Here is a 64,281-nt window from a genome sequence, read left to right as displayed (position 1 = left end):
TCAGTCTTTCAAATAAGGTGGACTGATTGGCTTACGCTGCATTTGGGCACAGTAAGAAAACGATCAAATCCCAAACCTGTCCTCAGACTTCCACATCTCAGTAAGTGGCCCATTCACTCAAGCAATCACTCCAGAATCATCAACAACTGATTTTTTCTTTCTTTCTTTCTTCCTTTTTTTTTCTTTTTTTTGGAGACAGGGACTTGCTCTGTCACCCAGGCTACCCTATCCAGCCACCCACCCACCCTACCACAATGATATATGCTTTTATTGGAATCAATCCACTCAGTGCAGTGGCGTGAACACGGCTCACTTCAGCCTCAACCCCCTGGGCTCAAATGATCCTCCCGTCTCAGCCCCACAAGTAGCTGGGACTGCGGGCACATGCCATGATGCTCAGCTAATTTCTGTATATTTTTGAAGAGATGGGGTTTTGCCATGTTGCACAGGCTGGTCTTGAACTCCTGAGCTCAGGCAATGCACCTGCCTTGACCTCCAAAAATGCTGGGTTCAACTGCCTTCTTTTACTATCATAAAAGTAGCTTATCCATCCATGTGATTCTACCCACTTCCCTTCATCTCCACTGACTGTCACCCGCCATTTCTCAGCTGAAGTCTCCTAACTGGTCTTTTTGCTGCCCCTCTGTGCCTCCCTCCCAGCCCCCACCCCAAACCCCTCCATATTCCATACAACCACTGAGGCTATCTTTTAAAAACCCATAGCCTTAAGCGCTTACAACATCACCTTGTCTAATTCTATAATGCAGAACTGATTGCTGACCCGTATGGGTAGATGTCCTGTCAGGAACCCGGCGGCACAGCAGGAGGTGAGTGGCGGGTGAGTGAGCATTACCGCCTGAGCTCTGCCTGGGTACTAGATTCTCACAGGAGCCCAAACCCTACTGTGAACTGGGATATGAGGGATCTAGGTTGCCCGCTCCTTATGAGAATCTGATGCCTGATGATCTGGCATTAGATCTGTGCCATTGAACAGGTTCATTCCATTTCTTATTTCCTAGTTTCATACCATTTCCCTCCTGACTTCCCACCACACCCTCCTACCCCCTCCACCTTCCCACCCCCATCCTTGGAAAAATTGTCTTCCAGGAAACCGGTCCCTGATGCCAAAAGATTGGGGACTGCTGCTGTAATGGCATCTTTATTGCTTTTAGAATAAAATCTAGTTTGCCTACCATGCCTTCAACACCTTGAAAGGTCTGGCCCCACAGATCTCCTCTCCCTCTCCCCTTCACATTCTAGGCCCCAGCCACACTTCCTGTCTACTCTATGAACAAGCCAAATTCATTCTCTCTTCATGTTCTCTCTGCCTAAAGGCACTCCCTTCAAAATACATTTCCCCCGGGTCCTCACACAGACATGTTGGTTCAAATCTCAGCTCACATGTCACCACCTCCAAAAGGCATTCCTGAAGACCAATAATTGAAAGCATCTTATTTTGTTGTGCAATATATTGCCTGATTCTCCAACTAATATGTAAGCTCCATGAAAGCAGATATATCTGTTGTTTTTTTTTCTTGCCATATTCCCTTTGCCTAGAAGTCTGCTTGGCACATAGTAGATGCTCAATAAATGCTCATGGATCAATCAAATATTCCATTTTAGGTGAGAAATACATAATTTCATAGTCATCCCAAAAGGCAGAGGTGCTGACAGTGTTGTCCCCAGATCCAAACTGGAAGCTGTATTCATTCCCTATTGTTGCTCTGACAAATTAACACTTACTGGCTTAAAACAACACAAACTTACTCTCTTAGAGTTCTGGAGGCTAGAAATTAGAAATCAATTCCACTGGACTAAATTCACGAGTTAGTCCCTTTTGGATGAATTCCCTGCTATGCCTTTTCTAGCTTCTAGGAGTTAGAAATTCAGATTTAGTCCCTTTTGGATGAATTCCCTGCTATGCCTTTTCTAGCTTCTTGGAGTTAGAAATTCAGAGTTGGTCCCTTTTGGATGAATTCCCTGCTATGCCTTTTCTAGCTTCTGGGAGGCCCCTGCATTCCTTGGTTTATGATTCTGTCCTAGAATCACTCTGACTTTTTGTTTCATCCTCACACCTACTTCCTCTGACTCCTCCTGCATCACTTTTATAAGCACCACTGTGATTGCATCCAGCCTGCCCAGACAACCTCTCCATCTCAGGATCCATAATCACACCTGCACAGTCCCTTTTGCCATATAAGGCAACACACACAGGTTTGGGGATTCAGAGGTGGACGTATTTGGGGGTCATTATTCAGCCTACCACAGATTTAATTCACAGATTTGTGTCATTCATTTTAGCCAGGCCAACTCTTGAGAAAAGAAGGGCAGCATTCTTTTAGAAATTGAGGTCTCTAGAAACCACCCGGGTCTCTCCACTCATCACCTGTCATGTAAGGCAAAGGCTGTTTGTGCTTTCTCATACCTCCAGAGCCAGCTCCCATACCCCTTACCCTGAACCTGGCCTGTCCACAACCAGAGGAAGCAGGGAACAGCCTGCGGCTCTGGAACTCACCTGAGCTGAATTCCCCAACAGGAGCAGGTGTTAGTATTCAGGACACGGTGTGAGGCTCACCTGCCTCGGCCTTGAGGCCACATGGCTGCCAGTTGAAGGAGGGTTACAGATCATGTGGCATACAGCCCCTGACAGGCCACGAGCCAGAGAATGGGTGTGCCACCCGCAGGTCCTCCAGGCATAACTGGAGCCTCAGGAAGTGTGTGCTCAGAGAGAGGTAGGTGGGACTTGTGATACCCCTCTGCTGGGGGATCTTCTCCTTGGCTCATTTTTTGCCCCTTTCTGACACACACCAACCTCTCATTCTAATTCTTTGTGTTCTGTTTGATCAGTTTTTCAGAACTCTCCACCCCTTAGTTTCACTCCTTCCAAAACTACCTAAAATCACTTATCCCTCTAAGACCCTGTCATGGCTGAGCATGGAATGTTCTGTAACCTAAGGAATGCAGGTAAATCTGAATGAGATTTGAGTTTTGGTCTGAATTTAGCACTAGCTAGCTGTGTAATCTTGGGGGAGTTACTCCACCTCTCTGAACTTGTCTTCTTCCCTGTGACGTGGGTTGCTGTGTTTCATTGTTTGAGACAATGGAGGCAAAAGCACCAAGCACAGTGTCTGACCCAAGAGAAGTGCTCAGTAGGTGATTGTTCTCAGCATTATTAAGATCAAGTCTCCTACCCATGTTTGAAAGTTAAGAAAGAAAAGTGTTTCAGGCTGGGTGTGGTGGCTTATGCCTGTAATCCCAGCACTTTGGGAGGCCAAGGCAGGCAGATTACCTGAGGTCGGGAGTTCGAGACCAGCCTGGCCAATGTGGTGAAACCCTGTCTCTACTAAAAATACACAAATTAGCCGGGCATGGTGGTGTGCACCTGTAATCCCAGCTACTCGGGAGGCTGAGGCAGGAGAATCACTTGAACTTGGGAGATGGAGGTTGCAGTGAGCCAAGACTGAGCCACTGCACTCCAACCTGGGCGACAGAGCAAGACTCCATTAAAAAAAAAAAAAGAAGAAGAAGAAAGAAAGAAAGAAGAGTGTTTCAAGAGGGAAGTGCTGAGAGATTAAGGTTTGTTCAAAAACAAATATTTATTGTGCACTGTCCTAGAGGTAAGATAAAGAGAAAAATATTGATTGAATTTGGTAATGTAGGTGTCTTTGGTGAACTTGATGAGCAACAGAGCAGGAAACTATGGCCATTGACAACTTGTTATACTCACAGATCCCAAGAGAAGGGGACACACCACACTGGGTAGAGGGGCTGAAGGGAGAGGAAGAGCCGCTGGGAAGTACCAGGGTCAGTCAGGAAGTAAAGAGAGCAAGGGAAAAGGCAGGAAAGAGCCTTTATTGTAGTTTCTGCAGGAAGGACTGGGAGAGGCAGGGTAAGCAGATTTAGGATTGGCTTAGTTTGAATAATTTCAGAGACCTCTGGGCCATAGGAGTTGTCTCTAGTTGTCTGGTACCTGGTCCCTTGGGGTGATTTAAAGCAGCAAGTAGTGACCCTAAGTGTAAAAGCCCCATAAAGGAGACCAACGGTTGGGGGTATGTGGTCTGGATTGATTGATTTGCAGTCGGAAAGACACATTCACAGATAAGTCGTTTTTGATCTCTAGTAATTATTGAGCCCTGGGAAGGGCAGTCCCTCCATGATCAGTAAGGCCCCAAAATGTATGAGCACCAAATACAGAAACTAGAAAGCATGGTGATTACACTTACGAATAGATTCCAACCCAAACTCCCCATTTTCCTGCCCAAGTCTTTGTCAAGACAACTCCAGAAGCCACCTGGGGTCACCGTCTTTAATCCTTTGAAGACACCCATACTAAGGTTTAGACAAGGCCTCATGAAAAAGGTATAGGATAAAAACGACTAGTTCAGAAAAAAAAAAAAAAAAGAACAGTAAATAAATGAAGAGATAACTTCCCTTTTCATCAAAGAATTGCAAAAATGTACAACAATGAGATCGTTTCCACTTATCCTTTTGGCAAAGATGAAAGCAAGTTACCAATGCTCAGAACTGGTGAGAAGCATTGGTGGGATTCTAAACCAATTTTTAATAATCTCTCTGGAGTGCTGTTTGGGAAGAAGAGTCAATATCCCTACAGCTGTGCTACCTCTTTGACCCAGAATTTCCACTCCTTGGACATAATCCTGAGGAGATGACTGCACCAATGCCAGTGGTTACCCTACCACTGAGTGGGACAGGATGGAGAAATGTCCTGAAAAGAGCAATTCACAATAGCAAAGACTTGGAACCAACCCAAATGTCCATCAATGATAGACCAGATTAAGAAATTGTGGCACATATACACCATGGAATACTATGCAGCCATAAAAAATATGAGTTCATGTCCTTTGTAGGGACATAGATGAAGCTGGAAACCATCATTCTCAGCAAAGTATCGCAAGGACAAAGAACCAAACACCACGTGTTCTCACTCATAGGTGGGAATTGAACAATGAGAACACTTGGACACAGGAAGGAGAACATCACACACCGGGGCCTGTTGTGGGGTAGGGGGAGGGGGGAGGGATAGCATTAGGAGATATACCTAATGTAAATGACGAGTTAATGGGTGCAGCACACCAACATGGCACATGTATACATATGTAAAAAACCTGCGCATTGTGCACATGTACCCTAAAACTTAAAGTATATATATATAAAAAAAAGATCAATGCAGTGATCATGGTGATATTTTCCTACTCAGCCCAAGTTCACACATATTTAATTTCCTCAACATGATGACAGCCACTCCCACATTGATTTTTGGAATGCCATGTACGTTGAACTGGGTCTGAACACACAGTTTTAACTCAGGCTCTGTGATTTTCTACTTCAGTGACTGCACAACAGCAAAGCAGAATTTTCAGGACTTCCATGAATATAATCATTACTATATGACTTTACTCGCATCATCTCCTTTGGCTACTATTAGTACTGTGGGAGATGGGTATTCTCATTTTATAGACAAGGAAATTGACCTCTGGACCTCAGGAAGGTTAAGAAATGAGCCCACTGCCACACAATAAACACCAGATGAAGGAGGCAGACTGACTCCAAGGTCAGTCTATTTAAGTGCAAAGTTATTTCGCCTCCAAAGGTACCTCCCAGTCATCAGATCCGATTCTTCGTTTTACAGAGTGGGTGAGGTCCAGTGATGTCTGAACTACCTTCTGGCTCTGACTTTCAGCCATTCTCAGCTCCTGTCTTGCTTGTGTCTGGATTCTAAGGCTGATCTCATGAGAATGGGTGTTTCAGAAGGGTGCCCTCTCCAAGACAGGTGCACCTCCCATCTGGGGCAGTGAATATCCCTTTTGTCCTTATGCAGCCTGGCTTCAGATACTGGCTTCTGCCTGGCTCCTTGGGCCCACCCTGCCCTTGTCAGTGACCAAGAAGAAGCCCAGCACCTTGGCACTGCTTTCCCAGTTAATTTCTAACTAAGGAATCTCTTGCTGTGAGAAGGTGCAAAACAGTGACCTTGTACTTCCGGGCACAGGTGTGACCCCCCAATGTCAATCATTTGGGGTCTCTAGCTATTAGGAAAAAGAACAACAACAACCTCACAGCTTGGACAAAGCAAACATTATGCCAGGAGGAAAAAATATTCCACCCCCAAGAAAACAATATCAAAAAACAGAACTAGAGACTAATTGGAGGAGAGATTGCCAGCCTGGGGCAAATGTGTATATATAAGTATGAGGCACATCGTGACCAGACTAACTCTACCTTTCTGGCTTCAGGTAAGGCTATCTGTAGCTATCTTCTCCTAGCCCAGCTTCTCCCCATTCTATTTGAGGGAGGTAGGAGAGGAAATTAAGACCTTGGACACTGGGGTCAGACCTGAATTTGAGTCATTATTCTTCCAATTATTGGCTTCATGATCTTTAGTAAGTTAGTTTTCCTCTCTTTGATCCTCTCTGTCCTAGTAACAATGACTACTATTTTTTGACTTATTCCATGAATATTAGTTATGCACCTATTATGTGCCAGGTACCAGGGATACAACAATGAACAACTTGCTATGTGCTGGGCCCTGCTTGACATATGTCATCTTAGTTAATCCCAGTGACAATATGCAGTGTTTTAGGTCGCAACTCATTAGCGGGTCATAAAATCATTCCTTTTGTGGGTTATATCCAAAGACTTCTTTTAATTAACTATAATAGAATATGTCAGTAAGCAATACACATTTGAGGCAAGCCGTTAGCCTCTTTGTTTCCCTGTTTTCTCATCTGCAAACTAGGATAATACTTATCTCATAGGGTTGTGGTAAGAATTAAATGACTTAATATAGTAAGGATATCAATTGTCTTATAAAACTTTTATTTTATGTGTGTGTGCACATACATGCAGAAGCGACTGCGCTAGATCATGACATAAAATGTTTTTCTTTCTTTCTTTCTTTCTTTTTTTGGGATGGAGTCTCACTCTGTCGCCTTGGCAGGAGTGCAGTGGCACGATCTCAGCTCACTGCAACCTCTGCCTCCCAGGTTCAAGCAATTCTCTTGCCTCAGCCTCCCGAGTAGCTGGGATTACAGGCACCCACCACCACGCCCGGCTAATTTTTGTATTTTTATTAGAGATGGGGTTTCACCATGTTGGCCAGGCTGGTCTCAAACTCCTGACCTCGTGATCCACTCCTCTCGGCCTCCCAAAGTGTTGGGATTACAGGTGTGAGCCACTGCGCCTGGTGACATAAAATGTTTTTCTTGTAGTACATCATGGTCACAAAGATCTGGAAAACATTGCTCTAGGACCCAATGCCTTTGAGCACATGGACGTCTTTGAACTGAGCCTGGCCCATCATAGATATTCAGTTTGTGAAAGCAACAATCTCCATTTCACAGACAAAAACGGAGACTTAGTAAGCTGAAATACCCATATCACAGTGTTAGTGATCAGTAAAACAGGGATTTGAACCCCAGGTGCAGGCTGCAGCTCCTACATACTTAACCAACATGCCACCCTATTTTGCTGCTATAAACACTGGGGTAATACTGGCATCCACCCTGGACTATTTTTCCAATTGAAAGAAATAGTAAGTGACCACTCCAGAAACATTAAAATGCATTGTGAAGGTTAATTACCTCTCAAGTTGCTCGTCACAAGCCACTTCTTTACAATATGTGAGTTGTATGAAGGAGCAGACTTTGCCGTGTTCATTGTTCTCCATGGTGAATAGCTCCCTGTTTGGCACAATGTAGCTACTCAATAGATGTTTGTTGAATGAATAAGTCATCCAGGCAAATTGAAAGTTTCCAGGCAGAGGATCAGTTAAAATCCAAAGCTGCCTTCAGTAAAGTGGTGAGTCCAGAACACTATTCCATCTTGCTACTTCCTGCTCCAAATGACTGAGTTCTTCAAAATGTGCAATGTGTTGAGACTTGGGGAGCCAAGACTGGGATGTTGGTGAGGTAAGGAGGGGGAGTACACGGGGTAAAGTCCCAGCAAAACAAGGGCTGCAGTGTTATGCAATTTTTTTAGTCGATATAAGTGACACCTTCTGGAGTTCTATACTATACAATCAAAGCACTCCTCCCAGCTGTGGGGAGGAGAGTTACATCATGCATTTGTCCCATCCATCTCTGTTCACAGGACACCAGACATCAGAGACAGAGGGAAAAATTCAAAGGGCCAACCTGTCTTGCTTTGGGCAGGTGCTCTCTAGACCAGAAGTAGCTGGGAAGAGCAGAAAGGATGGGGCAGCCACCTCTGACTTGGATGCTGATGGTGGTGGTGGCTTCTTGGTTCATCACAACTGCAGCCACTAACACCTCAGAAGCAAGTAAGTGTGTGTGCGTTGTATATGTGTGTATGCATGTGTATGTGTGACTGTGTAGGGGCAGCATGTAGCACCTGTCAGAGGCGATCTCAATCCTCCTATCGCACTTGAGACTTGCATTGTCTTCATTCTAAGTCCATTTCTTAGACTCAATATGCACAGGACTGACTTAGAAATTTTGCTAAAATGCGGATTCTGGTTCAGCAGATCTGCAGTGGGACCTGAGATGCTGAATTTTTAACAAGCTTCCAGGCGATGCTGATACTGGGGTCCCTGGAGCACACATTGAAAAGCAAGGGGCTAGAACATCTCTAAGGCCTGCAGGCCCTTTATTGGAAGTCAGAAACATATTCTATCACATAGGAGATTTGAACCCATGCAGGAGGATCCAAACACCTTCCCTTTCAACCTTAAGAGGTCATTCCATTCGGTTGAGATTTACTCTCACCCCACTTTCATTTTCTCCTTGGAGTACATTGGGGCACGATGAATACTATTGTGGTGTCCCGGTTAAAAGCACATATTTTGTGGTCCTGCCATCTGCGTTTGTATCCTGGTTCTACTTCTTACCAAAGGAGTAAGGGGCTTAATCCCTCTGAACCTCAGTTTCCTCATCTTTAAAATAAGGATACATAAAAACTGACCTCACGAGGCCGTTGGGAAGTATTCAACAAGATAGTGAGTGAAAAGTGCACATCCTATTGCCTGGCACATAGTAATTGCTTAATAAACAACAGCTTATTTTTTTTAATGGTTATTTTTATTACGGAGGAACAAAGTACAACTGCCCTGCCAGGTGGAGTTGGAGGACTCCTCAGAGAGGAGGCGACACTGAGCAGGGTCCTGATGAAGGTTTCACCAGCCAGGGAAGCAGATCTGGCAGAAAACATAAAATGTGCAAAGGAAGGGAGGGGCAACAGGTTCACTGTAAATCCTACCAATGTATAGGAATTCTGTGCATTACTTTTCTGAATGTGGGAATGTGGCTATTTTAAAAGAAGACAGCTTGAAAGCAATGCTTAACACAAAAAATGAATGGTGGAGCTGGGTGTGATGGCACGTGCCTGTGGTCCCAGCTTTTTGGGAAGCTGAGGCAGGGTGCGGTGGTGGCGGAGGGAGTGGAACGCTTGAGCTCAGGAATTGGAGGCTACAGTGAGCTATGATCGCACTACTGCACTCCAGCCTGGGCGACAGAGCAAGACTCCTCTCCAAAAAAATAAATAAAGTTAAAAAAATACCATGAAATAAACACAGGATAAATGGTGGAAGCTTGACATCATCAGAGGAGTTTTGTTTCTTTGCTTCTTTCCTTGTTTTGGAGGGAGCCCTCTAGGGAATAAGTCTTTAAAATAATATGAGTTCCCTGGAGAATGAGGGAAGGATCTCTGGGTGGCCTTAGGCCCAGCTGCCCACACTCTGAGGCTGGGCTCTTCTGTCCACAGGATGGTGCTCTGAATGTCACAGCAATGCCACCTGCACGGAGGATGAGGCCGTTACGACGTGCACCTGTCAGGAGGGCTTCACCGGCGACGGCCTGACCTGCGTGGACCTGGATGAGTGCGCCATTCCTGGAGCTCACAACTGCTCCGCCAACAGCAGCTGCGTAAACACGCCAGGCTCCTTCTCCTGCGTCTGCCCCGAAGGCTTCCGCCTGTCGCCCGGTCTCGGCTGCACAGACGTGGATGAGTGCGCGGAGCCTGGGCTTAGCCACTGCCACGCCCTGGCCACGTGTGTCAATGTGGTGGGCAACTACTTGTGCGTATGCCCCGCGGGCTACCGGGGGGATGGATGGCACTGTGAGTGCTCCCCGGGCTCCTGCGGGCCGGGGTTGGACTGCGTGCCCGAGGGCGACGCGCTCGTGTGCGCGGATCCGTGCCAGGCGCACCGCACCCTGGACGAGTACTGGCGCAGCACCGAGTACGGAGAGGGCTACGCCTGCGACACGGACCTGCGCGGCTGGTACCGCTTCGTGGGCCAGGGCGGTGCGCGCCTGGCCGAGACCTGCGTGCCAGTCCTGCGCTGCAACACGGCCGCCCCCATGTGGCTCAATGGCACGCACCCGTCCAGCGACGAGGGCATCGTGAGCCGCAAGGCCTGCGCGCACTGGAGCGGCCACTGCTGCCTGTGGGATGCGTCGGTCCAGGTGAAGGCCTGTGCCGGCGGCTACTACGTCTACAACCTGACAGCGCCCCCCGAGTGTCACCTGGCATACTGCACAGGTCAGCCGGGAGTCTCCCCGCAGTCCTCATCCCAGGCCTGGATAGGCACTGCAGAGGACGGGGGTGCGTCCTTATTGATTGTCTGTCTGTCCCTGTGACCCTGCAGACCCCAGCTCCGTGGAGGGGACGTGTGAGGAGTGCAGTATAGACGAGGACTGCAAATCGGATAATGGCAGATGGCACTGCCAGTGCAAACAGGACTTCAACATCACTGGTGAGGCCAGTGGGGAGGAAGCGGGTTGTTGAGAAACCTGTCATTGCCTGGGGGAGGGACATATTCCTCCCCTGTGAGATTGGGGCCATATGGGTATGACGCAGGGGATACATATCCAACCTGAGTGAAAACAGAAGATCCACTAATACCCATTAAAGCCGGCAAGAGGCTCTCTGGGGCTCCCTGAGTCTCCCTTTAGTTGACTTCAAAGCTCCCAAAGATTTGGGGACCTCCTCGCACCCAGCCTTCTTTCTGAGGCCCACACCACAGTGGGCACACACGTTGCTGCCATCTGGGAGCCAAAGACCATCTGAGCCCTATTCCTGCAGCACCAGAACACAGGCCCGGTGAGCAGTCCACCAATCAACTCAGGCCTGGTGACCAGTCCACCAATCAGCTCAGGACTCTGGGCCAGGCACAAGCCTCAGATTTCTCATAGGTACAATTATTGAAGATGAAAATAGTATTTTCCAGACTTCAGTCATGATTTTAGTTACAGCCAAGTGCCAACTTTACAATTGGCACCCTGGTTCACTTGCTTTATCCAAGTGTTACCTGTGCCATGACTTTTATTAAGTTGTTTTTCTTCTAATGGACTGAATCTCTTAAGCAAATTTGGAATGTTGATGGTCACGACTTCATCTGTCCGTGGCAAGTTATGCTTACCTTAGATAGAAAGTTAACAGTAAAAATAAAAGTTACTAAAAAGAAAAGAAGGTTACTAAATTCCAGCAGTTGTGTAATACTTCAATAAAACAAATTTTAAAAAAATACTAAAAATTAGAAAAATACTTTAATTTTTAAAAAAATTAAACAAGAATTTTAGCTGGATGTTGTTTCCTGCCCCAAACTCTGAGCCCGAGGCCTGCTCTCTGTTTGAGCCAGAAGTTAGTGGGCCAGGCGCAGTGGCTCATGCCTGTAATCCCAGCACTTTGGGAGGCCGCGGCGGGCGGATCACCTGAGGTCAGGAGTTCAAGACCAGCCTGGCCAACATGGCAAAATCCCATCTCTACTAAAAATACAAAAATTAGGCGGGTCTGGTGGCAGATGCCTGTAATTCCAGCTACTCGGGAGGCTGAGGCAGGAGAATTACTTGAACCCAGGATTGGGAGGTTGCAGTGAGCCAAGATGGCACCTCTGCATTCCAGCCTGGGCTTGCCGCCCAAGAGAGAAACTCCATCTCAAAAAAAAGAGAGAGAGAGGGAAGTTTGTGAGTAGATGGCATTAAAGACATTAGTGGCAAGCTGGGACTGTCCCCTTGATGTGAAAAGGGTAGAAAGCAATTGCAGCTTTCTTTCTTTCTTTCTTTCTTTCTTTCTTTCTTTCTCTTTCTTTCTTTCTTTCTTTCTTTTTTTATTATACTTTATGTTCTAGGGTACATGTGCCCAACGTGCAGGTTTGTTACGTATGTATATATGTGCCATGTTGGTGTGCTGCCCCCATTTACTCGTCATTTACATTAGGTATATCTCCTAATGCTATCCCTCCCCCTTCCTCCGACTCCACAGCAGGCCCTGGTGTGTGATGTTCCCCTTCCTGTGTCCAAGTATTCTCATTGTTCAATTCCCACCTATGAGTGAGAACATGCGGTGTTTCGTTGTCCTTGTGATAGTTTGCCAAGAATGATGGTTTCCAGCTTCATCCATGTCCCTACAAAGGACATGAACTCATCCTTTTATATGGCTGCATGGTATTCCATGGTGCACATGTGCCACATTTTCTTAATCCAGTCTATCATTGATGGACATTTGGGTTGGTTCCAAGTCTTTGCTATTGTGAATAGTGCTGCAATAAACATACGTGTGCACGTGTTTTTATAGCAGCATGATTTATAATCCTTTGGGTATATACCCAGTAATGGGATGGCTGGGTCAAATGGTATTTCTAGTTCTAGATCCCTGAGGAATCACCACACTGGCTTCCAAAATGGTTGAACTAGTTTACAGTCCCACCAACTGTGTAAAAGTGTTCCTATTTCTCCACACCCTCTCCAGCACCTGTTGTTTCCTGACTTTTTAATGATTGCCATTCTAACTGGTGTGAGATGGTATCTCATTGTAGTTTTGATTTGCATTTCTCTGATGGCCGGTGATGATGAGCATTTTTTCATGTGTCTGTTGGCTGCATAAATGTCTTCTTTTGAGAAGTGTCTGTTCATATCCTTCGCCCACTTTTTGATGGGGTTGTTTGTTTCTTGTAAATTTGTTTGAGTTCTTTGTAGATTCTGGATATTAGCCCTTTGTAAAAATATGGAACGCTTCACGAAATTGCATGTCATCCTTGCTCAGGGGATGTGCTAATTTTCTCTGTTTCGTTCCAATTTTAGTATATGTGCTGCTGAAGCAAGCACTTCTTTCTTTCTTCCCTTTCTTTCCTTTCTCTCTCTCTTTTCCTTCCTTCCTCCCTTCCTTCATCCCTTCCTCCCTCCATCCCTCCCTCCCTCCCTTTCCTTCTTGCTTTCTTGCTTTCTTTCTTTTTCTTTCTTTCTTCTTTTTTGACAGAGTCTCCCTCTGGCACCCAGGCTGGAGTGCAATGGCACGATCTCAGCTCACTGCAACCTCTGCCTCCCGGGTTCAAGCAATTCTCCTGCCTCAGCCCCCCTGAGTAGCTAGGATTACAGGTGCCCACCACCACGCCTGGCTAATTTGTGTGCGTGTGTGTGTGTTTTTAGTAGAGATGGGATTTCACCATGTTGGCCAGGCTGGTCTCGAGCTCCTGACCTCAAGTGATCTGCGTGCCTCGGCCTCCCAAAGTGCTGGGATTATAGGCATGAGCCACCGCATCCAGACTTTTTATTTTTTTAAACTAGTATTCATTGTTATTTAATGCTGGGACATCAAAACCCCCCAAAACCCTCCTGCATTTGGTATATAACCCACATTTTGGGGAACCCAGGACTGAGTGGTTGATCAATGGATGTATCCATTGATGTCAGAGGTCCAATCTTGAGTCGCCAACACATTGGGAGGGGAGAGATCAGCTCAAGGCTATGCTGAGCACTTCCAGATGGTGGTCAGCCCAGCCAGCTGGACCTGGCCCCTGGGGATGTGCTGGGCCCCCAAGCTACAGACACAGGCCCTCAATCCCGCCTAACCTCTTTCAGATATCTCCCTCCTGGAGCACAGGCTGGAATGTGGGGCCAATGACATGAAGGTGTCGCTGGGCAAGTGCCAGCTGAAGAGTCTGGGCTTCGACAAGGTCTTCATGTACCTGAGTGACAGCCGGTGCTCGGGCTTCAATGACAGAGACAACCGGGACTGGGTGTCTGTAGTGACCCCAGCCCGGGATGGCCCCTGTGGGACAGTGTTGACGGTACGTCCTGGCCAGTGGGGGACAGAACCAGAGCACTGCCTGGTTCAAGCTTCAGCTCTATCACTTCCTAGTTATAGAAGCTTTGGGGAGTTATTTAGCCTGGCTGTGCCTCAGTTTCATCAACTGTAAAGTGGAGAAATAATGGTACCTACTCCACAGGTGTATTGAGAGGATTGAATGAATTAATGTGTTAAAGTGATTAAGACAGTGACTGAACACAGTAAGTGCTCAGTAAACATCAGCTTCAAATAAAGAGAGCAATGCATGGTGATAATTCTCCATTTTACAGATGGGAAAAGTAGGGCCATAGTAGGGATAGTCCCAGCCAGTAGGCATCAGCATTGGGTTCAGAAACTGGTCTATTTGTCTCCAGTGGTCCTGGAAAGCAAGGTCTGTATCCTTAATGTACAGAGAACCAGGACCTCACCTACAGAGGCCTCCTCAAATGAAACCCAGAGGTAAATGTTTGTGTGAGTGGAGCATTATCTCCTGCCACCTCTCTCATTACCAGAGGAAGGAAGAAAGAGAAAGAGAGGAAGAAAGAAAGAGAAAGAAAGAAAGGAAGAAAGAAAGAAAGAAAGAAGGAGAGAAGAAAGAAAGAAAGAAAGAAAGAAAGAAAGAAAGAAAGAAAGAAAGAAAGAAAGAAAGAAAGAAAGAAAGGAAGGAAGGGAGGGAGAAGGAAGGAAGAAAGGAAGGAAGGAAGGAAAGAAAGAAGAAAGAAAGAAAGAAAGAAAGAAAAGAAAGAAAGAAAGAAAGAAAGAAAGAAGGAAAGGAAGAGAAAGAAAGAAAGAGAAAGAAAGATTTAATGTTGGCCAGGCATGGTGGCTCACGCCTGTAATCCCAGCACTTTGGGAAGCCAAGGCGGGTGGATAACTTGAGGTCGGGAGTTTGAGACCAGCCTGGCCAACCCAGAGAAACCCCATCTCTACTAAAAATACAAAAATTAGCTGGACCTGGTGGTGGGCACCTGTAATCCCAGCTACTCGGGAGGCTGAGGCAGGAGAATCACTTGAACCCAGGAAGCAGAGGTTGCAGTGAGCCAAGATTGCGCCACTGCACTCCAGCCTGGGTGACAGAGTGAGACTCTGTCCCAAAACAAACAAACAAAAAGAAATAATTAATGTCATTTTGCAAGGATAGCATTTGAAATTCCATTGATGATGACTTGGCATATGGTTTTCAGTTTTCAAGAGAGGAAGCACGGGGTGCTGAAAACAGTCTAGGTTTGTGAGATGTCACGTACTGTGGGCAATCCCTCAGTGAATCTGTTACTATGAACCTCTGTCTTCTTGTCCAGGAAGCGGGGATGTGGTAGCGTCACCTGTTAGGGTCACTGAAGGGACCAATGCAATGACTCAGGAGGGGTATTCCACACAGGGTCTGGCAAATGACATGTGCGCATGAATGGCCATTGCTGTTGTAACTTTTTTTTTCTAATTTATAAAGAAAAGATGATTAATTGGCTCATAGTTCAGGCTACACAGGGAGTTTTTAACTGTTGTGGGATTTTTTTTTTTTTTTTTGAGATGGAATCTCCCTCTGTCGCCGAGGCTGAAGTGCAGTGGCACGATCTTGGCTCATTGCAAGCTCTGTCTCCAGGGTTCAAGCGATTCTCCTGTCTCAGCCTCTCGAGTAGCTGGGATTACAGGCACCCACCACCATGCCCGGCTATTTTTTGTATTTTTAGTAGAGACAGGGTTTCACCATATTGGCCAGGCTGGTCTCGAACTCCTGACCTCAGGTGATCCGCCTGCCTCGGCCTCCTAAAGTGCTGGGATTACAGGCGTGAGCTACCGTGCCCGGCCACAGGCAGCTTTTTATCAAGGAGACTAGGAGAGCGGCTCACAAGTAGCCAGATATGAGACTAGCAGATTTAGCTTTGAAGTCCTATTCAGATTCTCATGCCCCTTTCTCTCATCCCCACCCCCCCACCCCCGTTCCCTGCAACAGAGGAATGAAACCCACGCCACTTACAGCAACACCCTCTACCTGGCAGATGAGATCATCATCCGTGACCGCAACATCAAAATCAACTTTGCGTGCTCCTACCCCCTGGACATGAAAGTCAGCCTGAAGACCTCTCTACAGCCAGTGGTCAGGTGTGGCCAGAGAGGGTCCCTGGGGCCCCTAGATGATTCTATCCCCAAACCCCTTAACCATGAGCTTCCCTGTCAACTGCCACCCCCAGGGAGCTGGGAGTGAGGGCTGGGAATCAGGGTTGCCCAGTGGAAGAGCCAGGAATTCTGGAGCCCAGGTTCAAATCTAGACTTTGTCATAAATGATGGTTATGCCCTGGCCAGTGGGGGACAGAGTCAGAGCACTGCCTGGTTCAATCCCCACCTCTGTCACTTACTAGTTGTATGAGCTTGAATGAGTTATTAAACCTGGCTTTAGGAAGTTGACAGTCCCTCTCTAGGTGTCAATATTTTCATCTGTGAAATGGGTTTAGCCATACATGCACTGCCTTTCTTAGAGTACAATAGTACTCTAAGAATCAAATGATATGGGAGGATCGCTTGAGCCCAGGAATTTGAGGCTGCATAGAGCTATGATTGTGATGTGAATCAGATTCAACCATTAAACTGATGTAGATGATTCAGATGGGAATCAAATATTAGAGTCTCTACTTTTCAAAGGGGTAGGGTGGTTGTGCTGGAGAGCAGGAATGGTCTCAGTCCAGACTGCTATGGAACTCTGGGCAAATCATATTTCATATTTGGATCTCAACTTCCTTCCTTCTCTGTGAATGAAAGGAATTTGATTAAAGAGGGTTTTAAAAATTATGCTCTTTGCAAGTGTCTTGGTAGGGGCAAAGGGAGGTGCCCTGGCAGAGTGCCTACAGGGGTAAACTATTCGTACTGGGTGCCACTTAATACTTTATTTTATTTTTTTAAAAGGAACCTGTTGCTAAACAAAATTGAAAATCTTCAAATAGGATAAAACACAGGCCAATGATGGAAAATTATAGTTGTAATAAGAAATAAGATTTATTGATTATTTATTGATTGATTTATTTTTTGAGATGGAGTCTCGTACTGTCGCCCAGGCTGGAGTTCAGTGGCATGATCTCGGCTCACTGCAACCTCCGCCTCCCAGGTTCCAGCGATTCTGCTGCTTCAGCCTCCCAAGTAGCTGGGATTACAGGTGCCCAACACCACACCCAGCTGAGTTTTGTGTTTTTAGTAGAGACGGGGTTTCACTATGTTGGCCAGGCTGGTCTCAAACTCCTGACCTCAGGCAATCCACCCACCTCGGCCTCCCAAAGTGCTGGGATTATAGGCATGAGCCACCGCGCCCTGCCAAGAACTAAGATGTATTGAGAGCTTACTATATCTCAGGCATTATATCCATTGTTCTGCCTGGAACATCTCATCAAACTCTTACAGCAGCCCTAGGAGATAAAAGTATCATGATTATTATTATTCCCATTATACTGATGTGGAAATTGAGGCTCACAGGAGTTTGAGTGACTTACCCAAAGCTGTAAAGTCGAGCAAGTGATAGAGCTGGGATTCAGACATCAGGTCCAGAGCCTCCACTTGACCATGACCTTCCCTTCGAAGCTTGCCCGTGGTTTTCTGCTCTCTTGGCCACCCAGACTCAGGAAAGGATGCTGGGCACTGATGAGGGTGCACAGCTGACTTGGAGGAAGAAGGGTGCTCATTGCAAGCTGTTGGCTGGAGCCTCACCTGGCCAAGCAGTGTCCTGGAGCAATGTGGCCCCGTCCTCGGCCTGGTAGGCTCTGGGGAACAACAAGTGTGCCCACATCTCTCTGTTTTATGGTTTTGTTTTGTTAAGAATCTGGGTCTCACTCTGTCACCCAGGCTGGAGTGCAGTGGCACAATCATAGCTCAATGAAGTCTCGAATTCCTGGGCTTAAGCAATCCTCCCACGTCAGTCTCCCAGGTAGCTAGGACTACAGACACATGCCACCACCCTGGGCTATTTTAAAAAATATTTTTATAGAGACAGGGTCTTATTATGTGGACCAGGGTAGTCTTAAACTCCTGGCCTCAAATGATCCTCCTGCTTATGCCTCCTAAAATATTGAGATTATAGGCATGAGCCACAGCACCTGGTCCCTCTCTCTGTCTTGAGTTAGACATCTCACCCCAGTCTTCACTGATAACTCAGTTCTCATCTGTAAAATGGACTTCCACATTTTGGAGTATTTCTCATGTGCCTTATTTCATGCGGCATCAGCCTTACAATGTGCTTTGTTGGATCATCCAGTGAAGTTCACATCAGTGTGGCTGTTTTCAGTGTGGTTAAAAATAACTCATTTATAAAACTCAATCTTCTGATGTAGATGTTAGTACATCATGATGGAGGCCAGGACGCAAGTTGTAGGCCTCATCATAGCTCAATCCCTTTTAACCTGTTCTAGATTGAGACCAAAAAAGGAATCCAGGTGTTTCTGTCAATAATTTGTGTTTTTTTTTTTTTTTGCCATCTTGAAAGCTACAGGGGTAGCAAAGGCTACGGCAGTAGCAAGTGAGGGACTGGACCTGTTGCTTGAGATGTGATTGATCCATAGACCACCAGCATCAGCAGCATCCAGGCACTTGTCAGAAATGCAGGACCTTGAGCCCCACCCCAATACTCACCAAATCAGAGCCTGCATTTTATCTAGATCCCAAGTTGACCTGTGTGTGTTTATTGCGGTTTGCAAAGCAACAGTTGGTGGGTTCCAGTCTTATTGCTGGATAAAAATGCAAATAACTGCAAGGGACTGCCCAGGAATGCAAATCAGAGAAGATGGCCTATCTGCAGATGTTCTCAGCCCCAACCTCTCACCAGCCCTTCTCCCCTGGCAGTGCTCTAAACATCACAGTGGGCGGGACCGGCATGTTCACCGTGCGGATGGCCCTCTTCCAGAACCCTTCCTACACGCAGCCCTACCAAGGCTCCTCCGTGACGCTGTCCACTGAGGCTTTTCTCTACGTGGGCACCATGTTGGATGGGGGCGACCTGTCCCGATTTGCACTGCTCATGACCAACTGCTATGCCACACCCAGTGGCAATGCCACGGACCCCCTGAAGTACTTCATCATCCAGGACAGGTAAGGCAAAGGTTCCTACATGGGAACCCATGGGTAGAATTCAGAGCGGGTGTTTGGACTTGGATGGAGGAAAATTGCATCTTTTTTTTTTCTTTTTCTTTTCTTTTCTTTTTTTTTTTTTTTTTTTTTTACAGAGTCTTGCTCTGTCGCCAAGGCTGGAGTGCAATGGTGTGACCTCGGCTCACTGCAACCTCCGCCTCCTGGGTTCAAGTGATTCTTCTGCCTCAGCCTCCCAAGTAGCTGGGATTACAGGCACAGGGCAGCAGGCCTGGCTAATTTTTGTATTTTTAGTAGAGATGGGGTTTCACCATATTGACCAGGCTGGTCTTGAACTCCTGACCTCAAGTGATCCACCCGCCTTGGCCTCCCAAAGTGCTGGGATTACAGGTGTGAGCCACCACGCCTGGCCGGAAAATTGCATCTTTATATTCATTACCCTTTAGCTGAACCTTAGCATTCCCATCCAAATACAGGCAACAAACTACAGAAATATTAGCAGGTCGTGTGAAGCCATTTATAGTCATCAGTACTTTTTAGTTACTATAGCGTTAGAATTTTCACTAGACCTTATTATTTAACGAATTATCTAATACATAGGTATTGGCAAATATATATTTATGTATTTATATATATATATACACATATATATATACACACGCAGACAAAGATATAATGCATTTTGTATTTCAAATGTCTTTTTTTTGTTTGTTTGTTTGATTTGGTTTGGTTTTTTTGAGACAGGGTCTCACTCTGTCACCCAGGCCGGAATACAGTGACTTGATCATAGCTCACTGCAGCCTCAACCTCCCAGGCTCAAGCAATCCTCCAGCTTTAGCCTCATGAGTAGCTGGGACTACAGGCACACACTACCATACCCAGCTAGCAAATGTTTTTCATATTTTGAGGATGGTGCTTCAATTTAATTGATTTCCTTTATAATCTTTTAAATATTTTATTTTAGGCATTTAAAAATATTATTTCTGAGGAGGGATGTACAAGCTTCACCAGAGAGCTGAGTAGGGTTTATAATTCAAAAAATGGTAAGAAACTTGTTGGAAAGGCTTGCCCAGGGCAGCAGGCAGCCCAGCACCTGGGGGAGGAGTAAGGCGTGGGCATGGTTAGCCAAGGGCCAATTGAAGCTAGGACACAAGTGTGCTACCTTTTACTCAAGAGGCACTCGATGACTATGAATCTTACCATGAGAAAGTGGTTCACTTTCTCGTTCATAAGTTGAAAAGACATTTTTGGAAGCTTCCCGTGTGTCGGGCTCTGTGGATTTCACAGTAAATAGAAGGAACAAAAACCTCTGCCCTTACACAGCTTATATTCTAAAGGGGGAGGGCCAACGATTAAATGAAAGTGAAATATGTAGTATGTTAATGACAAAGAGGTTATAGAAGAAACAAAGCAAGAGAGGAGAGACTTTTGCAATTTTAATTGCATTGTCAGAAAAAGCATTCCTGAGAGACAGTGGTCTGTTTCTGCCTGGTTACCTCAAGGGAATATTTTCAGGTGAGTGCCAATGTGAGGTTCACACCTCTTTGTTATCTGGAATCTCCCTTTGCAATAAAAATAAAGCAGAAGTCTGTTTTAGAGCATTTTGCAATTAACAGTGTCTAACTCAAACTTAATACAACTCTTTTGTTGATCTTGTCCTCATTGTATGGTCCTGTTCTATTTATGGTAAGTGATACTTGTCTGCCATTTGAAGTCATGACCTAAAGATTCTTCTAGTAAATAAATGTATTTCAGTAAAAAATACAAGTGGATTTAAAGAAAAATAGTAAGTAAATAATAATACAGATGTTGAGACACACAGGAAAATGCTCATAAAGGTGGTATCTCAATAAAGAAAAAAAGAACTGAAAGTTGGAAACCGTTGGCATGACCTTGATTGGAGTATCACAGATATTTGGGTTCAAATCTTGGCTTTGCCATTTCTTAGCTTTAAGAAACAGTTTAGCTCATCTCTCTGGGTTTTTCTGTTCTCAGACATAAATGGGGATAAATAATACCTGCTATGCTGGGATTTTAAAACTTGTTTTTCATGAGTATAACAGGCACGGTGGCTCATGCCTGTAATCCCAGCACTTTGGGAGGCTGAGGCAGGCAGATCACCTGAGGTCAGGAGTTTGAGACTGGCCTGGCCAATAGAGCAAAGCCCGTCTCTACTAAAAATACAAAAAAATTAGACGGGCATGGTGGTGGGTGCCTGTAATCCCAGCTACTCGGGAGGCTGAGGCAGGAGAATCGCTTCAACCTGGGAGGCAGAGATTGCAGTGAGCCGAGATCACACCATTGCACTCCAGCTTGGGCAACAAGAGTGAAACTCCACCTCAAGAAAAAAAAAATAAAATACAGCAGGGGGGCCGAGGCAGGTGGATCACGAGGTCAGGAGTTCGAGACCAGCCTGGTCAATGGTGAAACCCTGTCTCTACTAAAAATACAAGAATTAGCCAGGCGTGGTGGCACACACCTGTAATTCCAGCTACTCAAGAGGCTGAGACAGGAAAATTGCTTGAACTGGGAGGCAGAGGTTGCAGTGAGCCAAGATCGCACCACTGCACTCCAGCTTGGGTGGCAGAGCAAGACTCCATCTGAAAATAAAATAAAAGTACAGCAGGGACATTGTGGAAAACTTGAAAAGTTTTGAAAAAGAAGCAGGAAAAATGTAGGATGTGTCTATGTTTCCATCTGGGTGTGTGTAGGAGCTGGAGTGAGAACCACCAGTCTAGGACAGGTATCAGAACATCACAAGGCATGAAAAGAGGAGACAAGTTGGGGAGACAGTGAAAGTGACTAGAGGGGACACATGGATGTCCAGGTTGGCTTGAGCACATGGAGCCCTCACAGGCCATACTGTCTGCCTTTCAGGAGCTGAGTCTACTTAACCTCAGCGCTTTTCTCTTGCCAGGTGGAGTCTGCACTTTTGGAGCCAGATCTGAATTATGGGAGACACAGAGCTAAGAGTGAAAAACACTCCCAGAAGGTCCCTTGTCAGTTTTGCAGTCAGTGTTCAGCCTCCCACCTAAATGAACTTTGAGGAAAGAGTGCGGAACGGCAGAGAGGGTGCCCAGTTTGCCTCCCCAGAATGCCCATGGATATCCTGACCCAGCCCAGCACATGTAGGAGTCTCTGCATGCTCTATTTTGGGTTTCTCCTTGTAACTGTGTTTGAGTGCAATTGTGTATATGTGCAGATGGGTGCACACACTCCAATTTCATCAGTGGCTCTCGGTACCCAGAGGTTTCCATTGTTACAATTATACCAGGCATATTATAGATAGCACATAGCAGCTCATAATTTTTGAATGTCATTCCTGGGAAATCAGGAAGTGCTGACTTTTGGATAGTTTCAGCTCTGCACTGATGACAGTTTCACTTTAGTATCAAATATATAAAGCACCTATGACATGCTACACACAGTCCTATGCACTTTGAGAAATTAACCAACTTAATCCTTACAGCTGTCTTATCACATGGGCTGCGATTATTTCCTATGTACAGATGGAGAAATTGAGGTACACAGAGATTAAATAAGTTGCCCAAGGTCACACAGCTAAAAGGTGACAGAGCAATATTTGAATCCAGGAAGTCTGACTCCAGAATCTTTGTTTAACCAACCACACTAAATGATGTGTAACCCTCCCAGATGCCCACACACTAGAGACTCAACTATCCAAGTGGTGGAGAATGGGGAGTCCTCCCAGGGCCGATTTTCCGTCCAGATGTTCCGGTTTGCTGGAAACTATGACCTAGTCTACCTGCACTGTGAAGTCTATCTCTGTGACACCATGAATGAAAAGTGCAAGCCTGTGAGTCGCCTCCCCTCCCCCAGCCCATCTCTTATAACAAAAGACATTTGGCCACAAAGAAAACAAATCAATATTTCTTCCCTGTTTCCCTCTTTTACCAGAGGGATAGAATGAGCAATAAGATGAGGTGGGCGTGGCTAGGCAGGAAACCTAAGCTGCAGGGGAAATCAGGTGGGATCAGTGAAGTGCGGCAGGCTGGTAAAAGCTCTGGCTTATCTACAAGCTTGCGTTCAAATAACAGGAGCTGACATTTTTAAGCACTGTGCCCACTTTATTTGTGTTAGTTTTTAATGCTTCACAGCAACTCTATAAGGGAGGTATTACCGGTTCCCTTTCCTCATGAGGAGAGGGGCTCAGAGAACTTCAGTGGCTTGCCTGAGATCATGCATCTATCTAACAAATGGCAGAGCTGGGACCTGCATGAGCCCCGGTATACAGGTCTCCTAACAACTTCTGCCTGGGGCAGGGGAAGGCACCTGTGAGGTGGGCAGTCCACTCCACGTGGCAGAACCACATTCAGGCTCCTTCACGGAGGGTGTTTTTCTATTGCCCTCTCCCTGTAGACCTGCTCTGGGACCAGATTCCGAAGTGGGAGTGTCATAGATCAATCCCGTGTCCTGAACTTGGGTCCCATCACACGGAAAGGTAAGAGAGCCACTCGCTCCTCAACATTCCTGGCTGGGAAAGATCTCTGGAGAGGAAGAGGGATAACAGAGCCTGGCACCTTGGCACCTTACTGAGCTCTGAAGAACTGGGAGCAAGTGGATCCTCTGGGGCAAGGTGGAATACAGACTGCCTTCCTTTTACTATTCCCATTCATACACCCATTCATTGCACAAATATGATTTGTAGATGAATGTGACACAGGACACAGGGGAGGCCAGACAGGCAGGTAGGAATGTAGATCATCCAGACAAGTTTGCACACACATGAGGCCACATAATACATTCATATTTGTAGTCGATGTGTGCCTACTCTGTGTCTGGAGGTCTTGTGATGAGCAGAAGTAGATGGCCCTGCTCCCATGGAGTTTGTGAATCAGTGAAGAAGTTGCCATTTGAATAATCCCATGTAGATGTGTGGGATCTGGGTGGTGCCAGTTGATCCATTAAGTGCAGGGTCTGCAAAATATCTCAAGCACTGATCTTAGGAGTGGTTTAGGAAGGGTCAGAATCTTGTAGCCTCCAGCTGCATGATTCCTAAACCTTAATTTTTAATCTTGTAGCTAATTTCTTAGTTCTACAAAGGCAGTCTAGCCCCCAAGGCAAGAAGGAGGTTTGTTTTTGGAAAGGGCTGTTATCATCTTTGTTTTAAACTATAAACTAAGTTCCTTCCAAAGTTAGTTCAGCCTATACCCAGGAAGGAACAAGGACAGCTTAAAAGTTAGAACCAAGATGGGGTTGGCTAGGTTGGCTCTCTTTCACTGTCTCAGTCATAATTTTACAAAGGTGGTTTCAAGAGTACAGCTTGGGCAAAGGGCCTGTGGCAGGAAGGAGCCTGGCCTGTTAAAGGAACTCAGAGAAGGCCAGGGGAGTTGGTGGGATGAGCTGCTACAGACCTTGTGGGGCCTTGCAGTTCTTGCTAAGGGTTGGGACCTTTCTCCTGAGAGCAGTGAGAGCCCCTGATGGGTCTGAAGTAGGGGAATAACATGATCAGATTTGGGTTTTGAAGAGATCAGTCTGGCTGCGAAGTGAAAAGTAGATTGAAGGGGTTTCTCCCAGGATGCTTGCCAAATCTCATGCATTCTTTATTCACTGACCCTTCTGTTTTCCTCCAAAGGTGTCCAGGCCACAGTCTCAAGGGCTGCTTTTAGCAGCTTGGGTAAGTTCAGATCCTTTCTGCATGGGACCTGTTCCAGAACTCTCCTGGGGGGCTTCTATCTGTTAACTTGTAATGCTTCATAGCAACTCTATAAGGGAGGTGTTACTAGTTCCGTTTTCTAAATGAAGAGAATGGCTCAGAGAACCTGAGTGGTTCTACTGAGATCATGCATCTATCTATTAATTGCAAGAGCTGGGATATGTGCCCCAGTATACAGATCACTTATTTTATACACACACTTATTACAAACTTGTACCCAAAGGATATGCACACACTCCAGATCTGCATCTTGGGCACCTACTGAAGCTCGAAGGCTCCTCTCTGACACTTTTTTCTAGATTCATTCAATAGGTGACAAATAGGCCGGGAGCAGTGGCTCATGCCTGTAATCCCAGCACTTGGGGAGGCTGAGGCGGGTGGATCATGAGGTCAAGAGATTGAGACCATCGTGGCCAACATGGTGAAACCCCATCTCTACTAAAAATACAAAAGTTAGCTGGGTGTGGTGGCGTGCGCCTGTAGTCCCAGCTACCTGGGAGGCTGAGGCAGGAGAATGGCTTGAACCCGGGAGGCAGAGATTGCAGTGAGCCAAGATCGTGCCACTGCACTCCAGCCTGGCAACAAAGCAAGACTCTCAAAAAAAAAAAAAAAAAAATAGGTGACAAATATTCCTTGAGTGCTACCATGTGCCAAGAGCCATGTTTAGTTCTGGGGTGAACACAACAAACAAGAAACCCCACTTCTCTGCTTCTTTGCTCTTCTAACTCCCTAGGGTCCCAGGGTGTGCTGGAGGGCTGGGCTTGAGCTCTGAAGAGGCAACTGTATCTATGGAAATGCCTGGAGTGCCTGGACTTAGGGCTGTACACATGCACACATACCTATGCTGTGTCCCAATAGTACATATGTGCACACAGACACAGGCATGCCCAGATAAGCACATGAGAATGTAGGTCATCCAGACATGTTTGCCCACACACACAAGGTCACATACGTGCATTTATATTTGCATGTACAGACGCACAGAAAGCTGCAATTGTCTGCATGCATATTTGTGTGTGCAGATGTACACACACTTATTGGAAACCTGTACCCAAAGGATATGAACATACCCCAGATCTGTATCTTGGGCACTTCCTGAAGCTCCAAGGCTCCTCTCTAACACCTTTTTCTAGATTCATTCAATAGGTGATGAATAGTCCTTGAGTAATACTATGTGCCAAGAACCATGCTTAGTGCTGGGGTGAACACAACAGCCAAACAAGAACCCTGCTTCTCTGCTTCTTTGCTTTTTCTGACCACAAAGGCCAGGGACAGGTGGCATTTTTATGGCCCATGGTTTTCATGGCTACTGAATTGTCTAAAAATCTAGGTGCAAAGCAAATCTATGCAACAGCTACTGGTACCTGGATCCAAGGAGGTTCTTACACTAACTTGGCTTTTTTTTTTTTTTTTTTTTTTTTTTTTGAGATGGAATCTGCTCTGTCACCCAGGCTGGAGTGCAGTGGTGCAATCTCGGCTCACTGTAACCTCTGCCTCCTGGGTTCAAGCGATTCTTCTGCCTCAGCCTCCCCAGTAGCAGGAACTACAGGCGTGCACCACCACACCCGGCTAATTTTTGTATTTTCTAGTAGAGATGGGGTTTCTCCATGTGGCCAGGCTGGTCTTGAACTCCTGACCTCAGGAGATCTGCCTGCCTTGGCCTCCCAAAATTCTGGGATTAAAGGTGTGAGCCACCCCACCCGGCTAACCAGGCATTTGACCTGAACTAGTTCAGCCCAGTACTGGTGAGCTCAGAGATGGAGAGTCACAGCACTCCTAAGAGGCTTGCCCTCTGTGACTATCCCCCAAGGTCTCTAAGGATGGTTGAATAGGTTGGGCACTGCACAAGAATGCCCTTTGCCCTTTTGAGGAGGTACCAAGCCTAGTGCCAGAGGAAAGATTATCTTTTTCAAATCGGTCCACCTTTTTCAGGGCAGATAAGGAGGAAGCTTCCTTTTTCTAGGAGAGCAGCCCAGGGAGGGTGTCCTCTTCTGATTGGTCAGTCTAGAGGAGGCAGCTTATGTTAATTTGCACAAAAGTACAGCAGTACTAGCAGTTGCCCTGTAACTGTTTTCTTTTCAGGGCTCCTGAAAGTCTGGCTGCCTCTGCTTCTCTCGGCCACCTTGACCCTGACTTTTCAGTGACTGACAGTGGAAAGCCCTGTGCTCCATGGCTGCCATCTCACTTCCTGCTGGGCAGGGAGCATGATGCAGGCCAGTGCTCCAGCCACAGAAAAGAAAGTTCATGCTTTGTTCAGCCTGCCTTCTTTTCTCCCTTTTAATCCTGGCTATCGAGAAACAGCCTGTGTCTTTAAATGCTGCTTTTTCTCAAAATAGGACTTGTGACGGTGTACCTGAGGCCCCCATCTCCTCAAAGAGTGTGGCAAAATAATGATTTTTAAATCTCAGTCTTTGAAGTCATCCATTCATTCAACAAGTATTTACTGAACTCTACCATGTAGGCACTATGTATGGTGCTAAGGATCCCACGGTGGGAAAAAATAACCCCCTACACTGTCCTCATGGAGTTCACAGTCTGCTCAGTGAGACTGGGTTCTGCTGTGTGACCTTAGATAGGATACACAGTGTCTCTGAGCTTCATCCATTTATTCATTCGTATTTTCTGAGCATCTACTATGTGCCAGCTGCCAGGGATATAGCAGTGAACAAGCCAGACACAATCCCTGCCCCCCTTGGAGTTTCCTGTCTGGTAGGAGAGAGGGAACTTGAACAAGTAATACTAAGTAGGTCAGACATTTCAGAAATGACAGCACAGGCCAGATGCAGTGGCTCACACCTGTAATCCTAGCACTTTGGAAGGCCGAGTCGGCGGTGGGGATCGCTTGAGCCCAGGAGTTTGGATCAGCCTGGGCAACATAGCAAGAACCCGCCCCTACAAAAAAAAATTTTTAATTCGCTGGGCATAGTGTCACGTGCCTGTAGTCCCAGCTACTCAGGAGGCTGAGGAGGGAGAATCTCTTGACCCTGGGAGGTCGAGGCTGCAGTGAGCTGAGATTGTGCCAATGCACCCTAGCCTGAGTGACAGAGCAAAACTCTGTCATTAAAAAAAAAAAAAGGAAAAATAAATGTAAGTATACCAGGGCCTGCTGGTTCTGTATCATGGAGACAATAGTGATGTCCTCAGAGGGTTCCTTCAGTGTTCCAGAAACATTTATCTGAGCATGTCATATGTGCCAGACACTGTTCTAGTGCTGGGAAACACTGATGAATAAGACAGACAATTAAATACTGATGAGTAAGTCCCTGCTTCCAGGAGTCTCCCAGTCCTTAGGGGTAATAAGGAATAAGCAAGTCAAGGTCAGGTGCCTGCAATGTCCTCAGAACTCCCTCCAATCATTGAACATCTCCCTCACAATCCAGAAGATTCCCTGGAAAACCAACTTCCAGGGACACATCAAGAGTGGAGAAGAGATCAATGATCCCCATTGGTAGAGGATGCTTTGTGGGGTATGGGGGTCCTCCAGGATGGGGCGGCTGGTTCCAGGAGACCCAGATACCCCATTGGTCTCTGGACATCTGTGCCAAGTGGATAGAAGAAAGCCAATTTCGATGGGAACTGTCTGCTCTGCTACCAGCTGCTTCCCTGGACTCCAGCTGTGGCTTTTCAGGAGAGGCCAAGGCCCTCCTTGGTACATTATTGGAACTTTCTGATCCCAGGGAAATCCACACGTGTGTATCAGCAAATGCGGGCTGCTAGGACAGTGTGTCTTAAGTCAAGGGCCTCTTATCACACAGACATGCACAGAAAACCTTGACATAAGAGCTTTGTGGAGGAAGACTATGGGCTGATCCCAGCCCCTCCCTGTCCACTGTCAGGCCATGGTCAGTCAGTGGCTGATGGTGTACACATCCATCTGTGCTTGCACTCCAATACAACAAAACATAAAGGAAAAATCTTGGCCAAGATCAGTAAAGACAAGGACCAAAGACAAGAGCTGGGATAAATAGAAAGTACATCAGAATTACTCCTTCAGTCCCTCAGTTCTTTTTCTTTGCCTTTCTTGTTTTCTATCGATTATTCAGCTCATTATATTCAACAGATATTTGGGGCATAAATTCAATGCCAGGCAATTTTATATGTACCATGGAAAGAGCAAATAACCAAAAGAGAGCCCTTGCTGGTAGAGAGCTTACATTTAAAAGGCAGATACATTTAAATAATAACTATGTGCAATATGATAGATGGTGACAAGTTCTGAGGGGGATGAAAAAACAAGGATGAGGGATAGAGAAATGTGGGTGTTATTTGACATAAAATGATCAGAGAAAGTCCCTCTGCTGAGCAGAGGTTAAAAGAAGTAAAGGAGTGAACCAGGGGCATATCTGAAGAATAGCATTGCAGGCAGTCAGAATAGCAGGTGCAAAGGTCCTGAGATAGGATCTTGTGTCTTTCCTACAAGGCTGACTGACTACACTTGGACAGCCGTAAGTTTGAAGAATTGCTCACTGCAGAGGATCTGGGGATGCATTTTATGAATTTGTCCATGTGTTTACTCAAGAAGTACTTACTAGGTACTGATTAGGACTGCAGAGACAGGCTTCCTGCCCACAAACATCTTTTTTTTTGGCGGGGGGCGGTGGGGACAGAGTCTCGCTCTGTTGCCCAGGCTAGAGTGCAATGGTGTGATCTCAGCTCACGGCAACCTCCACCTCCTGTGTTCAAGCGATTCTTCTGCCTCAGCCTCCCGAGTAGCTGGGACTATAGGCATGCACCACCATGCCCGGATAATTTTTGTATTTTTAGTAGAGATGGTGTTTCGCCATGTTGCCCAGGCTGGCCTTGAACTCCTGACCTCAAGTGATCCGCCCACCTTGGCCTCCCAAAGTGCCTCCCAAAGTGCTGGGATTACACGCATGAGCCACCACACCTGGCCTCTGTCCACAAAGATCTTAACAGCCTTCACAGGGAGACAGATAAGTTGGCAGGTGACTGTAATTGGAATCAGCCCTGAGAGGCCTAGGAGCAGAGAAGAGGAGTACCTGTGGAGTTAGGAAAGGCTTCCTGGGCTGGGCACAGTGGCTCATGCCTGTAATCCCAGCACTTTGGGAGGCTGAGGCAGGTGGATCACCTGAGATCAGGAGTTCGAGACCATCCTGGCCAACATGGTGAAATCCTGTCTCAACTAAAAATACAAAAATTAGCTGGGCGTGGTGGCAGGTGCCTGTAATCTCAGCTGCTCAGGAGGCTGAGGCAGGAGAAGCACTTGAACCCAGGAGGCAGAGGTTGCAGTGAGCCAAGATCATGCCATTGCACTCCAGCCTGGGTGACAAGAGCAAAACTCCATCTCAAAAAAAAAAGGAAAGGCTTCCTGGAAGAGGTGATAACGTAGGAGGAGGCTGGGTGAAGAGTGATGCAGGCTGAGGGAATAGCATATGCAAAGGCTTGAAGATGAGGAAGAGGCCAGACAACCACATGCTGGAGCACGCAATGTGTGGTGGAAAAGTTGCAGGTGAGGTTGGAACTGGAAAGAGGGGTCAGATCCCAGGGAGCATGAAGTGCTGGGAATGGGAGATAATGCTGACAGATGGTACACTGGCCTCTGGCTGCAGGGGAGAAGACAAACAAAAATGATAAGAATGAAAGCAGGGAGACCTGTTAGGCAGCTATTAAAATCACTCTGGACAGGACGCAGAGGCTCAGGCCTGTAATTCTGGCACTTTGTGGGGGCAAGGCAGGAAGACAATTTAACCCAAAATGTTTAAGACCAGCCTGGGCAACATAGCAAGATGCTGCCTCTACAAAACAATTTAAAAATTAGCCAGATGTGGTGGCCCACAACTGTAGTCCCAGCTACTCAGGAGGCTGAGGTGGGAGGATTCTTTGAGCCCAGGAGATCAAGGCTGCAGTGAGCCTATGATCACGTGACTACACTGTAGCCTGGGCAACAGAGCAAGACTCTTGCTCAAAAAAAAAAATTACCTTCATAAGGAATAGTGGCCCGAATTTGGATTGGTGAGGTGGAGATGGAGAAGAAAGGATTATTGGAAATGGGAGCAGAGGGAGAAAGGAAGAGGCCAAGTTTCCAGCTTGGATGACTGGGAGGCGAGTGGCACCTTTGATTAAAATAGATTATACAATGAGGGGGAGGAGATTTAGGGGACTTGATGAGCTCAGAGTTGCACTTGCTGAGTTTGAGATGTCTCAAGCATCTCACTGGCAGTGAGAGGTCCAGCAATCAATAGGTAGATGGAACTGAAGTTGAAGGGAGTAGCAAAAGCTGGGGATGTGGATTCAGAACTCACCAGCCTGGAGATGGTATGTGAAACCATGAGATAACTTGATACCTCCCAGGGAGAGTTTATGAAGTGACAAGAAAAATGGGACCTAACCAGCATTCTTAGGGACAGGATCTTGTAGCAACAGAGCAGAAATCTCCAAGTAGAAACAGGAAAATCAAGAAAATACTACCATGCGGAGTCAAGGAAATGCAAGGTACCCTGAACAAGCAGTAGGCAAATCCAATCACAAAGGAGCAGAAACAAACTACCCAGTGGATTTGGCTATAAAGTTGTAGCTACATGGTTCAGATTGGAATGGAGAGGCCAGAGGAGGGATGGAGGAACTGACTTTGAAAAGCAGGAAGATCGCCTTATCAGAAGTTGGAGGGGGAAGGGGTGGAGGATGGAGACCAGTATTTATATGTTTATAGGGGAAGGAGCAAGGTCAGTGTTGTGGCCTAAATTGTTTTTGAAGTAGGGTACCAGATATCTGCTGAGAAAGGTGGTGTGAGTGGGTGATGATAGCTGAAGAGACCATTTAAGAGGAATGGGAAGGTTAAGAGTGACCACTGGGGTGACTGGGTTGGGCACCTGGCCAGAGTGAATGGATCAGTGGGTGATTTAGTGGGCCCAGTTGTCACATGTTCCACATTTTAGAGACTTTTCTCAGGTTGCTCTGGGAGTAGAGAAGGTGGCTTGTAGCACCTTTTCTTTTTCCAGGTTGAGGTTTTGTAGAAGGTGTTACCAATGCCAAGACCCTCCTGCTCCCTTGACCCCAATTGCCTTGGCTCCTTAAGGAGTCCCAGAATGACAGAGAAGAAGCAGTGGCCATTTTTTCTGCAAAAGCTTTGGCTTTTTTATGAAGTCCATGATTTCTACCATGCCATGAAAGCCAGGTCCAAGCCTGGAGTTAATAAGTCCAAGATCCTCTACAGCCTCTTCTCAGTCTCATGCCTTCCAATCTCTAGGGCAGCCTACATATCAAAAGGGATTTACAGGGGCTACTCTGATGCTTCTTTTGTCCAAGAACCTTTGTCTGTCCTTTGCCATTCCAAAATCCATCATCACCAAATTAGCCATTCCAAAACTCCTCAGCATTAGAAATCTGGAGTTGGGTAGATTCTATGGACCAATAAATGGAATTTTATGGAAACATCCACACTCCCTTCCTTCCTATCCTATGTGTCCTCTTAGTCTAACTGGTCCCAAGCTCAGTGGCCTTCAGACAGAAGCAGAAATGTTCCAAGATGATTAGCTAGGAACACAAGGTACAACTGAAAATCCACTGTGCAAACAAGTGCCTGTTTGATTTTCTCTTCACTTCCCTTTGGGTATTAAGCTTCCTTTCAATTCGTGTTTGGTTTCTGGTAATAAATATGGCACCAGTTTCATTGATTGATTATGAAGATTAGATGTGAGAAGTCATGGACGCAAAGCAGTGCCCAGCATTCAGCACACAGCACTATTGTTTGTAGGAAGCATTTGCACGATGCTGAGACAGCTGGAAGGGTTTACATTGTGAGGGGAGGGCCCTTCTTTCACCACCCTTTGCGTAAATGGCTTATCTCACCTCCACTCAACAAGCCCAGTGTATGGCCTAGAACTCCCATCATACCTGTGCACCAATTGAGGAGAGACACGTGGGTGGGAAATTGCAATAAAAAGACGGCCCACAGCAGGCTGCATTCCCATGGCTGGCCAGAGGAGGAGGAACGCTTTGTGTTCTCACCGGAGGTAAGTCCTCCTTTAAGCCCCAGGAGGCTTCCTCCTAATCCTGGGAAATCTTGATCCACTGGACATTCTAGGATTCTTTGTTTCTGGAAATTTTTAGAACCCAGCAAGTAGTTTGGACCCTGGCCATTGTCAAGTGCTCCAGGTACCACTCTATGTCCAACTCAGCCATGCTTCCAGTCATCTGTGATGCTCCAGGCCTACAGATGCCACCCTCTTCCTTGTCCCAGATATTCCCACCAGGGAACTAGGTCTGTATTGTGATCTCATCTCTAAGAATCACCAGTCCTGGGTGCTCCCCTATCCCTGCTGTCTCATAGCATACTCATGACATCCCTGCCCGAAACCGATCTCTATTTTCCACTGAAGTCTTCCAGAGGTTGTAGGAAGTTATCCAAAGATTTGGCCATTTAGGGAAAGGATTTCCCAGGAAAGTAAATGCCATCCAAATGCTGGCAGGCTTTTTTGCAGCTCTTTCTTTCTGCCTCGCCACCGCCCCCAACCCACATTGATTTTTTTATTCATCCTTAATCCTCTACTGAGTACTCCTTGTGTGCCAGATTCTGTACAAGGAACAAGGAACATGGGGCTCAGTTTGGCATGGTTCCACACTCACAGAAATCTACATGCATAGAGGACATTTCAGGGGGCTCTTAGCAGCACCCAATGCATAAAACTAAGAAAGGGCAGCCATTACTTTTGTGTGCAGGTATTCATAGGTACCATATCCCTCTTTCTCTATCCAATCTCCAGAGAGCCTCTACTTCCACCTGAGCAGGGACCATCCTGAGACCTTTCTAGGACATTCTGCAGTACTAGCCAGCTCTAAGCTTGCCTTTGGTTTGCTTACTGTCAATTTTATCACCCATTATCTCGCTCCATCTGTCCACAAGTCACACCTACTTTGAAACAATGCAGCTCTTTATGAAAGAAGTCAGCGGGTCTGTTTCTAAGTACATAGACCTATGTGACCTGTGCCCTAATCTTATCTTGGTCTTTTCTTTGCCATAGCTGCATGGGAAGTCTGCATACAGCAAAGTGACCTGCATGCCTCACCTTATGGAAAGGATGGTGGACTCTGGCCTCCTGTGGCTGGCCTTGGTCTCCTGCATTCTGACCCAAGCATCTGCAGTGCAGCGAGGTAAGTATTCTGCTCACCTGGCATCTCAGATGTCAAGTAAGACCTAGCAAGTGAGGATAGAAGTGCAGAGAAGGTGGCTCAGGTAAGGAAGAGGAATTGGCAGTTCTAAAGCAAAAACTCAGGGCTAGAAGTCAAGGGAAACATAATGAGAAACAATGGAAATCAAGTCACAATCTCTCATAGAGCCTAATCAGAAATTCCCCTGAAAGGGCAGTGGGAACCAGTTAACATAACTTCCCATGCCCATATCTTTGGGAGATCAGAGACCCCAGATTAAAGAAGATCAAGATATACATAACTCAGTCACCTTGTGTTGGCAAGTGCCTTCTCCTTTTCCTGAAAGGGCTAGATTAAGTGATCTCTTTATGAAGTGGGCAATTCAGATACTTGCAGAAAGGAGTCTCAGGCTTAGAATTAGAGTGCAAATTTCAGCCCTGGGGAGGAGGGTGGGAGAGAGAACTGAGCTCATTGGAAGCCTCCAGTGGAAAAATACAGGGTGTGCAAGAAGTAATCTAAGAATAACAAATGCAGTGATTCCTTGTCTTAAAATAAGTACATGCATGAGCAAAGTTTGAAAATCTCTTTTTCTGAAAGGCCCTTCTAATGTGTATTATAAGCATATGCAAAGCTTGAAAATCTCTTTTTTTTAGAAAGCCCCTTTACTGTGTATTGTAAGCACATGATCCTGTGTGTGCACTTAGCTCCTTCTTCAGGCATCTATAGCATTCAACAAAACAGAACTAGAGAAGAGAATTAGCTTGACCCTGGTGCTGTGCTTGGCATTTTACACATATTATCACATTTAATCCTCTAACAATCATTTAAGGTTTTCTTTCCCCAAATGAGGTGTATATATTCCAAGATGATTCTGGGGGTGCCTGGCAAACTCTTAACAAGTTTTTAATGGCTGTATGTTTATTTTTTATGCATATCTAAAAAATGTAACTAGCACATGATATCTATGTTGTCACAGATATTATTCTTTAAGATGAAACTAATTCTTAGAAGATAATCATTGAAAGAAACGTTTTAAGTCAATAATAGGACAGGCAAACACATGTATGACAAAGGTCATGACCCAAAGCATAGAACAGATAAAGTTTGAGAACCACTTGTTCACAGGTGTGGTTTTGCCAATGAGTCTCAGGGAACTTAAGTCACCTGCCAAGGTCACCCAGCCAGCAGGTGTGGAATTGGATTTAAACTCAGCCTGACCAGCCTGTGGTCTTCCTCCTTCACTTCTCTGCCTCTTCATACATCACAGTTTCTACGACTGTTTTTAAAAATGGTAGATCAACAATCAGAAATGGTCTTGTTAGATCAGTGGTTCTCAATTGGGGGCGATGCCCCCCAAGAGGACATTTGGCAATGCCTGGAGACCACTTTGGGGCAATGCTGCTGGGATCTGGTAGGTAGAGGCCAAGGATACTCCTAAACATTCTATAATGCACAGGATCGTTCCTCCAATGAAGAATGACCGAGCCAAAATGTCAACAGTGCCAAGGTTGGGAATTATTGCAATAGATTGTGCTACTGGTATGGAAGAATGTTTATGTTATATTAAGTAAAAAAATGCAAGTGGAAAAAAAGATGTTGCACAGAATTAAACTTATTTTTATTTTTAAGAAAGCAATATATTTTAAACTTGCCTAAGAAGAAGGCTATATAACAAATTTATTGTTACTTCTGGGGATGAGATGGGCTTATGACAACTTTCATTTCTGCTTTATTCATTTTAATGATGTTTGAGGTTCTTTTTCAGTGAGCCTGTATTACATTTATAATGAGAAAAACAAATATTGGTCAAACAAGGCTGCTGTGCATGGATGCACAGGAAAGAAAGAACTTTGTTACTCTGAGGCAGGGAGGGAGGCTGTGCAGGATGGTGGCCCTGATGTCCTCAATGCCTGTAAAATACCACAGAAGGTCCTCACTGATTATTCTGCCCCCAAGGTGATGAAGTTGATGTTTAATTAATGGATCGTGTGTGTATTGTCCTCACTGGAGTCCTTAGCACAGCATAGAGCATGGAGGGGAAAAAATCCTGTAGGTTCTGGCATTGCTCAGTAAACCCAATTGCACTCTGTCACTTTCCCAGGTTATGGAAACCCCACTGAAGCCAGTTCCTATGGGCTGGACTTGGACTGCGGAGCTCCTGGCACCCCAGAGGCTCATGTCTGTTTTGACCCCTGTCAGAATTACACCCTCCTGGATGAACCGTTCCGAAGCACAGAGAACTCAGCAGGGTCCCAGGGGTGCGATAACAACATGAGCGGCTGGTACCGCTTTGTAGGGGAAGGAGGAGTAAGGATGTCAGAGACCTGTGTCCAGGTGCACCGATGCCAGACAGACGCTCCCATGTGGCTGAATGGGACCCACCCTGCCCTTGGGGATGGCATCATCAACCACACTGCCTGTGCCCATTGGAGTGGCAACTGCTGTTTCTGGAAGACAGAGGTGCTGGTGAAGGCCTGCCCAGGCGGGTACCATGTGTACCGGTTGGAAGGCACTCCCCAGTGTAATCTGAGATACTGCACAGGTGAGCAGCAGAGCCCTGGAGGAGGCAGCTACACAGCCAATGAGACGCCACCCAGGCTCAGTAGAGTGAGTGGAGCAAGTCAAGAGGAGACAGGAGAGGATGCAGAGCAGCCTCGACTCAGCTCCTGCACAGTGAGAACTCAACACAGGGATTGTCAGACCTTCCAACGTTTCAAGCCAGAAATTCCCATTCAAGGGTGAAATTTCCCAGTTTATAAATGTGTGTAGCATAAAATCCAGAACTCATGCTCGTTCCGATTTTGGCTCCATTTGAGAAGTTTAATTTGCCTCCCTGAGCCTCAGTGTTCTGATCTGAAAAAAAAAGGGGGGGGGGAGGTAACGGCAAAAATAACAGCTAACACATAATGCTCACAATGTCCTTGTTGCTATCCTAAGTACTTCAAATGTATCAACTTGTTTGATCCTCTCCCCAGTTCCATGAGATAAGTGCTACCTAATTACCCCAATTAGGAGCACAGAGAGATTAAGGGGCTCTCCTAGTATCACAGAGCTGGAGCATGGTACAGCTGGGATTTGAACTTGGCATTCTAGCTCCAGCATCCATGGGCTTAACCACCATGCTGTCCTTTCTCATTTTGATTGAATAGGCTAATACCTTCCTTGTCCTTAGAATAGAGTCTTGCCTATAGTAAGTGTTCAGGTGGCAGCTTTAGGGCTCTCACTTATCCCATGGGACTGGGAGTCAGGCTTGACGCTTCCACTAAGTATCACACAACCTTGGCAAGATTCTTGTGCCCCAGTGGAATGAGAGGGTTGGACTTGGGGGCCTCAAGTCCAGCCCACACTGCATCCTGATCTTCTCTCTCCATGCCCCATCACCTAGACCCATACACTGTGGAGGACAAGTGCGAGAAGGCCTGCCGCCCCGAGGAGGAGTGCCTTGCCCTCAACAGCACCTGGGGCTGTTTCTGCAGACAGGACCTCAATAGCTCTGGTGAGCTGCTCACTGGGCAAGTAACTACCATCCTGAGTGGGCAGGGCAGGAGGGAGGGAGCTTTAGAGGGTCAAGATAAGGTATAAAGCAGAGTCAGGTGCATGGACCTGAGGTCAAGGGAATGTGGGCTCTCCAATCCATTTGCTGTAAAGCCAGTGGGTTTGCAAGGATAGGAGGGCACGGCTGGAGCAAATTTCCAGGTCAGCTGCTGGGCCGTGGCCTCAGGAAACGGTTCTGACATGGGCAGGCTTGACCCCTGAGGGATGAAGACACTGAAGATGATAATTCTGCAAATGTAGGAGCTATGTTTTCATAGCCACAGGGTCTTCATGTCAGGGACATGGGCAGACTTCTGGGGACAAGTCACTACTGTCTCTGAGCCTGAATGTCCTCATCTGTAAAATGAGGATAAGGTAATAATAATACACACCATACAGGGCTATTGTGAGAACTAAATCAGAGCAGTCCAATTGGGCAGGCTCAGGAGGTGATGAATTTCTCGTCCCAGGAGGTAAGCAAACACAGTGAGATGTCCCATGGGTAGGGATGTCATAGACAAACAAGCACTAAGCCCTGGACAGGGGATGGAGGAGCCTCCCACTGAGATTATTTCCTTCCATCACTGAACTCTACCAAGGGCCTTTGATCTTGCCCTTGGCACAAGCATGCCTTCCTCTGAGCACACTACAAGTCCCTATGGAAGAGAGAGTGTTCTAGGCAGCAGGACAAGAAGGAGCGTGACACATTTGGAAAACGGAGCCGCAGTGTGAACAGGGCGATGCTTAGATGTGCCCAGCAGAAGCACCCTGGGAAACGAGGGGTAGGGAACAACCAACAACCTTGATCTCCTTGAAGACTCTTTCTGCTCATTGAGTGGATAAGGCCCCAGAGAGTCAGTGTGGTTTTCTGGGGTTTGGGCCCATCACAGAGTCAGACTTTGGGCTTTAAGGAGGCCCTCCCTGTACCTGGATGGGTTCCAAGGACAGCCTTAGCTGACAGAGTGAGCAGGTGGCCTGCCTCAAGTCTTCATCAGTGGCCAGCACAATGATGACTGTCCACTGGGCCCCATTGTTTGCAGACATGTCCCTCTGTGATCTGACTTTCACTTCCATCTCCATCACCCACACCCTGCTCTCATTTTAGGTTCCTGTGCCTCTGAACTCTGAAATTCCACAAATGCACCATACCCTCTATCCCATCTCCATGCTTTTGCCTCTCCTGTTCCCTTAGCCTGGGATGTGTTCACTTGCTTTACTCACTTGCAAAACTCCTACCCACGTTTCAAATTTCATACCACTGTGAATCCTTCCCTGGCTTCACCAAGAGACTTAGATAGACCTTCTTCTCTGCTCCCCCTGCATCTGTACATACTTCTGTCTGTATCTTTATCATACTGAAGTATAATAAACTGTTGATATGTTGATATTTATACAAGACCAAGACATCATCATGGGCTGAGTCCATGCCTTATTTACTTCGTGTTAAATGCACCTAGCATTTGAGAAGGTGGTTGGTAAAGTGGCTCATGCCTGTAATCTCAACAGTTTGGGAGGCTGAGGCGGGCAGATCGCTTGAGGTCAGGAGTTTGAGACCAGCCTGGCTAATATGGCAAAACCCCGTCTTTATAAAAATACAGAAATTAGCCAGGTGCGGTGGCGCATGCCTGTAATCCCATGCCTGTAATCCCAGCCTTGGGAGGCTGAGGCAGGAGAATCACTTGAATCCAGGAGGCAGAGGTTGCAGTGAACTGAGATTGCACCACTGCACTCCAGCCTGGGAAACACAGCAAAACTCTGCCTAAAAAAAAGAGAGAGAGAGAGAGAGAGAGAGAGATAAGGTGGTTGGTAAATATATATTGAATCAATGCATTAATGAATGCAATAGAAACTATCTTCTTACTTGTTTACTATTTGTCTCCCCTATTCAAATGTTAGCTCTATAAGAGTGGGAATTTTGTCAGTTTTAATAAGTGTTGTAGTCCCAGTGCCTGGCAGATAGTAGATGCTCAAGAAGTTGTGTGTTGAATAAATGCCTGGCAGATAGTAGATGCTCAAGAAGTTGTGTGTTGAATAAATGTTGAGTTAAAATATGATAGCTCTGAACTTGGTCAGATGTGCTGACTCAACAAGGTAGCATATATCTAACTTTGATTCTAGCATGGAATGCAAGTCCATCCTGCCTCCCCAAATAACACAATCCCCAAGGGGAACTAGACCAAAAAACCTTAGCCAAGCCTGCACATAGGACGCTTGGAAATCTTGAATGAGGGGCCCCCTTTGCCAGCCTCACCTACTGCCAGCCTAGGCATGAATTCCATCTGGATCCCAGGGACCTTCTAGTCTACATAATCTTCTAGGTCACGGAGATGTTACCAAACAGTAGGGAAAGTGGGCTTCCAGGCTCATGTCCGTTCCACTTGCCTTCATCTCTGCTTTGCAGATGTCCACAGTTTGCAGCCTCAGCTAGACTGTGGGCCCAGGGAGATCAAGGTGAAGGTGGACAAATGTTTGCTGGGAGGCCTGGGTTTGGGGGAGGAGGTCATTGCCTACCTGCGAGACCCAAACTGCAGCAGCATCTTGCAGACACAGGAGAAGAACTGGGTATCTGTGACCAGCCCCGTCCAGGCTAGTGCCTGCAGGAACATTCTGGAGGTAAGTGGCTTTCACACCACTGCTGCCAGAAGGTATGTGTTGGGCTGATGGGACCTATCATAGTAGCTCTGAGATCTTGGACAAGCCACTTAGCTTCCCTGAGCCCCCAGGGTTATGTGAGAGTGCACAAGTTGGTTTACATAAAGAGCTTAGTATAAGTCTGACATGTGAGTTTCATAAATGTAAGCTACAATTATGATAATTTTAATTAGGGATGGTGGGGGAGGGATGCACCGAGAAGCAAGCTTGTTGGTTCCTGACTCTTCTCAAGGGTGAATAATTTATCGTTCTAGTTTTTTGCCTGGTGTCCTCATTCCCCTTCCCATAAAGTATCAGTAACACTGAAGGAGGAGGTCCCTTGACCTCCATGAGCTCAGAAGGTAGGGTGTCTGCATGGTTAAGCAAATTGACTCTGGAAATCAGATCTGGATTTGAGATACACCTACATACACATACACATAAACATCTGTGTGGTTTTGTTTTTTTGCCAAAGAGAAATCAAACCCATGCCATCTACAAAAACACCCTCTCCTTGGTCAATGATTTCATCATCAGAGACACCATCCTCAACATCAACTTCCAATGTGCCTACCCACTGGACATGAAAGTCAGCCTCCAAGCTGCCTTGCAGCCCATTGTAAGGTATGGCATTAACCCTTGCCCTTTGACCCATAACCCTGGCAATAGTCACATCACTCTTACTTCAAGTGCAGACTATGATGTCCACATCATACTGTCAGCCTCCTCCAGGAGCCTCCAGTCATTCAGTCATTCATTCCACAAGTATTCATTGATTGTATATTAAAGATGTTCAGCATGAACAAGGCAGACATAGATTTTTCTGTGGATATTAAAGATTGTTATAACTAGGCAATGCAGCAACATGAAACAGTGCTTACTAAATGTGCTAGAAAACAAAAACACAGGACAAGTTCATTCACCTTGAGGAACAAAGGTATTAAACTACTAATTAAACCAATAATTACTTATAAGCAAGATAAGTGCAATGTAAAAGAAATGTGGGGTGCTTTGGGAGCAGGGAACAGTGGCTCCAGACCCCTGCTGGTGGTGGGTTTGATGGGGACAGAACAGCTTCCCTGCAGACGTGAGATTTAAGCAGAGACCAGCTTTTATCGGATAAACAGGCACCCCCGTCCCCAGCAGAAACAGCATCAGATAGCAATTTGGGCAGGGGCTTTTCTCTGTTTTGTTGTGTTTCTGTGCTGAAATGGGCCCCAGCTGAATCAGTTCCTTAGCATCCCTAGACTTGCCGGGGGACTTTCTGAGATGTCAAAAATCCAGAGTGCCCATCTCATTCCCTATTGCTCCCTGAGATCACAAAGCAACGGGATCAGAAGGATTAGACATTTTCTAATTCAGTGGTTTCCAGATGGTTTGGTGCTGGGGCTCCTGGTTCATAAAAAATCATAATGAAAGCCATTTATCTTGTTAAAATTGGTGTTTTACTGAAGACTGTGGAATGGAGGGAAGAGATCTGTTGCTAAAAAATGTGAACACACAGAACTGGTTCTCAGCCCCACCCTTCAGGTGAGAAGATAGAGGTGTACACTCAGTTATTCCTTCAGCAATGGAGATATGTGTAACCTGTCCTGCAGGGAGGATCAGTGGAAATCCCGGAGACAGACTTGTCTGTCAAGTTTAGTGCCTAGAAGCTAATAAATGCTCAGTTTAAACGACTGATTGAATAGTTCACTTAAGGATCCAAGATGTGTGTCTTTGCCTTCGTAAGTGTGTTAAGTAAGTGCAGGGCTTGATTTATGTTGTTCTCTGAGGTTTCCATTCTTGTGGCTTTCTTTTTCTCAGTTCCCTGAATGTCAGTGTGGACGGGAATGGAGAGTTCATTGTCAGGATGGCCCTCTTCCAAGACCAGAACTACACGAATCCTTACGAAGGGGATGCAGTTGAACTGTCTGTTGAGTCCGTGCTCTATGTGGGTGCCATCTTGGAACAAGGGGACACCTCCCGGTTTAACCTGGTGTTGAGGAACTGCTATGCCACCCCCACTGAAGACAAGGCTGACCGTGTGAAGTATTTCATCATCAGAAACAGGTAACGAGCAATTCTGGAATTATCATTTGGCCTTACGAATGTTTACACGAAAGTGTTCATCTCATCCATCCCCAGCAGACGTGTAAGTTGTATTACACATCATAACCACAATCTTTGACCCAGAAATATCACTCCTGAGATTTTAGCCTAAAATATTAATACTAAATAGGTGAGCAGGGTAAATAAATGTCAATATTTTCCGTTTCAATATTGTTGATAACTTTGGCAACAGGCTGATTGTTCAAAAATAGGGAATCAATTTGGTAGTGATGGATTATTACACAGAAGTGAACACTGGTCAATAGGAAAACAATATGATAAATGTTGTGGGGTGAAATACCATTAAACATGCCCAGCTGACAAAAACAAGGGAAAAATGCATTTCTATAGATCATGATTTAAATTATAGTAATAATCCTAGCTAATATTTGTCATTGAGCTATGGCACATTAGCTATGTGCCAAGCAATATATGTGGATTATCTGATTAAATGCTCACATCAGTCTCATAAAGTGTATATTACTGTCTCCACTTTACAGATAAGAAAAGTAAGGTTCAGTAAGGATGAGTAACCTTCCCATAATCACTTAGCTAGAACGTGGGTCAGGCTAGAATATAAAACCCATCTGTTTCACTCCAGAGACTGTGCCCTCAAATAATTTAAGCCATGTGAGCTTATGGATAACATCTTGGAGGAAACAGAGGAGCAGAAAAATCCACGTTATCATGATGGAGGGAACCTGAGGGACTCTAATTTTCTCCACTGCTGTTTTTAGAAGTTACACCTTTGCCCCTGTCACCCTCCCAGCTGCTCAAATCAACGTGATTCCACCATCCACGTGGAGGAGAATGGGAGGTCCTCGGAAAGCCGGTTCTCAGTTCAGATGTTCATGTTTGCTGGACATTATGACCTAGTTTTCCTGCATTGTGAGATTCATCTCTGTGATTCTCTTAATGAACAGTGCCAGCCTGTGAGTGTCTCTTTGAACTGAACTCTTCAGAGCCTGGCATGGAGCCTGGTACCTGATAGGCTTTCCATATATATTTATTGGAATTATAAACAGAGGGAGGGTGGGAAGGAGGGGAAAGGGAGGGAAGGGAAGAGAAGGGAAAGGGGAAGGGGAAAGAGAAGGGGAAGGGAAGGGAAGGATGGAGAGAAGGGAAGGGAATGGGAAGGTGAAGGGGAAGAGGAAAGGGGAAGGGAAGATTAGGGAAGGGGACGAGGAAGGGGAAGGCGGGAGGGAAGGGAAGGGAGGGGAAAGGGAAGAGAGAGGGAGAAAGGAATACAGGAGGGGTGGAGAAAGGAATACAGGAGTGATGGAGAAGGAAAGGAGGGACAGGGAAGGAGAGAAAGAAAGAAGCAGGATGAAGAGACGGAAAGAGATGGGTAGGTGTATGGATGGGAGGGAGGGAAGAACGAACGATAAATAGATAGATTCTAGGTCTCCTGAAGGCCCATATCTAAGCAATTTTTGTGTCCCCAGGAGGCAGATTTGATAAAGAAATCTGTCTACTAGATTCCATTGGCATCTTTTTTTTTTTAAATGATTATAATCATAGATGACTTTTTTAGTGCTTGCACTTTGTCAAGCACCATGCTAAAACTTCTGCATACATTTTCTAATGTAACTCTCAGAACAACCCTGTAAGTAGATTATTTTGCCTACTCCACTGTGAGGGTCAGAGAAGTCCTTGCCCACAGGGCCACGCACAGTTAGAAAATATCAGAGCCAGGGTGTGCCCCAGCCAAGAGCTGGCTCCAGTGCCCCTGCTCTTGCCTGCATTTGGAACTGCCTGTGAATAGTTGGCATTTTCCGAGTGCTTACTTTGTGCCCACATGTTGCAGGCACATCTCATTTTCATCTTCACAACCAGGTAGGTATTATTTAGTTATTGTAGAAAGGCAAAGTCATTGGCCCCAAATTATATAGCTAAAAGAAAGTCTCTACTTGATGAGATTCAAACCCAGATCTGTTTGGCATGACAGTGATAATTTTCTAGATTGAGATAACCACAGCATCGGAATTAGGGCCATAGCTTGAACCAGTTCTGGACCTAGTTCTTGGTCCAGAGCTGCCCATTGTAGGAGCAGTCTAGATAGAATCCAGGAATTTAAATTTTGATATAATAAAAGTTCATCATCCCTACAGTCTTGCTCAAGAAGTCAAGTCCGCAGTGAAGTACCGGCCATCGACCTAGCCCGGGTTCTAGATTTGGGACCCATCACTCGGAGAGGTAGGCCAAATCCCAGTGACAAGACCAGCTGGCTGAGTGTTGACAGTTAACCACAGGTGCCTGGGGTCACCAGCTCAACTTCTCAGGGCTCTTCTACCACCTCAGTCTGACCCTTACTGAAAAACCTATTCTTTGAGATGCTTTGGGTAATAATGACAATATTGTCATTTGGACCTCCTGTGTGCTTAGAGACCTGGCTAAGCTCTTGCATCCAACAATTCACTTAATCCTCCCATGCCTGGTCCATTTTACAGGTGAGAAACTAAGACTCAGAGAGATTAAGTGACTCGCCCAAGGTTCCCCTACTCATGAGTGGCTAGAGTTAGGATTGAACCCAGCTCAGTCTGATTCCAAAACACGTGGCCTTTTCCTTATTCCACCTGCTTCCAGGCCCCATAATTCAGTTCCTTATGGGTGAAGTGTAAGTCCTAAATCCCGTTTAAATGCAACTTTGTTTTCTGGTGAATGACTGTGTTTTCCAAAATTCATTTACGGTATTCTAGAGTATAATATAGGGGAGGCTTTCCAATGGCTCCTCAAATTTTCATCCATCCTACTCATGGGTTTACAGTAGTGTTTAGTGAGTGTTTTTATTTCCACCAGGATGGAGAAGTGGAAGAAAGAAGGCCTTTTTTTTTTTGCCCTAAAGCAATTAAAAGGCAGTAATGTTAATAATAGTAATAATACTTTCTTTGTGCCTGGCATTTTGTCAAATGCCTTTATATGCATGATCACTTTGAATGCTCACAGCAGGTGAGGGAGGTAAGCATTATCACCATTTCCATTCTCCAGAGCAAATGGAGGCTGTCTCATGAAGAAGGCTCTGCCCTGAGTTTTCCTACCGTTTTACTGAGCTCTCAACTTGAAGCCTCAAGTGGCATCACAGGGTAACTTGGTGGAGGTTAAGAACTTCCATTTTTGAATCAGACATACTGGGGTTTGAATCCCAGCTCTGCTACTGACTGGCAAGGTCAACTTGGCAAGTCCGTCAACATCACTGAGCTCCAGTCTTCTCATCTGTCAAATGGGGATGAGAATACTTTCCTCACAAATCTGTTAGGAGGATTAAGTCTAAGATGCAATGTGTCTAGAAAGGTGCCTGTGCCAGATCATAGATGCCCCCACAATGTGGCCACAAACTTGACAGTGGTTGTGATGGCCAGGTCTAGGAGGATGTGAAGCAGTTGCAGCCACAGTGTTGCAGTCACTGGAGCATGACTGAGGAAACCCACCCCTTCTGTTCTTGTTCACAGGTGCACAGTCTCCTGGTGTCATGAATGGAACCCCCAGCAGTGCAGGTACATCACTTTCTCATGCCTTTCCCACAGCTTTCCCAACTCTCCTTTCTCTTTTCAATTCTGCCCCTTTTATGGCCCAGACCCTATGTTAGGGACACTGACATTAATCAGACCTAAGATTGGCCTTTGAGATGCCCACAGTCTAGTGGAGGAAGCAGTCCTTTAACAAGAAATATATACTGAGTGCCTACTGTGTGCCAGGCCTTTTTCTAGGCACTGAAGATGTGATGGCAAACAAAACAGCCCAGGTGCCTACCCTCATAGAGCTTATGCACCAGTGTGGAAAGTAGAAAATAAAAAAGTAAACACAGTACTTTAGAAATAAAAGAAAGCGATGTGATAGAAGAGTAATAATGCCTTAAATAAAATAGAAGTTCACTTCTTTTTTTTCAAACTCAAGAACTTTTTATTTCTTTTTTTTTTAATTCATTTTACTTTAAGTTCTGGGATACATGAGCAGAACGTGCAGGTTTGTTACATAGGTATACATGTGCCGTAGTGGTTTGCTGCACCCATCAAGCCATCATCTAGGTTTTAAGTCCCGCATGCATTATGTATTTGTCCTAATGCTCTCCCTCCCCTTGCCCCCCATCCCCTGGCAGGCCCTGGTGTGTGATGTTCCCCTCCCTGTGTCCATGTGTTCTCATTGTATAGACGTTCATTTCTGTCACACATAAATGAAGCTTAGAGGCAAGCTGTCCAAGGCTAGTGGGGCAGCACCATAAAGCTGTCAAAGACCCAGGCTCCTTCCAACTCATGCCTCCACCATCTTTGAGGTGTGGCCGGCCATCATCTTCATGTTCCAAGATGGCAGCCAGAGCTCCAACCTTTGTATCCAGGCAGCAGGATGGAGGGAACAAGGAAGAAGCCAATGAGTGTTAAAAGACATTCCTGAAAGCTGGCACCTTATACCTCCACTTACATCTCATTGGCTGGTGCTTGGTCACGTGCCACACCTTGCTGCAAAGAAAGCCAGGAAATGTAGTCTTTATTCTGGGTGGGCCATGTGCCTAACCAATGTTTGATGGCTTTATCATCAAGGTAGGAAGGAAGAATGACTATCAGAATGGATAAGTGGTCAGAAAAACTTTCAGAGTAAGTGATGTTGAAGCCAAATGAGAAAAATGAGTCAGAGGTGCAAATGTTAGGGGAATGAGCCCCATACGCACGGGAACATCAACAATTCATTGCACAAGCGAGACAGGCACTTGAGCAAATAAATGACAAGCAAGTAGATAGTACAGAAAGAGTACATAAAAGGCTAAATAACTGTATTGGATAAGGTCTGGAAAGAATTTCACCATGTAGTAACATCTGAATGGGGTTTTGATGAATGACTTGGAGCTAAACAAGCTGACTAATAAAAGAAATATCACACACACACACACACACACACACACACGCAGAGAGAGAGAGACACAGAGAGAGAGAGAGAGAGAGAACATTTTTACATTTTTTGCATATTTATAGGGTACTAAAAATATGTTTTGGACAAAATGGAAGGCATATACTATTAAGATTTGCTTTCCCACAACATGACCTATATTGGTGAACCCAAACATGAAAAGGTTCTTTCCATCCTCAAAGCCCAAACTTAGACAGCAGTTTTTAAATTTCCCAAATAAGTCCAAGATGGACTCTGTATGTTCAGTGCTAGCATTCAGAAAATGCTAAGAAAAGTCACGCTCATTGACAGGAGTGGTTAGAGCTCATTCTAAAAGCAGCTTAGGCCAGGTGCAGTGGCTCAGGCCTGTAATCCCAGCACTTTGGGAAGCCAAGACAGGCAGACCACCTGACATCAGGAGTTCGAGACCAGCCTGACCAACATGGAGAAACCCTGTCTCTACTAAAAATACAAAATTAGATGGGCATGGTGGTGCATGCCTGTAATCCCAGCTACTTGGGAGGCTGAAGCAGGAGAATCGCTTGAACCCGGGAGGAGGAGGTTTTGGTGAGCTGAGATTGCGCCATTGCACTCCAGCCTGGGCAACAAAAGCAAAACTCCATCAAAAAAAAAAAAAAAAAAAAAAGCAGCTTGAAGTCAGGAACCTCAAGTCTCATTCCTTTCTGCCAGTCCTTCTGGTTAGCCCAGTGCCTGGAACAGTGTGGTTTCCCAGTAGAGTTTGCCGAATTTACTAATTTCTAGAATGGGTGGTAGATTTTGGACACTTCTAGACAAGGAGGGGATCAGTCTGATGTTGAGACAGCCTACCCACCACAAGAGGGCACTTGTGGTTTTCATTGTCTGCTATCACAATCATCTTTGATGTTTTAGAATTAATTGAACATAAACCTGTTTTTATAATTATAACTTTTTGTCATGTACTGTTCTGAAATTTATGATATTTATCTCCTCATTTCTAGGACATCAGCCAGTTACTTTGAAATTGGGGTAATGGGTAGATTTTATAATTTGGTCGTATGGCAGGAAGGCTCACATGTTTCTCCTAGGCCCTCTGATACAAGACTATTATCATCTGGGATCCACGTCCTTCACTGAAACTGAGTGCACAGTGATGTGCCAAAGACATACAATCCCAGCAGAACTAGATCTTAGAGTCTAGCTTTTAAAACCAACATTTATATAGTGTTTACCATGTGCCAGGCAATGGTCTCAATGCTTAATATGAACTCACTCATTTAAGCCTTACAAAAATCCAGTGAAGTCACAGGTGCTATTAATATTTCACTTTGGCATACAGGAAAATACAGGCAGAGAAGTTTAGTAACTTTTCTGGGACTGCCCAGCTAGGTGTAGAGCTGAGATTCTAAGCTAAGTAAACAGGCATCAGAGGCAGTGCTTTTTAACCTGTGTGTCCTTCTGCCCCTTTGGTATTAGTCAGCGTAAGTAATGCTAGCTGCTGTAACAAACAGTCCTCAAACTTCTGTGTCTTACGACAGTATTGTTTCCCACTAAATCACTGGGGGAGGGGATGCAGTTCTGCTCCATGTAGTCATTAGAAGCTCGGGCTTCTACTACCTTCTGGTAACTTCTGGCAACTCCACTATCCCCTGCAAGTCCTATCTTGGATCCTCTGCATCTGCTCCCTAGATGGCTGATGAGAGAGCAACAGGATATATAGGAGGCTTTAAGGATCAGACCTAGAAATGGCACAGATGACTTCTATGCACATTTTATTGGCCAGATTCAGTCACATGGCCCCACCTACTTGCAAAGGACACTGGGAAAAATTGCATTCCTGTGTGTCCAGAGGAAAATGAAAAAAATGGTTGGTGATTAGATAGCTTTGCCTCTACCACGTGAGTCCCAGAGACTATAACTAGGCCAGATATCAAAGATACTTTGCCTTTCTCATCCTTGTGTTGTGAAAGACAAAGAGGCCAACTTACATTTGCTCCTGACTCCCAAAGCCCAACACTTGACAGTCATCTTTCTTGTATTTCAGGGTTCCTGGTGGCCTGGCCTATGGTCCTCCTGACTGTCCTCCTGGCTTGGCTGTTCTGAGAGCTCCGCTGAGCATCTGGCCTTGAAGTTTGTGTTCTTCCCTCTGGCAATGGCTCCTTTCAGCACTTCTGCTTTCCGCTCCAATTCACACAGTCTTGGTATTAACAGACTCAAGGCCAGGCTAGGTTTAGGGAAAGGGAAGAGCTTTCACCTTCTTTAAAACTCTCGGCTGGGCACAGTGGCTCATGCCTGTAATCCCAGCACTTTGGGAGGCTGAGGCAGGCGGATCACCTGAGGTCAGCAGTTCAAAACCAGCCTGGTCAAAATGGTGAAACTCCGTCTCTACTAAAAATACAAAAATTAGCCGGGCATGGTGGCAGGCGCCTATAATCCCAGCTATTTGGGAGGCCAAGGCAGGAGAATTGCTCGAACCCAGGAGGTGGAGGTTGCAGTGAGCTGAGATTGTGCCATTGCACTCCAGCCTGGGCAACAGAGCAAGACTCTGTCTCAAAAAAAAGAAAAAAGAAAAAAGAAAAGCAACATAGTGGGGTTCCTGTCAATCTGTCCTCGGTTGCCCTTCTCATTTGTTAATGGGACCTTGAAAGCAAGATGCTAGGTGCCCTCTGTGGCTCCACCCTTTACCGGAAGTGTGGTACATGTTTTTAACTTCAGGGAAGAGGTATCCTGTCACTGGGGTATGGGATGAGCATAGAGAAGAGGCACCGGCCATGCCTCCTTCCTAAGCATCTCCTGTTCTGACTGCTCATGAATTGAAGAAACTGACCCTTGTGTTCACTCTGCTTCCCCTGATTGTTTCTATCATGGTTTCCAAAAATTGCCATGGGAACATGTCAAAGGGCCACTTTGAGACTCTGCTCCAGGAAAAACTAGTCCCCATAACTCCCCTATCCCCCACCATACCACAGACATGCTGTGACTTAGAGAACTACACAAACATCCTTGGGACCTAGATGCTGAAGGAATGACTTAATATGATGCAGAAACTCCATCACCCAAGGGAGTACCTCTCACTGTAAACAGTGCTGTGCTTGCTCTGAAGGATTAAGCAAGGAGTCCCAGCAGAAGCAATGCACCAGTCCTACTATGGGAATGAAACTGCAAAGCCTAGGAGATGGGTGAAGTCCCTGCCTGTCTGGAGACCTTTAATGAGTACTTCAAAGCACTCAACAAAGACGCAACAAATAGGGCACCACACATACACAGGCATTAATACTCACGGGCATATAGATGCTGACATGTGTACACTGACTTACGCCCTTCCCACAGCTACAGATAAGGCCTCGCAAAGTTGGCCTCAGAGACACATCAGGAACCAAGGTGGACCAGCAGGTGCCGAGCCTGTGTATCTGCTTGGAGGAGACGTTCCAATGTGCTGCCTTGTTCAGAGATGGTGTGGTTGCAAGAAACAGAAACCCACTACAATTTCTCAGGAAAAAAGGGAGTTAATTATAAGGACATAAGAACGCAAAGTTCAAGTGCAAGAGATACATCCAGGCTGCACAAGCTCCGGGAGTGGGGCCTGGCAAGCCAAAAGAAACCAAAGTTTGTCTTGCCTTCTGTTCCTCTTTCTGAAGCCACATAGCCTTTTATGACTGTGTGTCTTTGCATCGCCTTTGTTTTCTTTTTATGTCTCTGAAGCCAGCTTTTCCTGTTCACTCATCCCTTGATTAAATATGGACATTCTAGCTTCACATCACTTCCTAATTCGGGGACCAACAGAGTCTGGTTAGCATGTTGCTATCCCACCTCCAAACTGCATCAGGGAATTTGATTTCGCTGCTTGGGTCAGGGTCCAATAGTCTGGGCCAGGGGACTGGGACCATCTAGCACATAGCCAAAGGGGCTGATCTGATGGGGAAGGTCTGACACAAATGGGGTCATTTCTTAGACAGACATCCCAAGGGCCACTGTGATAGTGGCTTCTCTAAAAGACGGGTTCCTGAGAAGAATTGCATTCTGTTTCCCAGTGAGTTAGAGGAGTCATACCTACTACATCCCAGGGCAGGTGGCATGGTAGAAACAGGCCTGAAAGACAGGTCAGGTTCTAACCTTCTCCCCTCTCTGAGGCTCAGCTGCTCCCTTCTGTAGAATAAAAGGGGTTGGTCTGTAACAAGATTTTCAAAAATTTATAGTAGTGGAACTTTACAATTTGACATGGACAACCAGAGATTAAAAGCAAATAGATTCTTGTTGATGTCAGGTGGGGAGCTCAGCTCTCCCATTCTGTGATTCCTTCCTCTGAAGGCCTTCAAAGCAACTCCATAATAACTCACCGAGCTGCCAGAGCCGATGTTTTGGAGCACCCTGGGACATATGAACTCTAATACAACTTCCAGGAGAAAGTACATAGGATTCCACTTAGAGCCAATCTCAGCTATCTATCTGTCTGGCTACCTATCATCTATCTATCTATGTATCTACGTATCTATCTATCTATCTATCTATCTATCTATCTATCTATCTATCATCTACCTCCTATCTACCTATCATCTACATACCTACCTACTCAATTATCATCTAGCTAGCTAGCTATTTACACCTTTTTGTTTTCTACAAATGGGCATGTTGTCTGAATAACAATCTCTGAATGTCCAGTCCACTTCATTCATTCACTCAGTCAACACAAATTTGCTTAGCAGGTTTTATGTCCCGGGTCCAAGGGCCTGGGTACAATAATTAATTAGACACAATCCCTTCCCTAGGAAGGTTCACAATCCTGGCAGAACACAAACTCACATAGAGGCACTCACAGGCAAACCACAAACACACATGCCCACTTACCCCCACACACAGGCCTGTATACCCAGAGGCGTCTATCCACACCAACACACACATTCTAACAGACACACATATCAACCTCATGTGCCCAAAGGCACAGATGCACATGCAGAAAGCCTCAGAGACCCTCAAGTCAGCCACTTACATATTTACTCTCATGAATTACTTTGTAACAACCAATATTTTTTAACACCCCCTATGTATAAGGCATTATTTTAAGTGCATTTTGGGCACTATATCATTCCACCCTCACATTAGACATTGAAGGTAGCCACTATTATTACCTTCAATTTAGTGATGAGTAAACCAATGCTTTAAAAAGATAATTACTCAAAGGCCTATAGCTTTTAAATGCTGATTTCAGGGCTTGAACCCAGGTAGCCAGACTTTGAAGCAAATGCTCTTGACTAGACACTGTATCCTGCCTCCATTTATATATAACACTTAACACACACACATAAACACACACACACACACAGTGTGGCACCCATATACACATACGTATATGTGTATAACATATATGCACCCCCTTGCAAACAGGTTATGTGGACAGACACAAGCATTTTCCAGCAAAGGCCCTCACACATACACAGGCATTAATACTCATGGGCATACAGATGTTGACATGTGTGCACTGACTTATGCGTCATGATTTAGATGCAGACACATCAATGGAACTTCACATATAACTTAACACAGAAAAAAAACCCCACAGAGACACTCCAATACTCACACACATACATATGCCTGCACATGCATGCATACATATATATACATAAACACACACATACATCCCTACAAGACACAGGATCTGGATCCAACTCTCCTGGAACCGGGATTCCTGCCATGTTTCTCTCCCATCAGCTTACATCTCCCACCCCCAGTGCTGTTCAGCTGGCTCTGGGGCAAGATAAATTCCAGCTGCAGAGGGCTCAGTGAAATGGGCCCTGGACCCAGCATCTGAAAGTTCTGGAGAGTAAGGATGTTGGGGATAGTAAGAAGCAACCTGAAGACTAGTCTTCCATACCCAGGAAGACTGGCCTCTCAGGTCTGAAGAAGCCTTTGCAAGCAGCTGGTAGAGGATACCGAGTGGCTTAAGGTGCCCTCCCCTCCAAGAACTTCAACTCTTCTTGGGGAAACAGAATGCGGATACTGGGCAGCAAAAGCTTAGTAGTGTAAGACTGAGACAGACATTGCAAGACTCAGAGAAGGGAGAGCTCAGCCCAGCCTGGGAGAAGAGGGAAGGGCTCAATCCCAGTCCCTTCATTTCATGGATGGAAATTAAGGTCCAGCAAAGACAAGTGGCATGTCCATCCTTAATGACCAGGCAGAGATGAAGGGGGCAGGGAGAAAGGTAAAACTGGTCACCTGAAGGAAATTTGGCATGGGAACCCCAGAGGATACACCCCACCCATCCTAACTCATTTCATAATCTCTCCTCACTCCGTTCCTCTCTTTCAGCCTCTTTCTCCTGTGAAGGGCCAGAAATCACCCTCCTATTTTCTAACATATTAGATTCTCCCTTCTAAAAGTCTATCAAATTCATCCACTTTTCTTCAACCCCATTGAATCTGATCTTTTCTGGGTTACTCTCATCTCTCACCTTAACCACCATAATAGCTTCTTAAGTGGCCTTTCTCCAGGCTCACCTCTCTCAATCCATTCTCTACTCTGCAGCTAGTGAGCGTTTAAAACAAAAGTCACTTTCTCCTTTAGATCGCTCCAGAGGCTCTTTACCTTCTATAGGATGAGTTCTGCCTGCTTACCTGACAGATCACATTCTTCACCATCTGAGCCATTGCCTGCCTCTCCAGCCTTAGCCCTTAAACATATCCCCTTCATAACCCAGCTTCCAGTGCCACGGAATTTCTCAGGCTCCCTGAGCTGTTCTATTGCACTCTACCCTACTTTCGTGTGCTGTTTTGCTGCCTGGAGGACACTTCCCCTCACTGGGGTTATTTCTCCTGTGAAGGCTTCCTGGATCCCCCTGTCCAGTGTAGAGCAGACAAATCAATTAATAGAAAATAGACCCACAAACGACAAATAATAGAATCAGCAGATCAGAAAGTCAACACAGTTTAAAAAATACATTCCATTTTTTTCAAGAAAGTAGAGAAAAGGATGAGCATGATAAGGAGAGAAAAGGAAGATATATATTTAAAAAAACTACTATCTTACTTTATGACCTCTTCTTTACAAACTTTTTTTTTTTTTTTGAGATGAAGTCTCACTCTTGTTGCCCAGGCTGGAGTGCAGTGGCACGATCTCAGCTCACCACAACGTCTGCCTCTCCGGTTCAAGCGATTCTCTTGCCTCAGCCTCCCGAGTAGCGGAGATTACAGGTGGCTGCCATCAGGCCTGGCTATTTTTTGTATTTTTAGTAGAGACGGGGTTTTACCATGTTGGCCAGGCTGGTCTTGAACTCCTGACCTCAGGTGATCTGCCTGCCTTAGCCTCCTAAAGTGCTGGGATTACAGGCATGAGCCACTCTACAGACTTTGATAATCACATGTAGCATCTGCATCCGAAATTGTTTTTACATCTGTTCCACCTGCACCCTTCGCCCCAGGCTGTTAGTTCCTTGAGGACAAGGACTTCACCATATTCAAACATTATTGGTCAAATAAATGAAGAAACAGGCTGCATCCTTTCTCTTTATCCTTTTACCTCCTCTATCATCCTGCTGTTATCTTCCAGAAGGAGAAGAAACAGCTTCACAGGAAAAGTAGAGGAGATTTTCCCATGAAGGTGAAAGTGCCACATCAGAATGTGAAATAGGAATTCTGGGCTCTGTACCAGACATTTACTCCTATGCTGTTAGCTGATGTTAAAGAGGGTGGATTTCTTTTCCCTTAGGTCTCACCTTCTGTGCCTTCAGGGGAAGTTGGTTGAAAGTTTGAATGGTTTGTTGTTGTTGTCATTGTTTTGTATTAAGGAGGGCTGTAATGGAACCAATACAATGGTTATTGATGGAGAGTAAGTTGAGAGAAGCTCAAGGGTGATTATTTAATGGTACGAGGGGGAGAAAAAAAAAGTAAATCTATAAAGAGCTTGGGACACCAAGTCCAGAACTTCATGCATATAACAGCCAATTAGCAAGCAAATTTTAGAACGTCTTAGAGAGGGACTTGCAAATACACAAATATCAGAAAAAGCATTTGTAGCGGAGACCAACCAAAACACTGGATTCTGGGAGCCTCTGTCTGAGAATGGAATTAACTTTGTTTCATAGAAGACTTTATAGGCTTTATAGGGGAGACGGGGAAGGACCTAGTTGTACATATTTCATTTCAATGCATAAACATATACCTATATACCTACAAGACACAGGATCTGGATCCAACTCTCTAAGAACCAGGACTTGGACTGTGGGTCCCAGAACATCCATGAAAGTGTTCCCACTTCTTATATGGAAGATGAGAGTAGTAGCTGCCCTAATAACCCGAGGGTTGCTAGAGAGATAAAGGAGACAAGGGATAGATCACTTTGTGTAGTCACTTTGCAATGCATAAAAACTAGTTCAACCATTGTGGAAGACAGTGTGGCGATTCCTCTAGGATCTAGAACTAGAAATACCATTTGACCCAGCCATCCCATTACTGGGTATATACCCAAAGGATTATAAATCATGCTGCTATAAACACACACGCACACGTATGTTTATTGTGGCACTATTCACAATAGCAAAGACTTGGAACTAACCCAAATGTTAGTTCATCAATGATAGACTGGATTAAGAAAATGTGGCACATATACACCATGGCACATATACACCATGGAATACTATGCAGCCATAAAAAAGGATGAGTTCAGGTCCTTTGTAGGGACATGGATGAAGCTGGAAACCATCATTCTCAGCAAACTATCGCAAGGACAAAAAACCAAACACCACATGTTCTCACTCATAGGTGGGAATTGAACAATGAGAACTCTTGGACACAGGAAGGGGAACATCACACACTGGGGCCTGTCATGGGGTGGGGGGAGGGGGGAGGGATAGCATTAGGAGATATACCTAATGTAAATGACGAGTTAATGGGTGCAGCACACCAACATGGCGCATGTATACATATGTAACAAATCTGCATGTTGTGCACATGTACCCTAGAACTTAAAGTATAAAAAAAAACAAAAAAACAAAAAAAAACAAAACACATCGTACGGGCTCATGCCTGTAATCCCAATGCTTTGGGAGGCCGAGGCAGGTGGATCACCTGACACCTGGTCAGGAGTTCAAGACCAGCCTGGCCAACATGGTGAATCCCCGTCTCTACTAAAAATATAAAAATTAACCAGGAGTGGTGATGTGTGGCTGTAATCCCAGCTACTCGGGAGGCTAAGGCAGGAGAATCACTTGAACCTGGGAGGCGGAGGTTGCAGTGAGCTGAGATCATGCCATTGCACTCCAGCCTGGATGACAAGAGTGAGACTGTGTCTCAAAAAAAAAAAAAAAAAAAATCATACAGAAGAAAACTGCAGCATTCTCATCACTATCATTACTACAATTATTACCATTTTCATGGACTAAGCTGTTTCTCACTTCTCTTTATTTTCCCTCTTACTTCCTAGATGTGGCCAAAAAAAGCCATTTAAAAAAAAATCTTTACATCTGCCAGAAATAGGGCTCCTGGGAGCATGTGGGAGGGTGTCCCCCTCCCTCAGCACATGGAATAACACTTTATGAATACTTAATACGTATAAATCGGCATGCTAAACATTGTAAATTTATCATCTAACTTAATCCCAAGGAAAGAAAAGAACTTTTATCGAGGAATGTGAGCTCTTTGAAATTATTAGGCCCAGAGAAGCATTCAAATGATACAGCAATCACATTTTATTCTCCCCCTTTAGAGCTATGTATTCATCTGTCAAAACTGCCTGCTATTGCCACAAGTAGTTATGAATTAACCTAATAACACCTCACTGGAGACAACATCCCACACTCTAAGGCTTAACAATGGGTAGCCAATCACTAATCAAAGTTATTCCTGCAAATCAATGAGAATCCGTGGCAGAACTTTGTATCAGTCCAATCCTTGTCCCCCTCCTTTTTTGCCTTTAAAAATCTGCCTGTAATAAAGGCCAAGTGGAGCTCATATCCAAGGTGACTGATGTCTGAATCTTCCTTATCCTGGCTCAAGTAAACTCTTTACATCACATACTTTGCTTCAGCCTCTTCCTTTGATATAGGGGCTGTTATTCCATTTTACAGAGGAAGAAACAGGCACAGAGAGGTTTAAGGAACTCCTTGACATCATACAGATAACACCTGCCTGCCATTTATTTAGTGCCTACAGATGAGTCAGCACTTCAAATCACAGCTAAGGAAGGAAGAGACAAACATTAGGGAACTTGCTCCAGGTTGCACAGTTAGGAAGTGACAGAATGCAAGACTCGAACTTGCATTCGCTTAAATGTAATACAGGCGCTCTTTCTGCCTCCCTGCCTGACCCTTGATGCTGGGCAATGACAAATATAAAATCTACCTCAGGCTGGGTGTGGTGGCTCACATCTGTAATCCCAGCACTTTGGGAAGCCAAGGCGGGTGGACTGCTTGAGGTCAGGAACTCGAGACCAGCCTGGCCAATATGGTGAAACCCCATCTGTACTAAAATACAAAAGTTAGCCAGGCGAGGTGGCAGGCACCTGTAATCTCAGCTAGTATAGGGAGGCTGAGGCAGGAGAATTGCTTGAACCCAGGAGGTGGAGGTTGCAGCAAGCTGAGATCGCGCCACTGCATTCCAGCCTGGGTGACAGAGTGAGACTCTGTCTTAGAAAAAAAAAAAAAAAGGAAGAAAAAAAGAAAAACAACAATGAAAAAACTACCTCAGAACTGTGGCAAGATGTGTGTGTACATATGTGTGCCTGTACATGACAGCATACAAATGTGCATAGTGTGTATGTGTGTATGCATGTGTGCATGAGGGTGCACGTGTGCGTGTGTGTACATGTGTGCCCATATGTGCACATCTTTGTGTATGCGTGTGCTGACAGCTGCTAGTTAACGCAGGCAAGGGTGAATGATACCGCATCCATTCTTCCTGAGAAATTGTTAAGGTCCTTTTATCCTCGGCAAGAACTCAGAAGAGTCACTGGACCTGGGACACACAGAGGAGCTTTGCAGATGATCTAATTCAACTCCCTCTTTGTGTCCACGAGGAAACTGACACTCAGAGTGCACTGAACCAGGAATCAAGAAATTCATATTTCAGCCTGACTTCTGCTGATGTGAGCAGTTCAAGAACTGCACTTAACTTCCCTCAGGTCATCTGTAAATTAAGATAATGATACCTCCTCTGTTATACTTGATGACCTGTGACTTCGCTGTTGACAAGGTATGGATGTCAAACCTTCTGGCCCTAAAACTGCCCTCTTTTACCCAGCCTGAGGCTGTCTCAAGACAAATCCCCACTGGTAAACTTTGCCTCAGAACCCTCCAGTAAATTCAGAACCTGGGAGAGTGTCTCTCTGGTACTGAAATGCTAAGCAGGAAGCTGATTCAGAACTCTGAGATGCCTTGGGAGTGAAAACTTTCCCTTCCTTGATTCTTTCTGGCTCTTTCTAAAGAGCTCAGTGAGCCAGCTCCTTGTCCAGTCATTCTCCACTCTTCAAGGACTCCGAGGAACTGGCCTATCTTTTCAAGAGTTACTCTCTACTTGGAGCTCCTCAGGCGGAAAAGTAGCACTTAGAATCTTATTCTCAAAATATTCCTGTCTGTGTTGCTCCTACTGGTGGTGACAGTAAATGAGACTGTGATGAGCAAGTGGATGTGACCTGGTAGCCACATAATGCTTTTACTATATTTTATTGGCATATAATATACAGATCATGCACATACATCACAAGTACAGCTTGATGAATTTTAACAAAATGAACACTCCTGTGCAACCATCACCCCGTTCATGAAATACAACAGTGGCTGCTCCCAGAAGCCCCCACTTGCCCCTCCAGTTCCTACATCTCCCAAGGGCAACCGCTATCCTGACTTCTAGCACCATACAGTGGTTTTGAACTTTATATAAAAGGAATATATATCATTTGAACTCAGTTTCTTATTAATATATGCAACATTCTCTTTGTGAACCTGATCCATATTGTTATGTTTAATTAGACTTGGATCTCATTCTGACTGCTGACATGATTCTATTGGAAGAATAAAGCCTAATTTATTGATCCATTCTGCTATTGATGGACATGTGGGCTGTTTCCGGCTTTCAGCTACTGGTAAGCATGCTGCTTTCTTATCCATGCCTTTTTGGTGAGCACATAAGCTCATCTTCCTGAAGTGTATATATTCAGCTTTGGTAAATACTGCTAAGCAGTTTTACAAAGTGATTGTAACTCCACCAGTCATCATGGTTTTAACATTCCAAGATTCTTTAGCCTCCAGTATCTAGTAACAATTGACCCTACTTCATTTGGTTCCGAACACACCCTTGTCTTTTTCTCCTCCAGGACCTTTGCACATGCTATTCTCTTGGCTGTTACATTCTTTCCAGCTGATCTTCACATGGGCAAGTCCTCACTCTTTAGGTCTCCGTGTACGCGTTACCACCTTCAGGATAGCCCTGTGCCTGTTATACTGATGACTTTATGCACAGTATCAAGCCCATGTTCAGTAAATGGTTAGCCCTAAACAAATGTTACTAATACTGCTGTTGTTGCAATAAATAGTCTTTAAGTCTCCCTTTCCAAAATTCTGTGACTCTAGGAAGTCAGACCGCCTAACTCTTATCCTGTGTGCGGATCCACATGTGCCCCAAGGGTTCCAAATCCCTCACAGAAGAAGGGCAGCTGGCAGTTCCCATTTCTCCCGGTCCCCGGGGCTGCATCTGTATTGTACCTGCTCTCTACTAAACAGCCAATAGAGGGCACTGTGGGAACACGTCCGCGGAAGGAGGGAGGCGTTGGTCAGAGTTCAGATGACACAGAATTAGAGCCGGAAGGGATCTGAAAAACCCATCTAGACCCAAACCTTCATTTTACAGATGAACAAACAGATGCCCAGACAGGAGATGTGACTTGCCCAAGGTCACACAGCTACTGCGTGGAGAGCGGAGATGACTCTTACCCTCTTGGCATTCTCCACTCTGCGGGGGAGTTGCCAAGCACTGAATGAGGCAGCTGGCCACAGGTGCTGAAGCTTTGAGCCAGCCAAGGCCCCTGTTTGCCAAGCCTATCACTGCCCTCAGTTTTCTCCTCCCTCCCTCCTAGTCCGTGAGAGAAAGGCTCTAGATGTTGGAAGTAGGACAAAACACACACTATCCCTTTGATTTTACAATTATCTTTGAGAAAGCATTTCACTTTCCTTAATAATGACTACCAATTATTGGAACTTTCTAGGTGCCAAATATCATACTGCATGCACTACATGGGTTTATTACCTCCCTTCTGGGAGTCTTTCCCTGATCTCCCGATTGAAAAAGATTGCTCTTCTCCCATTTCCTCTCTATCACACCAGCCAATTTACTTTCTTCGCAGCTCTTATAATTATTTTTACAATCATTAGACTTACTTACTCATCTACTTATCTATCATCTACTTCAATTCCTCCCCTCCTTCTGGTAGACTTGAACTCCATGAAAGAAGGATTCTGGAGCTAGATAGGTCTGGGTTCAAATCCCAGCTCATTCACTTACTAGCATTGTGGACTTGCATTCATTACTGAAATTCTCTGAGGCTGTTTCTCCCTTTGTAAAATGGGGACTCGTGCTTGGCCAAAGTTCTTGATTCCTTTGGGCCCCAGTTACCAAATCTAAGGGAGGATAATAACCTTCATCTGCTGGAGAGAAGAGCCTCACAAGATGCCCTGAAGGTCTTGGAGCCGTGGTCAAAGGAGAACATAATGGCGTTGTCCAGCTATGGGGCCATGACTGGGCACATGGTTTACAGATGCAAGTGGAACAGAAAGAAGAGAAAATTGGAAGATTTGAATCTAAGAGGCAAGGTTCCATTGTCCACACCGTTAACCATTATATTATGTGCCTTTTCAACCCTAGCTGCATCTATCCTGTCAGTTTCTCAGGTCCACTAACAATGAACCAGTCACTGAACTTAGGCTTCAGCCATCTTATTCCAGGGTTTCTCAAGCTCAATGCTATTTACCATTTTAGAGTTGAAGCAGCTAAGGCTCAGAGAGGTTAAGTTGTTTGCATACAGCTGAAAAGAGTTTGAACTTGTTCCTCTATGGTTTGTTTCATGCCTGGAGCAGCCAATCTTGCTCTCACCAACAGCTGCCAGAATCCAGCCAATAAATCAATGAGATGCCAACAAGGAATCTTCAAACTCATTCTGAGGACACCATAGAATAGATTCATGGGATAATTCCATCCATGCTGGATGTGTCTACATCCTAGCATCTCCCAAGATTTTTTTTTTAACCCCAAGCTAAATTCCAAGGCCGTTACTTCCCCTTGTCTTGCTGTTGCCCTAAAATATGTTTATTTCCCTGTGGCCCAGAAAAGTCCTCACTCTTGGCAGCCAGAGCGGTGAATCACATGGTGGCTTTTCACCTGCCATTGGCACTAGGCAAACAGATCACCACTGCTAAGAATCTCTTCCCACCCTTCTTAGAGCTTACTGCTGTTAGGACCTGCACTCAACCATGATGGTTTGTTCATATGTGTCTCTCTACCTTTCTAACTGGTAAACTCCTTGAGAAAATGAACCATCTTATTCACCCAACACATGTAGTGGAGAAGCTGGCAGTTAAAGATGCTTTATGAATGTTTGTTGAATGGGTAGGTGGATGATGGATGGATGAATGGATGAAAGGATGAATGGGTACATGGATAGATGGATAGGTGAATGGTTGAATGAATGAATGGGTAGATTGATGGATGAATGGATGGATGGATGGATGGATGGATGGATGGATGGATGGATGGATGGACGGATGGATGGACGGATGGACGGACAGATGGATGGATGGATGGATGGATGGATGGATGGATGGATGGATGGACGGATGGATAGGTGGATGGTTCAATAGATGGATGAGTGGGTGGATGGATGGATGGGTGGATGGGTGAAAAGATAGATGGATGAAAAGATGGATGGGTGGATGAATAGGTTGATGGATGAGTGAACGGATGGGTGAAACCCATACAACTCTCAATGTGACCACTGCTCACTACCACCCCCATCCAAACCTGTTCAGGTCCTATTCAGCATCTAGAGAAATCTTTGTGAAGATGCACATCTCATCACCCTTGCCCCCACCTCTGCCTGAAACAATCCAATGCCTTCCCACTACCCTTAGAATAAAATCTAATTTCCCTCCCAGAGCTTACATGGCCCTGCAAGCTGTGGTATCCACTGACTACTCCAGCCTCATTACACATCAGCCTCCCCCTCACTGATGATGTCTGGACACCCTAGCCATCCTTCATTTCCTAGAATGAGCCCAGCTCTTTCCTGCCTCAGGGCCTGTGTCTGAACTTGCTGTTCTCTCTGCCTAGAGTGCACTTTCTCTGACTCTTTGCATGTCTGACCCCTCCTTCAGGTGTCAACTTCAAAATAAATTCTTGGGAAAATCTTCTTGTCCACCCCACCTAAATTACACCCCCCAACACACATTTTCTTTATAACACTTGTGTAGTACATTAACATTCATTATAGCACTTTGTTGAACATTTGCATCATTATTTGTTTATATCTGTCTTACCTACTAAACTGCTAAGAGGACAGGGAGAGCAGGGACCATGTCTGCTTAAACTCACAGCTGTATCCTTAGTACTTATCAGGTAGCAGTACTCAGAAATATTTTTAACAGGGGCTGTGTGCGGTGGCTCATGCCTATATTCCCAGCACTTTGGGAGGTGGAGGCAGGTGGATCACCTGAGGTCAGGAGTTTGAGACCAGCCTGGCCAACATGGTGAAACCCTATCTCTACTAAAAATACAAAAATTAGCCAGGCGTGGTGGTGGGCACATGTAATCCCAGCTACCCAGGAGCTGAGACAAGAGAATCACTTGAACACAGGAGGCAGAAGCTGCAGTGAGCCAAGATCATGCCATTGCCCTCCGGCTTGGGCAACAAAAGCGAAACTCCATCTCAAAAAAAATGTATTTTTAACAGGTAGATGGATGAATAGACAGACAAGTACAGGATATGTTCTGACATCTCATCAGGCTGAGCACACTAGGGGTACTGCATGAGGACAATACCCAGGCCGTTTTCCTTTCCACTGAGCATCACTGATAAACATGTTTAGGGACAGAACCGTGGAATCTAACTGCCTTATAGTTGGATAGGATCTCTTTGATCATTAAGACCAACTTTATTTTACATTGGGACAGATAGAGCCCAAGAGTGGAAGACACTTGCCCGGGGTCATTGTGGTAGGAACTACTTGTTACTACTAGTTAGAATTAGCAACAGCCATTCTCTTCTTCATTCTAACTAGTAGTAAAGAGTAGATACTTATAATCAGAACCCAAATTTTGTTGGTGGTGGTCATATGCTCAATTAGAAGAACTACATTTCCCAGCCTCCCTGTGAGAGAAAGGTGGTCGTGGACTAAGTTCTGGCTAATGACATGTAAGTAAGAGTGGAGATATAAGTGTGGCTTCCAGAAAAATCCCCGTAAAAGAAGGTCTAAACCAGAGTGTCCAATCTTTTGGCTTCCCTGGGCCACAGTGGAAGAATTGTCTTGGACCACACATAAAATACATTAACACTAACGATAACTGATGAGCTAAGAAAAAACAATCCTAAAAAAATCTCATAATGTTTTAAGAAAGTTTATGAATTTGTGTTGGGCCACATTCAAAGCTGTCAGGCTGCATGCAGCCAATGGGTTAGACAAGCTTGGTCTAAACCTTTGCTTTTTCCCCCTTTCTTCTTCTAGAATTCAAGCACAAAGGCCAGAGTTGTCCATTCTATGCCTATGAGGCAGTCTTGATGATGAAAGCCACAAATTAAAGGCAGTAGATCAGAAAGTTAAAAATCTGGAATATTGTTGACATCTTGGACCTACCACAATTACCCTGGATCACTTACCTCTGCATTTTATGTCACTTGAAACAAAAATAAATCTCTTGAATAAGTCATTGTTATTTGGGTTTTCCACTTATATGCAGCCAATTCAATCCATAGCTGTTATGGTCACTAATGGAATTAGTGGCACAGCCAGGACTTGAAGCCAGGGACTCCATACATTTCATTGGGATGGCAAGAAAGCTAGTGTGTCTAATCACAATGGACATGGTTAAGGAAATGCTGTCCTGGAGACATTCCTGTAATACAAGTGTTCCTTTTTTTTTTTTTTTTTTTTTTTTTTTTTTTTTTTTGAGACGGAGTCTCACTCTGTCACCCATGCTGGAGTGCAGCGGCCCGATCTCCACTCACTGCAAGCTCCGCCTCCCAGGTTCAAGCCATTCTCCTGCCTCAGCCTCCCGAGTAGCTGGGACTACAGGTGCCCACCACCATGCCTGGCTAAT

General features: G+C 45.5%; 2 protein-coding genes and 1 non-coding gene across 5 annotated transcripts; 2 read left to right on the top strand and 1 right to left on the bottom strand.

Annotated features, from left to right (window-relative positions):
• Positions 1–6,223: 6,223 nt before the first annotated feature.
• Positions 6,224–27,182, top strand: UMOD (uromodulin). Of its 2 annotated transcripts, none has more exons than XM_054454248.2 (11): positions 6,224–6,251; positions 8,107–8,296; positions 9,736–10,512; positions 10,619–10,726; positions 13,830–14,038; positions 15,989–16,137; positions 18,856–19,101; positions 22,753–22,915; positions 23,479–23,560; positions 24,695–24,736; positions 26,858–27,182. In XM_054454248.2, the coding sequence occupies exons 2-11, from the start codon at positions 8,209–8,211 to the stop codon at positions 26,917–26,919; spliced, it is 1,926 nt and encodes a 641-aa protein (XP_054310223.1). In that variant the 5' UTR covers positions 6,224–6,251; positions 8,107–8,208; the 3' UTR covers positions 26,920–27,182. The 2 variants fall into 2 exon arrangements, with proteins under 2 accessions (XP_054310223.1, XP_054310224.1); XM_054454249.2 differs by lacking the exon at positions 6,224–6,251 and adding an exon at positions 7,766–7,925.
• Positions 12,970–13,076, bottom strand: LOC129016446 (U6 spliceosomal RNA). Its single transcript, XR_008494835.2, has one exon. It is a non-coding gene; the product is annotated as a U6 spliceosomal RNA (small nuclear RNA).
• Positions 27,183–32,225: 5,043 nt separating the features above from the next.
• On the top strand, positions 32,226–52,537 carry GP2 (glycoprotein 2). Of its 2 annotated transcripts, XM_054454246.2 has the most exons (11): positions 32,226–32,748; positions 33,757–33,886; positions 35,985–36,425; positions 37,269–37,379; positions 39,819–40,030; positions 40,524–40,672; positions 41,855–42,100; positions 42,909–43,071; positions 44,251–44,335; positions 45,589–45,633; positions 49,041–52,537. In XM_054454246.2, exons 1-11 carry the CDS (start codon positions 32,416–32,418, stop codon positions 49,097–49,099), a joined length of 1,974 nt encoding a protein of 657 aa, XP_054310221.2. In that variant the 5' UTR covers positions 32,226–32,415; the 3' UTR covers positions 49,100–52,537. The 2 variants fall into 2 exon arrangements, with proteins under 2 accessions (XP_054310221.2, XP_054310222.2); XM_054454247.2 differs by lacking the exon at positions 35,985–36,425.
• Positions 52,538–64,281: the final 11,744 nt, after the last annotated feature.

Source organism: Pongo pygmaeus, chromosome 18, assembly GCF_028885625.2.
Source record: "Pongo pygmaeus isolate AG05252 chromosome 18, NHGRI_mPonPyg2-v2.0_pri, whole genome shotgun sequence".
NCBI lineage: Eukaryota > Metazoa > Chordata > Mammalia > Primates > Hominidae > Pongo > Pongo pygmaeus.
The sequence above is the reverse complement of the archived record's forward strand: the minus strand, read 5'-3'. Positions and strand labels throughout refer to the sequence as shown.

Bases quoted from the DNA above. Each gene is read 5' to 3' on its own strand.
- UMOD (XM_054454248.2), top strand. From the start codon at position 8,209: ATGGGGCAGCCACCTCTGACTTGGATGCTGATGGTGGTGGTGGCTTCT. The intron at 8,297-9,735 runs GTAAGTGTGTGT...TTCTGTCCACAG, and splicing joins CACTAACACCTCAGAAGCAA to GATGGTGCTCTGAATGTCAC. The intron at 23,561-24,694 runs GTAAGAGAGCCA...TTTCCTCCAAAG, and splicing joins GGGTCCCATCACACGGAAAG to GTGTCCAGGCCACAGTCTCA.
- GP2 (XM_054454246.2), top strand. From the start codon at position 32,416: ATGAAGATTAGATGTGAGAAGTCATGGACGCAAAGCAGTGCCCAGCAT. The intron at 37,380-39,818 runs GTGAGCTGCTCA...TCTGCTTTGCAG, and splicing joins ACAGGACCTCAATAGCTCTG to ATGTCCACAGTTTGCAGCCT. The intron at 45,634-49,040 runs GTACATCACTTT...CTTGTATTTCAG, and splicing joins TGGAACCCCCAGCAGTGCAG to GGTTCCTGGTGGCCTGGCCT.